The sequence below is a fragment of the Equus przewalskii genome, chromosome 9 (assembly GCF_037783145.1).
Source record: "Equus przewalskii isolate Varuska chromosome 9, EquPr2, whole genome shotgun sequence".
In the NCBI taxonomy this organism is placed as follows: Eukaryota; Metazoa; Chordata; class Mammalia; order Perissodactyla; family Equidae; genus Equus; species Equus przewalskii.
In genome coordinates this window covers 25,099,646-25,155,693 of record NC_091839.1, presented here as the reverse complement: position 1 = coordinate 25,155,693, position 56,048 = coordinate 25,099,646, and the positions used below count along the sequence as shown (strand labels likewise).

The 56,048-nt window shown below is 41.5% G+C and overlaps 3 protein-coding genes across 3 annotated transcripts; all 3 read left to right on the top strand.

Annotated features, from left to right (window-relative positions):
* The first annotated feature begins 13,705 nt into the window (after positions 1–13,705).
* Positions 13,706–32,963, top strand: LOC103556508 (olfactory receptor 10A7-like). The gene is made up of 4 exons (XM_070558683.1): positions 13,706–13,845; positions 24,859–24,917; positions 27,289–27,445; positions 30,712–32,963. The coding sequence occupies exon 4, from the start codon at positions 30,757–30,759 to the stop codon at positions 31,720–31,722; it is 966 nt and encodes a 321-aa protein (XP_070414784.1). The 5' UTR covers positions 13,706–13,845; positions 24,859–24,917; positions 27,289–27,445; positions 30,712–30,756; the 3' UTR covers positions 31,723–32,963.
* A 4,002-nt stretch (positions 32,964–36,965) lies between these two features.
* On the top strand, positions 36,966–44,311 carry LOC139073572 (olfactory receptor 6Z7-like). Its single transcript, XM_070558684.1, has 3 exons — positions 36,966–37,135; positions 41,157–41,259; positions 42,103–44,311. The coding sequence occupies exon 3, from the start codon at positions 42,138–42,140 to the stop codon at positions 43,074–43,076; it is 939 nt and encodes a 312-aa protein (XP_070414785.1). The 5' UTR covers positions 36,966–37,135; positions 41,157–41,259; positions 42,103–42,137; the 3' UTR covers positions 43,077–44,311.
* A 5,832-nt stretch (positions 44,312–50,143) lies between these two features.
* On the top strand, positions 50,144–51,640 carry LOC103556497 (olfactory receptor 6Z7-like). The gene has a single exon (XM_008528645.2). It carries the CDS (start codon positions 50,144–50,146, stop codon positions 51,080–51,082), a length of 939 nt encoding a protein of 312 aa, XP_008526867.1. The 3' UTR covers positions 51,083–51,640.
* The last annotated feature ends 4,408 nt before the right edge of the window (positions 51,641–56,048 follow it).

Sequence of the window (56,048 nt, the reverse complement as noted above, 5' to 3'; positions counted from 1 at the left end):
CATTCATTGCAAATGCGATAGCTATTTTATTTAATTTTTTTAATTTTAATTTTTTTTTTTGAGGAAGACTGGCCCTGAGCTAACATCCGTGCCTATCTTCCTCTACTTTATATGTGGGACACCTACCAAAGGATGGCATGCCAAACGGTGCCAAGTTCACACCTGGGATCCGAACTGGCAAACCCTGGGCCACAGAAGCAGAACATGCGAACTTAACAGCTGTGCCACCGGGCCGGCCCCGTTGCTAGCTTTTTAGATGATCCCAAGAAGTCTGATTGTTGTGCTAAAAAATAGGCATATGAAAACAAAGAAATGACTATAAACAAAATGTAGTGTATCCATACAAGGGAATATTGTCTGGTGATGAAGAGGAGTGAAGTCCTGACACCTTCCACAAGACAGGCAAACTTGGGAAACATCCTGGGTCAAAGGAGCCAGACACAATAGACCACATATTGTAAAATTTCATTTATATGAAATGTCCAAATCTATAGAGAAAGGAAGCAGGTGCTGAGCAGGGAAAGGTGAGGAGAGGGGCATCACGAGTGGCGGCTAATGAAAAAGGGGCTTGATTTTCAGGTGAGGAAAATATTCTGGAATTAGATAGTGGTTATGCTTGCACAACTTTGTGAAAATGCTAAAAACCACTGAACTCACTGAACTGTACACTTAAAATTAGATTATGTTGGGACCGGCCCCATGGCCTAGTGCTTTAGTTCTCATACTCCTCTTTGGCGGCCTGGGGTTCAGTGGTTCAGATCCTGGGTGTGGACTTACACACTGCTCATCAAGCCATGCTGTGGCAGGCGTCTCACATATAAAATAGAGGAAGATTGGCACAGAAGTTAGCTCAGGGCCAATCTTCCTCAGCACAAAGAGGATTGGCAGTGGATGTTAGCTCAGGTCTGATCTTCCTCAAAAAAAAAAAAAGGATAAAAAATTAGATTATGTTGATGGCTTGCACAACTCTGTAAATATACTAAAAAAATCATTTAACTCCGCAATTTAAACAGATGAAATTCATGGTATGTAAATTATATTTCAATACAGCTGTTAAAATATTAATAACAATGATCACTCTGCCCATTTCTTTCCCACCAACAGTGCAAATGAGTTCCCATTTACCCACATCCTCGCCAACCATGTTCATTGTCAATTTTTTAATATTTGCCAATATCATCAGCAAAAATAAAAATAATTCTAGCAAGTATGTATCTACTGTTTATTAATTTTCAGAAACTGTTCTGAGCTCTTTATCTGTATTAACTAGTTTAATCCTCACAACAAGTCTGTAAGGTAAGGACTATGATTAATTCTTATTTTACAGATGAGGAAATAGAGGCTCAGAGAGACTAGGACACTTGTCCAGGGCCACACAGTTAGTAAGTGACAGGGCTATGACATGAGACCGGGCAGTCTGACCCCCAGAGTCCAAGGTGCTTCACCGCGATGTACTACTACTGAATCCTTCAAGAACATTTTAACTTTCTATTTTGAAATAATTTTAGATTAACAAAATTGTTACAAAGACGGCACAGAGTTCCCATGTAACCTGGTCTCTACTTCCCCTAATGTTATAACTTACAGAGCCACGAGCATCTGCCCAAACAAGACATTGACGCTGATCCATTATCTGTGCCTAAACTGCAGGCTCCATTCAGATTTCCTGTTTCTCACTCATTCCCCTCTTCTCTCCTGAGATCCATTCCCTGGTCCCCGTGGCATTTAACTGCTTCAGTTTTATTTAAATTTATTTGGAATACTGTATTTCCTATTTGGTAACATATTTAATATTCCTTGACCATTTGTATTTCTCTTGTGAATCTTACATCACCTTCTTTGTCCACGTTTTATTGGCTTTTTTTTAATTTAAAGATTGGCACCTGAGCTAACATCTGTTGCCAATCATTTTTTCTTCTTCCCCTCCCCAAAGCCCCCCAGTACATAGTTGTATATTCTAGTTGTGGGTCCTTCTGGCTCTGCTGTGTGGGATGCCACCTCAGCATGGCCTGATGAGTGGTGTCATGTCCATGCCCAGGATCCGGACCAGCAAAACCCTGGGCCGCCGAAGTGGAGCAGTCAAACTTAACCACTCGGCCATGGGCCGACCCCTTATTGGCATTTTGATCTCATAAATTTGTAAGAACTCCTTGTATGTTAGTTTACACATTCGGGAACAAAAAGGTCTCATTTAGTGCTTTCGTTTTCTAGGGCTAACATAACAAAATACCACAGGCTGAATGGCTTAAACAAAAGAAACGTATTTCGTCACAATTCTGGAGGCTGGAAGTCTGAGACGAAGGTGTGGGCAGGGCTGGTTCCTTCTGAGGGCTCTGAAGGAAGGTTCTGTTCCAGGCCTCTCTCCTTGGCTTGTAGATGGCCGTCTTGTCCCTGTCTCTCTCTCTCTCTTTTCTTTTTTAAAAGATTGGCACCTGAGCTAACAACTGTTGCCAATCTTCTTTTTCTTCCTGCTTTTTATCCCCAAATCCGCCCAGTACATAGTTGTATATTTTGGTTGTGGGTCCTTCTAGTTGTAGCATGTGGGACGCCACCTCAGCATGGCATGATGAGTGGTGCCATGTCTGTGCCCAGGATCTGAACCAGCGAAACCCTGGGCCACCAAAGCAGAGTGTGCAAACTTAACCACTCGGCCACAGGACTGGCCCCGTGTGTCTCTTCATATCATCTTCCCTTTGTGTGTCTGTCTCCAAATGGCTCATTTTTATAAAGACACCATTCATATCAGATTAGGGACCCATTCTATTACTGGATGACCTCATCACAACTAACTACATCTGCAAGGACCCCATTTCCAAATACGGTCCCATTCTGAGGTTGTAGGGGGTAGAATTTCAATGTATGAATTTGGGGGGGGGCAATTGAACTCATTACACTTTATCATTTATTCGTTTTATTTTTACATCATTGACTCATTCTTCAAATACTTTTTGAGAACCTCTGTGTACTAGACACTTCTGTAAAGATTGCTGAAGGCGGAGGTCCAAGATCTCCTAAATCATGGATATTATATTCTAGTTCTGGATCAGACAGTAAATAAACATATAAATATATTTTCCAGTTTCAGGGAGTGTGTGAGGAGAAATAAAGTGGGCTAAGTGTCACAGAAGGACAGCAGGGTGCTTCTTTAATCTGGCTGCTCAGGGATAGCTTAACGAGGAGGTGACAGCTGAGCTGAGACCTGAAGTAAGTGGTGGAATGAGCCAATCAGTGAACCAAGGAAAGAACATTTCAGCAGAGGGAACAGCACGGGCAAAGGTCTTGAGGTTGGGAGGAACGTTTGAGCATTGGAAAGAAAGCCCTGAGGTGACTGGAGCAGAGTGAGGTGGGGAGGGCCAGGAAAGGGGATGGAGAGGTAGGGGTGGGGAGGCCACATGGGTCCCACTGGCCATGGCGAGACGTTTGGGTGGGGAGACCGCATGAGTCCCATTGGCCATGGTGAGGAGTATGGGTTGGTTAGTAAGCATGATAAGAAACCCCTGGAGGCCTTGGATGAGGGTGTGACATGGTCTGAATCATGTTTTTTGAAGACTGCTCTAATTGTGCTGTACCGACTAAACATTAAGGGGGCGAGGGTGAAACCAGGGGGTCTAGGTGGTCTGCCTGGGGTCTTGTCAAGGACGACAGTGGCTTGGACTAGCATGGTAACAACAGACATGGTGATAGGTGGGCATAAATATATATATTTTGAAGACAGAGTTGGAAGTTCTTGCCAATGGTTGCATATGGGTTCCTGGAGAAATAATAGTTATATGATACATAATACACAAAATAAAAGCAATATAGTAATATAATATCTAGCAATAACAAACGCATGCTTACTCTGTGCCATGTACAGTCACATGTATGTGATATATGTGATTATATACATATATGATCACATACAGATATGCTTATACACACACACCCCTTTGGTCCTCACAATAACCCTATGTGGTAGGTCCTAATATATTCCCATTTTACAGATGAGGAAACTGAGACACAGAGAAATTATGTTCAAATCTGTAGAGTGAGTAAGTGGGGAAGCCGGGATTTGAACCCAGCCATGGGACCTCATAGCTTTAACCATTACATTTTAGTGTTGGGGGTGAGTTTTAGGCTTTTGGTCTGAGTACTTGGGTGGATGGTGATGCTGTTTATTGAGCTGGGGAAAATTGTAGGAAGAACAGATTTGGGGACATAAAGTCATGGTTCTACTTTACCATGTTAATTGTGAGATGACTGTTAGACATTCAAGTGGAGAAACTGAGTGGGAGAGGGGTATGTGGGATTAGGGGTTAGGGGGATGTCCTCGCTGGAGTTATAAATTTTGGGGAGTCATTGGCATATTGACATCAATTCAAGCCATAGAACTGGGCGTTTTCACTCGGGAAATCATTACAATTGGAGAGTACACATCTTCAGCGTTGCTCCTGTGGCTGAATATTAAGTTTAACATCCACAGTGAGGTGAAGTAACTTGACTAAGAGCAGCAAACACAATAGTTCTGATTCCAACCAACCTCCCTCTGAAGGTCCTGGTGTCCCACGAGGTTGCTGTCACCTGCTAACACAAGGTGAAAATTCCATTAGCCCCAAATCAATTAGCTCAGCATAACAACCCACACTTTTATAGCTAAGAAAAGCCTCATTAAGTTGAAACTTCTGGTGGCTCCCCAAGGATGAGAACTCTGCTAACATGCTCAGTGCCAAGAGAGGTCCCCCCACCCGCACCTGCCAGTGCTGGGAGCCTGGGGTCTGCAGCAGGAAGAGCCAGATGGGACTGGAGTAATTGGCCTCTGTCTTGCCTCCAATAGCCCCTGGAGACCAGAGCCTCTGAGCTCGTTAGGAACAGGTGAGCTGAGACTGGCCCGGGAATTGTGAAGGAACTTTTTGACTTGCTGAACTCATTAGTAAAGAAGCTGAGGATCTGGCAGGCACTTCTTTCCCAGGGGTGGCGGTTCTGTCTTTGTGCTGAGAAAACACATCCCAGAGTTGCCAGAGAGGGAAAGATTTTTCAGCGTGGTTGGTGCAGGTGTTCCTTGGCCATGTGCATTTTGGCTCTATGAAAAGAAATTTCCTCTTCACAAAATGGGCACGTGGTTGAGGTGAAGATGGACTGTCTGCTTCCTTCTTTGGATCTTCAGTGCCAAGAATGGTACCGAGCATGCGGCACGTACTCACTGAAAACTTGTTGAATGATTGAATGACTGAAATGATCTTATTTGTTTCTTTACCATAGCAGTTCTCAACAGGGGTGACTTCGCTCCCCAGGGGACCCTTGGCAATATCTGGGAACATTTTTGGTTGTCACAACTGGAAAGGGGGATACTCCTGGCATCTAGTGGGTGGAGGCCAGAGATGCTGCTCAACATCCAGCGATAGACAGGACAGAGCCCCACAGCAAAGAATGTTTTGGTCCCAAATGTTAATAGTGCTGCAGTTGAGAAATGATTTACTGGTTTATAATTCACCTCCTTTCACCAGAGCATAAGATCTAGGGATTTTTATTTGGCTTACTCATTGTTGTATCTCCAACAAGTAGAACCTTGTCTGACATAGTAGATGCTCCATAAATACATGTTGAATGGAATGAGTGATAGTAAGCTCTATCCACTAGCTTCATGGTTTCATTCTTCCTCCCGCTCCTTTCAAATATGCCTTGAGCATTTACCTGAAGCAGGTCCAGGCTGTGTACTGGAGATTTTCAGATGAGCTAAACAAGGCCCTTGCTCTTAAGAAGTGCTCCTTTTAATGGGAAAGACCCAACCACCAATACATGAGCTCTCTATTTGTAACAATGGGCATATCTCCTTTTAGGGAGATAGAACTGGAGATAAAAATACCCTGTGATGTGATGAAAATGGCATTTAACTTCTGTGATGTTCCTCCCCCAAAACACCAGTCTAATCATGAGAAAAACATAAGGCAAATCCAAACTGAAGAGCAGTCTACAGAATCCCTAAGAAGAGTAGCTTTTTAGTGGAGAAGCCTGAAAACACTTCAGGCTTTTGGTGATCAAGGTGAACATGAACACTCATCAATCATGTAGATAGTATGTACCATTGATATGCTATGATGAAAATGGCACTTTCCCTCTGTGGTTTTCCTCCCAATCCCGTAACTGCATCCTAATAATGAGAAAAACATCAAATTCCAATAGAGAGGCATCCTACAATATGTATGAACAGTCCTCCCCAAAACTGTCAAGGCCACCAAAACAAAGAAAGTCTGAGGAACTGTCAGAACCTAAGGAGACATGGCAACAAAATGCAATGTGGTCTCCTAGATGGGATCCTGGAACAGAAAAAGGATATTAGGTAAAAACATAACACATGTGAATAAAGTATGGACTTTAATTTTATGTGTTGACTTCACTGGGCCATGGGATACCCAGATATCTGGTTAAATGTTATTTCTGAGTGTGTCTGTGGGGGGTTTGTGGAAGCAATTAGCATTTGAATTGGTGGACCGAGGGAACCAATGGCCCTCACAGTGTAGGTGGGAATCAGGCAAAATGCAGCCAGTGTTCAAATTCCCCAATTGTCAGTTATTTGAATAAGTGTTCTAATAAATCCCAGCCACTGAATTTGGTATAGATATCTGTCTCTTAACTTTCTTTTAATCCATAAGGATTTCCGTCTACAAGTTTTCCTCACATTTTGTCTGTTGAAGAAGTGGTAGGGCACTTGCTATCTTGATAACATAGTGGTGAAGTGCATGAATTCTCAAATAAGATAGCCTAGTTCTTTTCTTAGCAAACTTTTTATTGAGGTGTTTCCTACATACAGAAAAGTACATGAACCATAATGGCGCGGCTTGATGAAGCTTCACAAATGAACACATCCTTGTAACCAGAAACCCCCCATACCCATTACTAGACTCTACTATCCCACAAAGGTAACCACAATACTCTCCTTAACATCATTAGTTTTCATGCTTTTAAATTTTATATGAAAGGAATCACACAAAATGTTTTCTGGCTTCTTTTGCTCAAATTAGGTTTGTAGATTCATCCACATTGTTGCTTGTAGCAGAAGTTGGTTCTTTTTTTTTTTTTTATTAATGAATTATTCATTACTTTTTTTTAATTTATATATATTTTTTTATTAATGTTATGATAGATTACAAGCTTGTGAGATTTCAGTTGTACATTTTTGTTAGTCATGTTGTGGGTACACCACTTCCCCCTTCGTACCCTCCCCCCACCCCCCCTTTTCCCTGGTAACCACCGATCAGATCTCCTTCTCAATATACTAATTTCCACCTATGAGTGGAGTCATATAGAGATCGTCTTTCTCTGACTGACTTATTTCGCTTAACATAATGCCCTCGAGGTCCATCCACGTTGTTGTGAATGGGCCAATTTCGTCTTTTTTTATGGCTGAGTAGTCAGAAGTTGGTTCTTTCTCATTGCTATATAGTATTCCATTGGATGAATATACCACAATTTATTTAAGTATTCTATTGTTAAGGGTGCAGTTTCTTATAAATTTAGTCATACACCTATCCCATGAACCAGAAATTCCACTTCTTTGGGGTGATGGTAATAGTTTATATCTTGAAAGGGATTTGGGTTACACAGGTATGTGCATTTGTAAAACCTTACCAAAAATCATCTTCAAGACTTGGGCATTTCACTGTATGTAAATTTTATCCCCAAAAGAAAAAGAAAAGAACCACAAATGAACATTGAACTCTAGTTAATAATGTGATGCTGAATTACTGGGAGAGAGTATACTGATGACCATAGCTTACTTTGAAATGCATCAAAAATTAAGATGCAAAAATTAAGATGATGGGTGGACAAAGGGATAGATGTGATAAAACAAGTATAGTCAAATGTTAATTGTAGAATCTAGGTGGTGGTATATGAGTGTGTTCACTATAAAATACTTTCAAAGTTTAAACATGTTTGTAAATTTTATAATACAATTTTGGAACTGATAATTATATGACGTGATGGAGGTGCTAACTATCGCTACAATGGCGATCATATTATGATATATGAACGTATCAAATCAACATGTTGTACACCTTAAATTTACAAAATGTTATGTGTCAAATATATTTCAATAAAAATGAAAAATTTTTAAATTAAAAAATTTTAAAAACAGGCAATAAAGATGTTTTTAAGAGTTTTACATGCAGGAAAAAATGTTGGAAAGATATTCATGGACTGCACACACTTTTGGGTGATGCAGATAATTAATCAAATGATCATACAAACAAATGTGAAAGGTGTTTGTGAGAGATGTTCCAATGGAGAGATACATCTTACAATATGAGACCCAAACCAAGGGAATTAAACTAGTGGGGGAGGTAGGGGAGCCTCCCCGAGAACGTGATGTATGAGTTGAGACTCAGGGGTGACTTGGAATTAGTTAGGGAAGAGGACAGAGATAAACACTTTCAGAGCAATGAGGGGAAATAAAACAGGATGTCAGAGATGCTGAGGAGATCGCTATTTTAGGGTGGTCAGGAAAGGCCTTCTGGGGAACTGGTGACATTTGAGGTGAGGATTGAATAAAAAGAAGAAACCAGCCATGTGAAGGGCTGGGCAGACAGTTTCATAATACAGCCACACTTCATTTGACATAAAAGTTATATTTCTATTTTTCAAATATTCCAGTGAAATTGGCACCCTGGGAGACTCTGTGTTTGTCCAGTGGTTTGCACATGGCTGCCTAGCCCTAGCAGAGCTTGAGAGGCCAATCAGAAAGTGGCTTCTCAATTGTTCTAGTGGCTCAGGACCACCTGCTTCCCTGTAAGGTGCTGAAGCACAGGGTGTGTCTGCCAGCACCCTTCTGTTTGTGGGAGAACTACCCCAATCTCAGTAGTCCCACTGGGCTCTGGATCACAGTATTCTGTCCCACCTCTGGCTGAAGTTGTGGGCATGAGAGCCAGGACTTGTCAAATCACAGCAGCCGCCTCCCCCACTGCCCCTACCCTTGGCGATGCTTACTGGTTCTCAGAGCAGGCAATGACACAAGCACAGTTCATTAGTGCTTTACTGGGATTGATTGAAGAGTTCTGGGACAATGAAAGTTTTGCTAGAGTTGGAGGAGATGTTAGCCATATTCCTTCATACCTAGAATATGAGAGATTGAGTTTAATTAACACATAGAAGTACAGACAGACATCGGAGATAAAGAGATGGAGAGGTGGGAGAAGGAGATAGAAAGAAGAAAAGTGAATAAAGATAGAGGGAGAGATATGGAAGTGTGGATCCCCTGTTCTCTCTAGGGTTACATTCCTTTGCAACCTTTCTTTGATTCTGTCACCTCCCCCATTCTTCCCAGTCACAAGATCCAGAAAATTCCTTTTCCACTTAAGCTTATTTGAGTTGGGTTTTGATCACATTTGCTCCTGAAAGAAAATCATCAGTTTTACCATCAAAATACACCCGAAATCTCTTCACCTTTTCCCACATCCACCACTCTACAAGCCATCACTGCCTCTTGCCTGAACACCTGCAATCACCTCCTACTTGGCCTCCCTGCACCCTGGCTTGCCTCTGCACAGTCCAACCTCCACACAGCCATCTGAGTGGGCTGGCAGGTGTGGAATCTCTAAATGTTCTGCATGATCAGACTTCCAGGAAGACCTGGGGGAGAGGGCAGTTTTTGCCTTTACAGCCTGTCATAGAGGAGACAGTGTCTCTATTCGGTTCATCCCTTCACTCCACATTTAAGGAAGAGTCCCAGAGTGGGTTAGTAAATAGAACAATAACTCAAGCCTTTGGTGCAGAGATCTAGAGCCTTTTTTTTTACCACCCCCTTCCTTCCTGATTCATTAGCACTGTATCAATTGGGATGCTTTTGCCTGCAAGGAACAGAAAGCTACAAAGAAAATTAGCTTAAATGATTCAGGTGCTTATCTTACTTAAGAAGAAATACAGACGCAGGTGCTTCCAGAGGTGGATTGATAGCACATCAATGCCATCGAGGACCCAATATCTTCTTTTTCCAGTTTTACATCTTTGGCAGGTTGTTCATGGTTTTCCTTGGGGGCTGCTATGGCACCAACCCTCACGACAATGATCTAAAGCAGGACAGAAGCAGAGAGAAGGCAAATGATCTTTCTCATCATGTATTAGGGAGCAAAGCTTTTCCTAGAGCTCCCAGAAAACTTCCCCTTATATCTCATTGGCAAGAATGGGGCCACATGATCATCCCTAGATGAACTGGCTAAAGGGAAAAGAGGTTGTTGTGATAGATTTTGATCAATTAAATTCATCCTCTGGGGCTGGATACATTACTGCCTGAGGAAAACTGGGGTTGGTTAGGAAGGGAGAAGGGGGAAATGGATGTTGGGTAGGTAACTAGGAATGTCTTCCAAAAACCAGAAGTTGTAATTGGAGACCAAGAAGGGAAAGGTAAGAGAATAGAGGAAAAAGGGCAGAGAGGATGACAAGGTAGGAAAGAGAAGTAACATGGAGGAGAAGAGGGAAGAAAAAAAAAGGGGAGGAAGAGAGGACGGAGAGATAGGACAATGAAGAGACAGGAAAGGAAACAGAGAAGAGTGAGGATTTGAGGCAACATGAACATGTGAGCTCAGCTTCAGCCAATCAGGATCAGAGACACTGGTTCAGGGGTGGGCATGTGAACTAAGGCTAAGCAATCAGGTTGCTTCTCAGGGCTTCTGTTGACCTACTGGAGCAAAGATCCATCTCTCTTCTGCTGGTTTTAAATATAGAAGGATGTAGACCTATGAGATGGTGATGGTCGTTGTGCAGCCATGAGGGATCTGAGAATGGAAACTACAGAGAGAAGAGTAGAAAAAGAAACAGAAAAGCAGTTCTTGGTGGATGTTATTTTGAACCTTATATCAAGGACCAATCTAGTTCTACATCTAGATGTTACATTTACGTGAGCTAATACATTTCTTTCTTTTTTTTTTTTTAAGGAAACCAGTTTGAATTGAGTTTTCTGTCGTTAATTGTCGCCACTTCTAATCTTGCCACAGCCTCTTCCATTTGAAGTCTGATCTGGCCCTTCAAATTTGATACTTTACACTCTCTTTCTTAGGTTGCCCTTGACTTTCCTTCTGTCTGTGGAATTCTGCCCTGGGGGCTCCCGCATTGCCCCAACCGCTGCATCCTAGGGAGGATGTATTACTTTCCTATTGCTGCTGTAACAAATTACCACAAACTTGGTGACTTAAAACAAAACGCATTTATTATCTTACAGTTCTGGTGGTCAGAAATCTGAAAAGGATTTCAATGGAGTAAAATAAAGGTGTCCACAGGACTGCATCCCTTCTGGGGGCTTTAGGGGAGAATCCACTTCCTTGTCTTTTCTAGCGTCTAGAGACCTCCAACATTCCTTTATTCACAACTCCTTCCTCCGTCTTCAAAGCCAGCGATCACATCACTCAGATCTCTCCTTCTGTCCTATCTTCTCTGACTCTCCTACCTCCCTTTTTCCTAATAAGGACACTTGTGATTGCATTGGACTCACCTGGATAATCCAGGATCACCTTCCCATCTCAAGATCCTTAACCACATCTGCAAAGTCCCTTTTGCCATGTAGGGTAACATATTCACCGGTTCTGGAGATTGGTATGTGGATATCTTTAGGGGTGGGGTGGGGGGCATTGTTCTGTCTACCATGAAGTGCCAGCGAGAAACTGAGGTCCTCAGTCTAACTTCCCACAAGGAACTATGTTGAACTACCAAAGACCATGTGACCTTGGAAGTAAATCCTTCCACAGTCGAGCCTTGGCTTGAGACTGAAGCCCTGGTGGACATCATTATTGCGGTCTTGTGAAACTCTGAAGCAGAGGATCCACCCATGCTGTGCCTGATCCATAGAATTATGAGATAATAGGTATGTGTTGTTTTAAACTGCTAAATCTGTGATTTGTTATGCAGCAATAGATAACTAATACATCTGTATGACTCACTTTTGCCAATGAGATATTAGCAGCTGTGATGCAAGCTAAAACTTGAAAAAAAAAACAACAACAGTGCGTTTCACCTCTTCTCTTGCTCCTCTGACTTTGCAATGAAGTTATGCCTGGGCTGATCTGCTGGAGGATGAGGCAAGTGGAGCAGAGCCAAATCAGCTCAGTTGTCCTAGATGAGTCTATCTCAGACTAGGTGACAGGCAGCCGACACCCATATGTGTGACAGCCCAGAAAAAATCAGTGAGACCACCTAGCTGACCCATGGCTGATAGCAGATGCAATAGGAAGCCCATCTGAGCCCTGAGGAACCTCCAGTTAGATGCACAGATTTGTGAGCTCAATAAGTTTTCTTGTGTTATGCCACTGGGTTTTATGGATTCTGTTAATCAGATTATGTGGGCAATAGATAGCTGATATGCCCACCTATAATTGTATTATTTTTCTCTTTTTTTTGAGGAATATTAGCCCTGAGCTAACTGCTGCCAATCCTCCTCTTTTTGCTGAGGAAGACTGGCCCCGAGCTAACATCCGTGCCCATCTTCCTCTGCTTTACACATGGGACGCCTACCACAGCATGGCATGACAAGTGCTGCCATGTCCGCACCCGGGATCCAAACCAGTGAACTCCGGGCTGCAAAAGTGGAATGTGCAAACTTAACTGCTGCGCCACCAGGCCGGTCCCTCATTGTATTATTTTTAATAAACCATAACCCTCAAATGTCAAAATCCTGAGGGCAGTGAAGCCTGTGTTTAGCACAGAGGTTGGAACATAGTGGGAATTAAAATCTTTGTTGAAGGAATGAGTACATAACTGAGTTCAAGATGTGGCACAAGGAGATGTGTGTGTCTGTGTGTGCACGTGAAAGAGTGTTGGAAAGATGTCAACAGTTTTGTATAGTGCTTTAGACCTCAGGCTTGTGAAACAGAACAAATGACCCCAAACTTTCTGGCTTTCACGGGTGATCTTGCCATTCCCAGATACAGGGACTATTAAAATCCACCAACCAAAGACCAGAAGTAACAACCTGTTGTCCAAAAAAAGGTTAAGTTTACTGAACTTGCTGCAAGAAGGGAGAGGACATGCCCGGGAACACACGTGGTGGCTCAGTAAGAGCCAATTGTCAGATGACGTCAAGATTGAAGTGTAGGCAGACTCTGAACTCACCTCCTCCCATGGACACAACAAATTTACAACTACTCCTGGAACAATTAACCTTGAGAGAGAACTGAAAACTAGATAAAAAGAACCCTTACAACAAGGGGCAGTGCTGACTGAGGTAGAAGTTCTTTCTGGAGAGAAAAAACCCACCTTCTAGCTGCAGCACTTCATAGCCAGCAGCTAGCAATCTTAAGGTACAAAGCCTTCCCTGGAGGAGTTGGGGATCTGAGCAGGGGAGCGTTACCACAATAAGCAGCTTTTGGACTCAGCATAACCAAGGCAAGTGTCTTAATATCTGGCTTTGCTGGCTGTTAACTACAATGGGGAATTCCCCTAGAAAACCTATCAGACATAAGGGGGAAAAATCCTGCTCTTAAAGGGCCCATGCACAAATTCACCCATTTTGGAAAGCAACCTAAAATCACCAGAAAGAAAGGCACACAGTCCTTTGGTGATAAGAGACTCACTTGATAGGCTCTGGGTGCACCTCAGTGAGAGGTGAGACCTCTCCAGGCTGGGGCCACCTCCCCAGGGACCGAGACACAGGTGGCAACCATTATTGTGACCTAGTACAGGCATGCTGACACAGACGCTGGCAGATGCAATTGGAGTTCTTCCCCTGGCCTGTTAGCAGAGGTCTGCCACACCCACTAGAATGCTGATTTAAGCCAGCTCAGCCAGGGCAGGCAGCCTGCCCTAGGGAATTGCCCCACCCAACAGCAAGCCCTCAGGCAACTTCTGGGCCTACATTGGTGGGGTGCCTGGAACCTCTGCAGCCAGGTGAGTGGGTCCACCTCTGCAGGGCAGGGTGTGTGCAAGGGGCAGACTTGCATTGATGGAGTGTTTAGGGCCTCTGGAGTGGAGTGACTAGGTTCCCTTCGGTGGTTTGGGGTGTGCACTTGGGGCAGGACTGTGTTGACAGGCTGTGTGGGCCTGTAGGTGGTGGGGCTTGTTGGTTGCAGCAGACTTTTGCTTCTCAAACAACCACATAGGGGATTGGCTCTGCCTTCCAATGCCTGAAACAATTGGGTGCTCCCACACCAGGGGCCAGCCCCACCCAGCTGCAATCCTGAGAGAGCTGACCACAGCCTTGCAGGCCAGAGGCCTACAGCGATTGTAAGCCCCTGAGCTTAGCAACCAGACATGCTGGGGGCCTACTCACTTAACAGAAAAACTGCAACAGGAATGTGCTGTTAGACCTTGTAGCTAACTGTGCTGGGGCTCCCCATACCTGATGAAGTGACTAAAGGGACCATAGCAGCTGCATACAGCTGAGCATTACAACCAGCCAGCCAGGGGGACAGCCTGGTCCCCTGGGGACCTGCAGCAAGAGCAAACCTTCAACAACAGAAGGACATACGAGGCACAAACAGGGGACACTCCTGGAACATTGGGGACTGGTGATGAGAGGGAAGCACACTGCTGGGCCTCATAAGCCCACCTCTCCAAGATTGGGAGATGCAGCTGACTTACCTAATACATACATAAGCCTAGAGAAAGAGGCAAAATGAGGAGACAAAGGAATATGTTCCAAGTAAGGAAACAGGACAAATTCTCAGAAAAAGAACTAAACAAAACAGACATAAACAATCTACCGGAAAAACTACAAACTAATATCATAAGGATACTCATTGACCTTGGGAGAAGAAGAGATGAATTTAGTAAGAACTTCAACAAAGAACTGGAAAATATAAAAAAAGAACCAAGCAGAAATGAAGAATACGATACTGGAAATGAAAATTTCACTAGAGGGACTCAATAGCAAAGTAGATGATACAGAAGAATGGATCAGTAAGCTGGAAAACAGACTAAAGGAAATCACCCAAGCTGAACAGATGAAAGAAAGAAAGAATTAAACAGAATGAGGACACTCTACAGGACCTCTGGGACAACAACAAGCACACTAACATCCATATTATAGATGTCCCAAAAGAAGAAGAGAGAGACAAAGGAACAGAGAATCTATTTGGAGAAATAATAGCTGAAAACTTTCCTAACCTAAAAAAGGAAACAGACATCCAGGTACAGGAAGCAAAGAAAGCACCAAACTAGATTAATCCAAAGAGACCCACACCAAGACACATTATAATTAAAATATCAAGAATTAAAGATAAAGAGAGAGTCCTAAAAGCTGCAAGAGAAAGGCAACAAGTTACATACAAAGGAAACCCCATAAGGCTATCAACTGACTTCTCAGCAGCCACCTTACAGGCTAGAAGGGAGTGGCACAATATATTTAAAGTGCTGAAAGGAAAAAACCTACAGCCAAGAATACTCTACCCAGCAAGGTTATCATTTAGAATGGAAGGAGAAATAAAGAGTTTGCCAGACAAGCAAAAACTAAAGGAGTTTATCACCAAGAAACCAGCCTTACAAGAAACGCTAAAGGGATGAGTTCAAGTGGAAAAGAAAGGACCACAAGTAGGAATAATAAAATTATTTTTAAAAACCAATTAAATCACTGGTAAAAGCAAGTATATGGTAAAGGTAGCAGATTAGCCACCTATGAAGGTATTATGGAGTTCAAAAGACAGAAGTACTAAAATCCCCTATTTCCAAGATAAGAGGGTAATGGATACACAAGTATAGAAAAAGAGGTTATATATGATGTCAAAAACATAAAATTGGGCTTTCCCCATTGCCAAGTGGTTAAGATCGTGTGCTCCACTTTGGCAGCCCAGAGTTTGCTGGTTCGGATCCTGGGCACTGACCTACACACCACTCATCGAGCCATGCTATGGTGGCATCCCACATAGAAGAACTAGAATGGCCTGCAACTGAGATATACAACTATGTACTGGGGCTTTGGGGAGGAAAAGAAAAAAAGAAGGAAGACTGGCAAAAGATGTTAGTTCAGGGCCAATCTTAAAAAAAAATGTGGGAGGAGGGGAGTAAAAGAGTAGAGCTTTTAGAAAGAGGTCAAACTAAAGGGACCATACTTAATATAGATTGCTATATACACAGGTTATTATATATGAAACTTATGGTAATCACAAACCAGAAACCTATAATAAATACACAAAAATTAAGAGAAAGGAACCCAAACAGAAAACTAAAGAAAAGCATCCAACCACAAGGGAAGACAGCAAGAGAAGAAGAAAGGAACAGAGAAGAACTATTGAAACTTCCAGGAAAAAGTAACAAAATGGCAATAAGTACAGGCTTATCAATAGCTACTTTAAATGTCAATGGACCGAATGCTCCAGTCAAAAGGCATAGGGTGGCTGATGGATAAAAAGAAACAAGACCCATATATATGCTGCATACAAGAGACACACTTCAGACCTAAAGACACTCACAAACTGAAAGTGAAGTGATGGAAAAAGATACTCTGTGCAAATGGCAATGAAAAGAAAGCTGGTGTAGCAATAATTATATCAAACAAAATAGACTTTAAAACAAAAACTGTAACAAGAAACAAAGAAGGGCACTACACAATGATAAAGGGAACAATCCAACAAGAGGATATAACACTTGCAAATATCTAAGCACCCAACATAGGAGCACCTAAATATATAAAGCAATTATTAACAGACATAAAAGGAGAAATAGTAACACAATAATAGTAGGGGACTTTAAAAGTCCACTTACACCAATGGATAGATCATCCAAGTGGAAGATCAATAAGGAAACATTGGCCTTAAATGACACATTAGACCAGATGGACTTAGTGGATATATATAGAACATTCCATCAAAAAACCACAGAACACACAGTCTTTTCAAATGTACATGGAACATTCTCCAGGATAGGTCACATATTATGCCACAAAGCAAGTCTCAATAAATTTAAGAAGATTAAAATAATACCAAGCATCTTTTCTGACCATAATGGTATGAAACAAGAAATCAACTACAGCAAGAAAATTGGAAAAGCCACAAATATGTAGAGATTAAAACAATGTTACTGAATGACTGGGCCAATGAAGAAATCAAAGGAGAAATTTAAAAAACTCCTGGAAACAGATGAAAATGAAAATACGACATGCCAAAATTTCTGGGATACAGCAAAAGTGGGTCTAAGAGGGAAGTTTATAGCAATACAGGCCTACTTCAAGAAATAAGAAAAATTCCAAATAAACAATCTAACAGTGCACCTAAAGGAACTGGAAAAAGAAGAACAAACAAAGCCCAAAATCAGTAGAAGGAAAGAAATAATAAAAATCAGAGCAGAAATAAATGCAATAGAGACTTAAAAAAGAAAAGAAAAGAAAAGAAAAAAATCAATGAAACTAAGAGCTGGTTCTTTGAAAAGATTAAAAAAATTGGCAAGCCTTTAGCTAGACTCACCAAGAAAAAGAGAGAAGCCTCAAATAAAATCAGAAATGAAAGAGGAGAAATTACAGTGGAAATCTCAGAAATACAAAAGATTATAAGAGAATACTATGAAAAACTATACGTCAACAAATTGGATAATCTGGATGAAATGGATAAATTCTTAGAATCATACAACCTTCCAAAATTGAATCAAGAAGAAATAGAGAATTTGAATAGACTGATCATTTAATCACCAGTAAGGAGATTGAAACAGTAATCAAAAACCTCCCCCAAAATAAAATCCAGGACCAGACAGCTTCCCTGGTGAATTCTAGCAAATATTCAAAGACTTAATCCCTATCCTTCTCAAACTTTTCCAAACAATTGATGAGGAAGGGAAGCTTCCTAACTCATTCTATGAAGTCATCATTACCCTGATACCAAAACCAGACAAGGACAACACAAAAAAGGAAAATTACAGGCCAATATCACTGATGAACATTGATGCAAGAGTTCTCAACAAAATACTAGTAAATCGAATACAACAATACATTAAAAAGATCATACACCATGTTCAAGTGGGATTTATTCCAGGGATGCAGGGACGGTTCAACATCCACAAATCAAACAATGTGATACACCACATTAACAAAATGAAGAATAAAAATCACATGATCATCTCAATAGAAGCAGAGAAAGCATTTGACAAGACACAGCATCCATTTGTGGTAAAAACTCTGAATAATATGGGAGTAGAAGGAAAGTTCCTCAACACAATAAAGGCCATATATGACAAACCCACAGCTAATATCATTAGCAATGGAGAAAAGCTGAAAGTTATCCCTCTAAGAACAGGACCAGAACAGGAAGCCCACTTTCACCACTCTTATTTACCATAGTATTGGAAGTTCTAGCCAGAGCAATCAGGCAAGTAAAAGAAATAAAAGGTATCCAAGTTGGAAAGGAAGAAGTGAAACTATCACTATTTTCAGATTACATGATTTTACATACAGACAACCTTAAAGAATCCACCAAAAGACTTAGAAATAATAAATGAATACAGTAAAGCTTCAGGACACAAAATAAACATACAAAAATCAGTTGTGTTTCTATACACTAACAACAAAGTTGCAGAAAGAGAAATTAAGAATACAATCCCATTTACAATTGTCCCAATTGCAAAAAAAGGAATAAAATACCTACAAATAAACTTAACCAAAGAGGTGAAAGACCTGTACACTGAAAACTATAAAACATTGTTGAAAGAAATTGAAGAAGACACAGAGAAATGGAAAGATATTCCATGCTCTTGGATTGGAAGAATTAACATAGTTAAAATGTCCATACTTCCCAAAGCAATCTGTACATTCAATGCAATCCCTATTAAAGTCCCAATGATATTTTTCACAGAAGTAGAACAAAGAATCCTAAAATATGTATGGAACAACAAAAGACCCCGAATAGGAAAAGAATCCTGAGAAAAAAGAACAAAACTGGAGGCATCACACTCCCTGATTTCAAAATATACTACAAAGCTACAGCAATCAAAACAGCATGGTACAGGCACAAAAACAGACACACTGATCAATGGAACAGAATTGAGAGCCCAGATACGAACCCATACATCTATGGACAGCTAGTCTTTGACAAAGGAGGCAAGAATATACAATGAAGAAAGGAAAGTCTCTTCAATAAATGGTGTTGGGAAAACTGGACAGCCACATGCTAAAGAATGAAAGTAGACCATTATCTTACACAATGCACAAAAATTAACTCAAGATGGATCAAAGACTTGAATGTAAGACCTGAAACCATGCAACTTCTAGAAGAAAACACAGGCAGTATGCTCTTTGACATTGGTCTTAGCAGCGTATTTTCAGGTACCATGCTGACCTGGCAAGGAAAACAATAGAAAAAATTAAAAAATGGGACTCCATCAGACTAACAACTTTATGCACAGCAAAGGAAGCCATCAACAAAACAAAAAGACAACCTAACAATTGGGAGAAGATATTTGCAAACCAGGTATATGATAAGGGGTTAATATCCAAAATATAAAAAGAACTCATACATGCCAACAATGAAAAAACTAGCAACCCAAATAAAAAATGGGCAAAAGATCTGAACAGACATTTCTCCAAAGAAGATATACAGATGGCCAACAGGCACATGAAAATATGTTCAACATCACTGATTATCAGGGGAATGCAAATCAAAACTACAATGAGATATCACCTCACACCCATCAGAATGGCTATAATTAACAAGACAGGAAGTAACAAGTGTTGGAGAGGATGTGGAGAATAGGGAACCCTCATACACTGCTCGTGGGAGTGCAAACTGGTGCAGGCACTATGGAAAACAGTATGGAGATTCCTCAAAAAATTAAGAATAGATGTACTATACAATCCAGCTATTCCACTTGTGGGTATTTATCCAAAGAACATGAAAACACGAATGTGTAAAGATACATGCACCCCTATGTTCATTGCAGCATTATTCACAATAGCCAAGACTTGGAAGCAACCTAGGTGCTCATGAAGGGACAAATGGATAAAGAAGATGTGGTATATATACACAATGGAATACTACTTAGCCATAAAAAAGGATGAAATCTTGCCGTTTGTGACAACACGGATGGACCTTGAGGGTATTATGCTAAGCAAAAGAAGTGAGAGGGAGAAAGTCAAATACTGTATGATCTCACTCATAAATAGAACATAACAACAACAAACAAACACATAGAGACAGAGATTGAATTGGTGGTTACCACAGGGGAAGGAGGGAGAGAGGATGGTGAAAGGGTATGGTGATGGATTGTAATTAGTCTTTGGGTGACAAACGTGATGTAATCTATAAAGAAATTGGAATATAATCATGTATACCCCAATTTTACATAATGGTATAAACCAATGTTACCACGGTAAAAAAATTAAAAAAGAGAGAATTGGGAGGGGTTTCTTCTAGCATTTGGGCTTGTGCTGGATGCTTCTAAGGAAGGTTTAAGAAAGCAGAGAGGATAGGCAGTCACATACAATTATGTATCTGCCTCCCTCCTTTCCTCCTCTTCTCCAACAACAGATGTTTGCTTGGCACTCTGTAGTGTACCATTTCTTTTTGTTTGTTCCCTTCCTTTGAATCTGAGAGGGCTTGTGGCTACAGAGGAAGTGACACCACGTATAGTCCAGTGTCATATGAGGTGATGCAGCTCCTCCCCCCCCCCACTCCCCTCCTAGCCCTTTCTCTCAGAACCTAGCATCCTGCTGTGAAAAAGCCCACACTAGTTCACATGGAGAGGCCACGTGTAGGGGTTCTGGCTGACAACCAGCTGACAGCCAAAATATGAGTGGAGGCACTTCCAGATCATTCCAGCTCCCAGTTGTAGCATCACCTTTAGCTTCAGGTCTTCTCACCTGAGGTCCCAGACATCATGGAGCAGAGACAAACCTGTCCTACTGTGCTCTGTCCTAATTCCTGACCCAAAGAATCAGGAAGATATTAACAGGGTTGTTTTATGCCTCTAAGTTTGGAGTGATTTGTTAGGCAGCAATAATAGTTGAAGCAGCGGCAGGCACTTCTTTGCCAAGAGAATCTTGATCTTGTGCAGTACTCCAAGCTATTTATTCAGGAAATGGGGGCTCAGCTCTAGGAGATGAATCAGGGTTGGTATAAGCCAATCAGGATAACCCTTTCCCCATCTTCTGGTGATTGGTTTAGGGGTGAGCATGTGACTTGGTCTGGCCAATGAGATATAATGGGAAGTCTGCTGCTGCTCCAAGGAAAGACTTTCCTCCATGTTAAAAACAAGAGACAGAAAGCAAAGCTACCTTCCTCCCTTTCTTCTTCCCTGATGCTTTTGGATGATGTCCTGTTAGGATGGCATAGTTGGGACACTGGCAACCATTTGGTAACTATGAGGGGAAAGCCTAGAGACTCATAGAGTAGTGAATGTGAAGCACTGGGATCATTGATACATTGAATTTACCAGTCCTGGAAATAACCATCTGTGGTCATCTTGTTATATGAGGTAGTAGGGTTGCTAGATTTAGCAAATAGAAGCACAGGATACTCACTTAAACTGGAGTTTCAGATAAACAAACATTTAAAAAAGAATATGGGGGCCGGCCAGGTGGTATAGTGGTTGAGTTTGCACACTCCGCTTCGGTGGCTTGAGGTTCACAAGTTTGGATCCCAGGTGCGGACCTACATGCCATTCATCAAGCCATGCTGTGGTGGCATCCTGCATACAAAATGGAGGAAGATTGGCACAGATGTTAGCTCAGTGACAATCTTCCTTAAGCAAAAAGAGGAGGACTGGCAATGGATGTTAGCTCAGGGCCAATCTTCCTCACCAAAAAGAAAAAAGGAATGTGTATGTTTCATGCAATATTTGGGACACACTTATGCTAAAAACATTCATGTAATTATACTTTAGGGAAAATTTGTTTATATGAAATTTAAATTTAACCAGGTGCCCTATGTTTTATCTGGCAACCTAAGCTCATTATCACTTCAAGAGGCAGCAGAATGTAATGCTTATGTTTTTTCTGGAGTAAATCCTGGCTCCTGCTTTTACTGGCTGTGCAGCTTTGGGCCAATTATCCTCTCCATGACTCAATTTTCTTCATCTGTAAAATGGGGATGATGATAATGGTGATGATGATAATCAGCGCACAATATTGTTATGAGAATTAAATTGACATACATAAGGTATGCAAAATGTATATATATATGTATAATTTAAGTGCTGGCTACTGCAGTTTATCCATTCACCTACTGTTGTCAGTGTACTGAATTTTGGTCATTCTGATAGGAGCATAGGGGTAGACTGTTCTTTTAATTTGCATTTCCCTGAGACATATGATATGGAGCATATTTTCATATGCTTACTTGCCATCTGTATATCTTCTTTGGCGAGGTGTCTGTTCAGGTCTTTTGCTTATTTTTAAATTGGGTCGTTCTTTTCCTTATTGTTGAGTTTTAAGAGTTCTCTGTATATTTTGAGTAGCAGTCCTATATGAGATACGTTTTTTGCAGTATTTCCTCTCAGTCAACGGCTTGTCTTCTCATTCTCTCGCTTAAACCACTTTTTAAAGACGCTTGATGTCTTGAGGCTGATGCGTTATTACAGAGACAGAGAAATACCCTTCTTAGGCTGGTGAGATGTCCAACCACAGCACCCTGTCCTCCTTTGACCAAGGGTGGCCAATCCATCGTTCCTTCTTGTGTCTCAAGGATGGAAAATGCTTGGAGCTGATACATTGCAAGGATTCCAGAAGAGAGTCCATTGGTCTTGGATCCTTGGAATTGCCTCAGTTTTGTGTTTTCTGAGATATAGTGATTTGGATTTTCCGTAGATTCTACCAGCTGCCTCATAAAATTCCAATAGAGTCAATATTTTGTTAGCTATTTATTAATTCCATCAACAGATCTTTATTGAGTGCCTACTATGTGTTAAGCACTATTCTAAGCACTGGGAATATAGTAATGAACAAAATAGATGAATCCCTTCCCTCATGGAACTTACATTCTGGTCAGAAAGTCAGACAATATACAAGGTGAATTATGTATGTCACATGTTCGATGGTGATAGGTGCAGTAGAAGGAAAGACGGGCTTCAGGCATGGCTGAAGCAGCTTCAACAATACCAGACTATACAAACTGGAAAGGGGGATATGGAATTCCTGGGTGTTTTTCCTCTCTGCCCTCAGATCTCTGAGGGGATTTGAGTCCAAAGAATGAGAGATGATGCAGGAGACCTGACTTTCATACACTGAGTGGCAAAGGACTCATGGAGTTAAGTCCTGATAGTTCCAAGGCAGAAACCAACGGCAAGCTGCATGTTGGAGCAGGGAGGGAGAGAACGGGGAGTTCCTGCAAGGAGTATGCAGATTTTATGGGCCCCTCAATACTTCCTCCAATAGAGACATGGAGGCCTGGGCTTCCTTTGCTCTTGACAGAGTCAGTTTCTGTTGCTTGCAATCAAAGACTTCTAACAGACACACACCCAGGCTGTGCCAGGCTGTGTAGTGGGCACTGAGGAGAGAGAGACAAATTACACAGACCTTGTCCTCAAGGAATCTCCACGCCAGAGGGGGAGTTAAACAATCACATATTAATTACAATTTATTGAGCATCTGCTATGTACCAACCCCAGTGAGACATGCATCACATATGTAATTTATTTAATTCTCATAATAAGGTCCACAGAAACAACTCAGAATGAACCTAAATCAGATCATGTCCCTTCTGTGTTAAAATTCTTCAGTCACTCCTCATTGTAACAGAAACAAAATCCCCCCAAATACAGACACTTTACTATGGCTCCCAAGGCTTTATAACATTTGACCTTTCCCTAATCTCATCCAAATGCCCACCTGCCTCAGGATCTTGATGCTTGCTCATTCCTCTTCCTGGAAAAATAATAACAAAATGTTAATGATGATGATGATATTAATAATAATATTTTATCCACATTCTTGCCAGCATTTGTTATCTCTTGTCTTTTTGATAATAAACATCATTACAGGTGTGAGTTGATATCTCATTGTGGATTTGATTTGTATTAGGGAAGACGTGTTAATTTTAACTTCATTCTGCCAGCTTGCCCACCAGAGCAGCTGTATCTGCTTGCGCTCCCACCAGAAGAGTAGGAGAGGACCCATTTGTTCACAACCTTCTCATGGAACTGGGCTTTTCCACTGTGGAGAGGCGACTCTTCTCCACCCGTATGATGGAAGGAGGGAATGAATAGAACAGAAGGGCCATCTCCCCACTGCTTTCAACTGGGCACAGAGGGTAGATAATGAGCCCTGATCCTGAGGTCTTCAGGGAGAATGACATCTTCAAGGTCCCTGGCCAGGAGTTGATACCTCATTGAGCCTGCCTTCAGCCAAGCCTCTGAGCTGTGGACGCACTGAGATCTGAGATTTCATCTTTATCCTCTTTGGGACCAGAGCATCTTTTGGTTACTCAGGGAGAAAAGGGTGGTTCTTCCTAGGATCTGACTCGGGGCGGGAGGTGTGGATGCCCCCGTTTTGCTTTGTGAGTTGGTGAAGATTCCTGGGCTCGAGTTTCCTGCCACATCCATGACTTTAAGGTAACCTTACAGAACAGAATGATGGTAGGAGCATGGAGATGGAGAAAGAAGACTGCTGGGTCACGTGGGCAGAGACTGACCCACTCAGGGTTCCACTTTTTCTCGTCTGAAAGTGAAGATCATTGGCTAGTCTTCAAGAAAACTTTACAGTGCATAACCGTAAAACAATCCCTCCTTCCCTTCCTAACTTCCTCCCTCCCATCCTTCCTTCCCTCTGTCTCTCCTGCCCTTTTCCCTTCTTTCATCTCTCTCTTCCTTCTTCTCTCCTCTCAATTCTTGTTCACCATAACTTGTTAAAAAAAGAAAGATAAGCCCATAAATTGTCTACAAAGATGTTCAGTGTAGCATTCTTTAGAATTTAAAAAAATTGAATATAACTTGATCATGTAATTATGATTATAATGAGACAGCACTTATCAAATGTTTTCTATATGCCAGGACCCACGTTAAGAATCTTAATGCATTAGCTCGATTCATCCTCACCACAAGCCTATAAGGTAAGTACTTTCACTCACCTTGTTTGGCCAAAAAAGAAACTAAAACTTCCTCATGTAACTTAGAATTAGTTAAATATTATTTGCCAACACTGTATTACGAGATATTGTGCAGCCATTAAAATCATGATTATGAACATTTTTATTAATGTTGAAAAATATTTCATGAGTGAAATACACTAAGATGCAAAATATGATTAAAAACCAATTGCAATTTTGTTTTAAAAATGAAATCTATTTTATACGTCTAATTGGAAGAAAATGCATCAGACATTCACAGGGATGATCTATGGGTAGTGAAATTACAGGTAAGTTTTCATAAACCTAATTTTTTCTGATTCCAAAGTGTTAGATGAAATTAGTAGGAATCAATTCATATAAAACACTGTGTCCATAACAAAAATCTCAAGGATATAAGCCAAGCTGTAAATGCTGGTTATTACTTGGAAGTAGGAATTGGTTTCTGGGGAATACTGTCTTTCTATTTTGGACATCTTGTATTATTCAAATATATTTTTTAATTTTTATTTTATTAAATTATGGTAAAATACACATAACATAAATTTACCATCTGAGCCATTTTTAAGTGTACAGTTCAACAGTAAGTACACTCACATTGTTGTGACCCAACCTCCATACTTTTTCATCTTGTAAAACTGAAACTCTGTACCCATTAAACAACTCCCCATCTCTCCCTCTCCAGCCCCTGGCAACCACCATTCTACTTTCTGTCTCTACAGAATTGACCACTCTAGATAACTCATATAAATGAATCAAATATTTTTACAGCAAGTGTGTTTGTTTCTGAAGGTCTTTAATTCTTTCTTCACTGTCTAGAATTTTTCAGAAGCAAAAATTTTAGAAGCAGAATACATGCCATGGACAAAATTAAAAATGTTCCAAGAATATATGATGACACATGTCTCTTGCCTCACTCACCCCAGTGAAACTCACCTGAGGAAACCACTATGGGCAGAATCTTATGTGTCTTTCAAGAAAATCCATTGAATACATTGCATATACAAATATGTACATATATTTCTATATTATTAAGCATAAAGTATATATATTTCTGTATTATATTGTATATAATCTCATCTGCCATTCATGGAAATTATAGCATACTCTCCACAGTGTTCTGCACCTGCTTCTCATGTATTAATACCATTGCTGCCTGTGCAACTACTGAGGAGCTGTAGAGTTTTCCATTGTGAGACTACACTGTAATGCATTTCCCCAGTCCCCTACCATGGACATTGGGTTCCTTCCAATATTCTAGTCTTAGAAACAATTCTCTGCCACAACTAACCTCACACACAGACCTTTGTGTGCACATGCAAACCTATTAGCAGGATAAATTCCTAGAAGTCGCCTTGCAGGGCCACGGGAATTCCTGAGTGTTAGTGTGGGCTGATATTGCCTCTATACCCTCCAAAGAATTTGTTCCAGTTTATTCTCTGCAAACTATGTATGTGAATGCTAGTGGAAAGATTGTTGTAACCATTCTTAAAGTGTTGGGGTAGAGGGACTGTCATGGGAGATGATAAACTTCCCATGCTGAGAGATATGCAAGCAAAAGATTGACAACTACTTGGTGGGGGATATTGTCATAGCCATGGCTCCAGAATCACAGAAGGGAAGTGGGTGAGGTCACTCAAAGAAACCAAAGATTTTACAACTTGATGACCCTATCCATACTCTAGGGAGTGTAGCTCAAAGCCCATCAAATGTTTAGCGAGTTATCGGCCTCGGCACCTTTGCACATGAAAAGCCATAGAGCGGGCTCCATGCCTCTCACTGATTTCCCGGTGTTGAGAACAAAATAGGAACCATGTCTGAGATGTGCCCAGATATCCCCAGATACTATATTTTTCCTTTACAACATGGCAGGTTAGGTCTTCTTAGCTCCAATTAACTTATGTGTAAACAGAGGCTCAGAGAGGGGACAAAACTGTCCCAAGGTCACACAGCTAATAAAGGGTGTCTGATTGTTTACTTTTGATAGTTAGTAATAACAATGACTGTCATTGAGCTGTTACTAGATGCCAACTCCTGTTCTATTGATTAGTCTGGGTTAACTCTTTTAATCACCATCATTTAGAAGTTACCATTATTGACCCCATTTTACAGGAGATGAAACTGAGTAGTATAGTAAGAGTGTATGAACACATTTTCCTTGAAAAAAATTAAAATTTTATGGTAAAACTAACTTCCCTCTTAGCCACAACCCTCCTCTATTCTCTCTCCACTTCCCAGTGGTGTGTTTTTCCAAGCTGGCATTTCCTCTGGGTGCTGAGTATTGTTTGGAGTCTGACATCACTGGATTCTCATAACCCTGTGGATCAGGTCTTTTTTTAAAAAAATTTTCCCCCAGTTTTTTTTACTAGGGAATGGAAATTCAGAGAGGCAAATGTCCGTGCCCATGATCACCTGGTCAGGAAAGGATGGAGGCCAGATTTGAACCCACCTCTGTCTGAACTTTGCTTATGATCCCACAGTTCAAAGGGAGTTGAGGACATAATTCTCACTGGGTAAGTGCAAATGCGAATGGTCATGGATGACTTTGTCCACCAGGACTGAGAGAGGCAAGTAAGGGAGTGTTCTGGGTGGTTTGGGTAAATAAGACAGGGGTATGGGAGGGAACTAATGTATTCACTTGTAAATTAGTTATTTATTACCTGCTGTGTCTAGAGCCTGCATAGGACAGAGCTTATCCTGGAGCTGGACACTCTGGGTTCAGATCCTCACTTTGCCATTTACTTGGGAAAAGTTACATAATTTCTCTGACCCTCAGTTTCCTCAAACAGGAAATGAGAATGACAATAAGAGAACTACATACAGTTGTAGTGAGCACCCAGTTAAGGCCAGTGGTTCTTACACCCTCCCCCTTTCACACAGGCAGAGATGGAAGTTTGGAGAAGTTAAGTCAACACCGTCTCTCTGAGTAAGCTCATCCAATCCATGATGTTGAAAAATCTCTCTATGCTGACGATGCCCAAATGTTTATCTCCATCCTGAGCTCTCAGCTGAACCCTAGACCTGTGAGTCCAACAGTCTCTGTTACACCCAACTGGGGAGTCTCACAGAACTCACACTCATGTCCCAAGCTGAACCCTCATCTTCCTCACCCAAACCCCAAAGATGATCATCTCCAGGTCTTTCCATCTCAGTAAATGACATTATCCTGCTGCTCTGGCCAAACCCCCAGGAGTTACCCTTCATTTATCCCTGTCCTCCATCCTTCATATCCAATGCATCAGGAATGCTATTGACTCAACCTCCAAATTTCATCCTGAAATTGTCCGCATCTCCTCATCTAGACGCCTACCACTATAGTCTCAGTCACTCTCATCCCTCACCAGGGCTATTGCTGTAGCCTCCTGAAAGCTCCTCCTGGGTCCACTCTCACCCCCTGACAGCCTGTCTTCTGCAGAGAAGCCTAGTTACCTAGCACAGTGCTGGGACCAGAAGAGACACTCAATCACTATCAGATGAATAAATAAGACTAGGGAGAAATTTTCAGAAGAATGGAGGCAGTTGGGGTCCCTGGAGAGGTGATGGCGACCCATGCTGGTTCAGGTACCAGAAGAGGAATCCAAAATATGTCCACCAGGAGACTGATACAGAGTCTCCAGTCTGGGATGCAGGGACTGTGTTCTATGATTCTCAGGAGAAATACAGTCCCCTGGTCGTTTTCCACAATGCATCCACTCACATCGCTCTGATGGGGAACGGGTTGGGGCCACCAAGAGCAGAAACAGAGAAACCATTTATGAGCCTATGACATCCTTCACGTGAGAGATGTTCATAGCCTAAACCAGGGTGGTTGCCATGGAGACAGTACAGTGTAAGACCACTGATAGATGTCTGGTGTGGTTTGTCATCACCTCCCCAACTTTGAGAAGTGAGAATATGAACCTGGTAGATGGGAGGGCCTGAGTGTGAACCTCTGGTCTACTATTTACCAGTTGTGTGACTCTTGGAAAGTTATTCAATTTAAAAGTGCTGGTTCCCCCTGACTTTGAATAAGACACTTACATTCTCTGGACTTAATTTTCTTTATCAGCCATCCTGAGACATAGGCTTGTTGTTGTTGTTGTTGTTTTACTATAAAACCCACTCATAGATGAGAAGTTGAAGCTTGAAGGAAAATAGTCATCTTGCTGGCTTTGCAGTGTTAATAAATGGCAGACATAGAGCTTCAACACTTAATTCTTGACTCCAGCTGTCATTACTGTGCTTTATAGTCAGATACCACATGATCTGAGATTGGCATGATTTGGGGGCAATGTGGAGAAGAGTGGGTACAGCTAGCGTGAGCAGTGAGTGAAGATGGGGAAATTATGAGAAGACTGTGTTTAAATGGAGGGGAGCAGTGAGGAATGAGAAGAGATCCTCTCCTTGGCTATTCATGAAATATTCTTGAGCTGCTACTGTGTGTGCTGGACACTGATCTACGCCCTGGAGAATGGAACTACGTATGAGACAGATGTTCAGCCATTTGATAAATATTTATTCAGCACCGACCATGGTCCAGGCATTGTGTTGGGGATAAAATCATGAGCAAGACAGAGGTTAATGCATGCAATAAGTGTTGATGGAGCATCTAAGAGAGCCAGACATGGGACCAGGGGTTGGGATGTCATTCTAGAAACGCCTTCATGTCCTCCTTCTGAGGAAGGCATCCCTCTATTTCCCCAAGGCATCCTGAGGTCAGGAAACAGGCCTGATTTTCCTGTTCATCCTCAAATCTCAGCTCAGTGCCTGGGGTAGTAAATACACTCTGGCTAAAATAAATGAGTGAAAATGGGGTCCACACCTACATTCAGGAGGGCCTGAAAGCCAAGACAGCATATTTAAGCTTCATCTGACATGTAATAGGAGAATAGAAATGACATGATGAGAGTTTTGAACTCATTTAACAAACTCTGATCCCCATGGACGTGTTCACCACCACTTACCGAACACTTACTATGGGCCAGCCCTAGTGCCAAGGACTTCCTTGTATTATTTCATTTATTCTTCACAAAAACTCCTGTAAGAGAGAAGTTATAGCGCCACATAATGCAGAATAAATCATGCTGGGCATTAGACGGAAAGGTGTCTACTCCCATGGTGTTCACAGTCTATAGGAGGAAATAGCCTTTACTGACCAAAAACTAAATTCAACTGAATTCCAGACTGTGCAGACAGTGGAGGGCATGGCAGGTCATATTCTTTCTAGTAATGAGGGGAGGGGATCCTGAAAAGGAAATATTTGAATTGAGACCTGGAGGATGAGAAAGGTCCAGCAACACCAACAGCTTAGGGGGAACAGAAGTGTGCAAGCGCAAAGTGAGAGGTGAGAGAAAAATGGTAGATATGGAAAATGAGGTCTTTGAAGATGGACTTTGCGAGAAGATCAGAAGGAGATGAGGATGAAGAGGTAGTCAGTCCAGGCAGGACCCTGTAAAAGAGAAAGAGTGATATAAATATCCAAGGAAAGAGCATTTCAAGGGGAGGGAATGGCCAGTGCAAAGGCCCTGGGGCAGGACAAGCCATTGTGCATGGAGCTCAGTGGAGATGAGGTCACAGGGGTGGGCGGGGTAGGCCAGCCAGGGCCTCGTGGACTTTGGTAAGGGTGTTGAATCTCATTCCACGTTCACTGGGCATGCAAGGAGGGTCCCACATGTGGTGTGATCTGATTTGTGTTTTAATAGGATAGGTCTGCTGCTCTGTCCCACCTCTGTTGGGGACAGAGGTGAGGCAGGTGCTATTCTCCTCTTTACCCTTCTCCTTACGTCTTCCTCTCCCCCAGGCTCTGTGCCTCCCTGGGTGCGGTCCCCACGCCCCACCTGGGTCCATGCCGGTGGCCTTGGGCTCCCCCGGCGCCCCCGCAGCCCCGCCCTGGGCCAACCAGAGCTCGGGCCGCGAGTTCTTCCTTCTGGGCTTCGCGCACGTGCCGGCGCTGCGGCCGCTGCTGGCTGCGCTCTTCCTGGCCATGTTCCTGCTCACGCTGCTGGGCAACGCGCTCATCGTGCTGCTGACCGCCCTGGACCCGGCCCTGCGCGCGCCCATGTACTTCTTCCTGCGCCATTTGGCCCTGGTGGAGATCTGCTTCTCGCTGGACATCGTGCCCCGGCTGCTGGTGACCCTGCTGCGGCCCGGGCGGGGAGTGTCACCTGCGGGCTGCGCCCTGCAGCTGCTCCTGGTGCTGTCCTGTGTCACGTCCGAGTGCTTCCTCCTGACCGCCATGGCCTGGGACCGCTACGTGGCCATCTGCAGGCCCCTGCGCTATGGCGCCATCATGAGCCCACGACTCTGCCACCTGCTGGCTGCCACGTGCTGGCTGGCTGGAGTCCCTGTGTCACTGGTCTTCACAGTCTGGCTGTTCCACTTCCCCTTCTGTGGACCACGTGGCATCCGCCACTTCTTCTGTGACATCGCCCCTCTGCTGAGCCTGGTGTGTGCGGACACCAGGGTCTTGGAGGCCAACGTGTTGGCGGCCACAGTGCTGGTCATCATGGTTCCCTTCTGTCTGATAGCCGTGTCCTACATTGGAGTCTTAGCCACTGTCCTCCAGATGTCATCAGCCACTGGGCGCCACAAGGCCCTGTCCACATGCGCCTCCCACCTCATTGTGGTGGTTCTGTTTTATGGCACAACAGGGGTCATCCACTTGCGACCCAAGGCCAGCTGCTCCCCAGAGAGCAAGCAGGTGGTGTCCCTCTCCTACACCCTGGTGACCCCCATGCTCAATCCCCTCGTCTACAGCCTTCGGAACAAGGAAGTGAAGGCTGCCCTGGGGCGTCTGTGCTGCAGTTACTAGGGCTCTGGATGCCATGAATGACCTCTTCAGGACCACTTTTCAGAGTCAGGAATTGTTAGTGTCTGTTTTTGCCAGGAATATATGTGCAAATATGTGGTGCAGCTCTCTGATTTTTTTCCAGGTTATCATAGTTTTTCCTCTTTCGGTCATGGTGGTGCTAATTTCACCTTTCTGTCCAAGAAAAGTCACGTGACCAAGCACACAGTCCCTGAGTACAATTATTTGGTAGTGGTGGACAAATGTACCTAATTTGAGTCAATTAATGTGTGTCAGTCAGCAATTGCCACAACAATGTTGTGTAAAAATCAGCCTAAAATGTAGCGTCTTGAAATATGTTATTTATTCTTGTGGATCTTTAGTCAGCTGAGAGTTAGCTAATCTAGGCTGGGGTCCTCTGGGTGCTTCTTCTGATCTTGGCTAGGTTTGCTCATGCAAATGAGTATTGACTGATGCAAGCTCAGCTTAGCTGGAGGACACTCTGGTCCATATGTCCTCCTGGGTCCAGAGGACTAGCTCTGGAGTGATTTTTCTCATTACAATAGCTGAGGTAGATGGACCAATTGTGTGATGGATTTTCAAAGCTTTGGTCACATATCCAATAATATGCCTTTGGCCAATGCAAATCATATGGCCAAATCCAAAGTCATGGGACAAGGAAGTACATTCTGTCTACTTGTGGGAGGAACAGTGAAGTTATGTGACAAACGACATAAATATGGGGAGGAGTGAGGAATTTGAGACATTAGCATCTACTTCAGAATGCCAGACATTGAGATTTTTGTTCAAATTTCTCTTTGTCAATAGACTTGGAGCTGTGAAGATGTAAGCTTGTAGATGCCAGCAACTATCTGGTCTTTAACAGGGGAGTTCCTGCTTGGTAATGGAGTCAGTGCAGAGAAAATCAGAACCAATGGTGGGGAGGGAAAAGATGTAGTTCTAATAACTTTGTTGAGTTTCTGGATCCAGCCATGCCTGAAGTTTGTTCCACCCTTGGGAAGTCCTCTTATGTGAACCACTAAATTCGCTTTTTACTTAAGCTGGTTTGGGTTGGTGTTCTGTCTCTTTCAGTGATATGATTTACTGATTTCTTCTCTAATAACTAGCCCGATACATGAGTTAGTTTATTTCCTCTCTCAAGCTCTTAAGAATATATTTTTTAAATATGGGTAAATGTGTCAGAGGAGAAGTTCCTTCTCTTCAGCTTATAAACTACCTTTAAAAGGATCTGTTTTTTTCTAGAAGACAGACATGGGTTTGAATTGTCATCTTTATTTCCTTGGTTGCACAAACTGGTACTTGACTTGACTTTCCTGAGCCTCAGCTTTCCTCTGTGCAGTGGGACTAGTAACCATTCCCCCCACAATGAGTGTTAACATAAAATGGAGGGATGTGTGTAAGCATCCAGCACAGTGCTTGGAACACAGTAGATGCTCAGTTAACGGTCTCCATTCATTATTCCCATAGTTATTCTCACAGATTAAAAACCACAAGAGTCTGTCTTCAGGAAGAAACAGTCAACAGTATTCCCAGGAGGCTGGGTTTGGCATTTGAAGACTTAGATTGCAGGTGTGGAACCACAGCCCTCCATGTGGGCTGTTGGACAACTCTCTTCACATGTGAGGCTCAATTTCACCCTTTATGAACAGGAATGGGTGTGAGGAATAGCCCCTGATCCACCTGCCACCACCCAGGATTATCACAGAGATCTAATGAGACAATCAGTATAAAAACACAACTACGGCACATGGCTGAATGGATTTCTGTGCTTCGTAATCAAACCAGGTCTGCCAAGTTTCCACCTCTCCTAGGTGATTTCTCCTCAATTAGCATCAAACAACAACTGTGGATTGAACACAAACTACGTGTCAGGCACTTCTCTAGACCCTCAGGATGCTGTGCTGGATAAGACGGCATTGTCTGTATCCCCATGAGCTTTCAGGAGTGTGCAGCATTTTCTTGAGATGAGGTTCAAAAACACCTGGAGTGGTCGTGAAGCATGACGATGCCTGGGCCCCACCCCTGGTCTACCAAATCAGAAATGCTGAGAACAGAGTCCAGGGATGTGTGTTCAGAAAAAGTGCCCCACATGACTCCAATGTAGAGTTGGAGATCTACTGGCCTAGCGTGTACCTCATTGGAAAGGAGGGGACAAAGAAGACCAACGCAACAATCCAAATACAGATACTAAAAGGAAGATGGTCTATAATCTAACCAAACTCTGTCTTTCCTATATTGAAACTCCGAGGTCTTCACCACTGAAATCTGCTCACTCTACTTCAGTGAGACAGTTATGACCAAGACTAGGATCCTCAGTTCTTGGAATATATCACTTGGACTATAGAAGTGGTCATCTAGCCATCAACCCAGTGTCCAGTACAACTAGGGAGAAGAAGAGGTGAAATACTGAGCCTCCAGGTATCCACTAAGCCATAGCTTTCCTCAACCACAGGGCGTCTCTCATGGATGTCTGTTGTTTTTCCTGCCCAGCACTCATTCCCCCTTCTTCAGGTAACTGCACCTGGATTTGTCTTTGGGAAGCTACATCCAGCCTATTCCCTGCATTCTCCACTCTCTTCCCATGTGGTGGGTATTAATCCTCAAACTAAGCCAATCCAGCACTTCCTCCCTAGAACTGGATTACTGAGTGAAGCAAGGACTGAAATGGAGCTGATTTTTCTCTGTGGTGGGCCTGGTACTTTTAGGCTTATGGTTTACCAAAACTTCCCTGGTCCATGATCCTGGCAATATATGGTCCTTCAACAATCCATAGTCTCCAACAACTTTCTTTATTGGCTTAAGTAACACAGTGTTAGCTTCTATTTTTATCAACCAAAGGACTTAAAATTATACAGTACCAGCCTCAGTTTCCTGCCTGACACTACAGTTCTCTGGCCTGGACTCAGGGGTTGCCAAGGTCAACTTTCCAGCACTCTTCTCTAGAAGATATCCTTGGGGTTTTTTTGTCCTTCTAACCATTGTTTCAGGTTCTACTTGAAAACAATGACTCCTGACTTTGAGAACCTTATGGCCTTGTAAACCCTGACTTCAGAGCCCTGGTCCCTGGCTCACACCTTCCAACAACCAAAGAAGACAAGACTTCCCCAAAACCTTTGAGACACTTGGTTCCAGGCCACTACCCTCCCAGATCCCTATTCTTCCCTCCAATTTCCCCCACCCCTTATGTATCATGAGAAAGCCTCACAAAGTTCAGGCTATTTTCTATGAGATTGAGGACTTTCTAGGAAGTGGGAAGCAGAGCCCCCTCCAATCATCAAACATTCCCAGAGTATTCACTATGGATCCAGCCCTGTGCTTGCCTCCGTGGATACATAAATAAAAGACAAGTTTCCTCTTCAGCAATAACTCTATTTAGTTGAGGACACATAAGATTAAAAAATTATAATTTAGTGTGAAGAATATTATAGCAGCACACTGAGCCATTATCATTACGCTGAGATGGGGATGAACTAGTATGTACTGAGTTTCTACGAAGTGTCAATTACCATGCTGGATGTGTGACACCTATTTGCTAATGTAATTTTCCAAAAGATGTCTTGGCTTTATATCGGTCTCATTGGAATAATAATATTGCTTCCATGTGGGGAGAATTTAATTTAAACTGAGCTGAAAGACTTACCTGCATTAACTAATTTTATCCTCTTAATAACCCCGAGAGGAAGGAAGGGTTATCCCGTTTTATAGGGAGGTTCAGAAAGAGAGTAGATTGTGAGGGTCCTACAGCTATTGAGATTTGGGTCAAGAGCTGAATATCAAGTCTGTCAAGCTCCAAGTCTCCAGAACATTCTTCTAACCTCATTTGGAGGGTAAATGATTAACCAACATTGGCCAATCCCCTACCATGGTTCCAGAGGTAATTCCATCACACCATACTGCTTTATCAGAAGAGGGAACAAATTCTGTGTGACTAGAGAAAAGAGAGGCTTAAATATTTTTAAAATACTGTGGATTTTGATTTAAAACTTTAAAAATTAATGGAATTCATTGTGAGAAAAGGCAATCTCTTCTCAGAAAGGACGGTTTGGGTCAAGTTCCTCCGGAGTCAATGTACTTTTGGTTTCTAGCTGTTTGTACGATCAAGGATAAAGATGTGGAAGTAGTCACAAAAATATCTTAAGGTTGGATATAAAAGATATATTAATTTTAATTGTGGTAAAATATACATAACATAAAATTTACCATTGTAACCAAGAGAAGTGTACAGTTCTCTGTCATTAAGTACATTCACCTTGTTGTGCAACCATCATAACCATTTGTCTCCAGAGCTCTTTCCATCTTGAAAAATGGAAGCTCTATACCCATTAAACACTAAATCTCAATTCTCCTTTCCCCTAGCCCCTGGCAGCTACCACCCTACTTTATTTCTTTATGAATTTGTCTCTTCTAGGTACCTCATATAAGAGCATCACACAGTATTTGTCTTTTTTGTGACTGGCTTATTTCACTTAGCGCGTCTTCAAGGTTCATCTATGTTGTAGCACATGTCAGAATTTCCTTCCCTTTCAAGGATGATTAATGTTCCAGTCTATATATATATATATATATATATACACCACATTTTGTTTATTCCTTCTTCCATCCATGTGCACTTGGGTTGCTCTCATTTATTGGCTATTGTGAATAATACTGCTACGAACACAAATGTACCGGTATCTGTTCATGCCCCTACTTTCAATGGGAAGCACTTTCTTAGCCTCCAATATATACTAGAAGGCCCTCTCCTGTGGTCCTCAGATGCATTAGCTCTTTTCAGAACAAGTTATGAATGTGTGTCTCCATATTAATGTCTTCCCCGAAACTGAACTGATCAACCAAAGGCAGGAACGGTTTCTCACTCACCTTTATGCCCCAGGCTCCTAAAATGAGACCAGGCATTTGGGAAGAATCAGTCAATGAGTGATGGCCTGAACTAAGGGTGGCTCTGAGGCTACTCCTCCCATTAAGCCTCTGTAAAGCATGAGTAAAAGAGTTTTCCACTCCACCTCTTCTCCAAATCCACAGAGACCAGGGGAGGTCTCTGAGATCCAGAGCTACAGTTTAAGCCTGCCTCCCTGCTTCCTTCTCACTACGAGGATAGTCAGATCAGCAACTTACAGCATCCAGAACAACAGGGAGAAGGAAGGGCGGGGTTGGGGTGGATATCTTGTTCAGGACCAAGAACAGCTCCTTCCAAGATGGGCTGAAAGGCAATTCTTCCATTCCTTGGCATTTCCCCTTTTGGGCAGGAGCTAAATCTATCCGTGCATGGAGCCTCTTCCAGGTGCAGAATCAGCAAGTAAGGATCTGTACCTGTTGTCCTTCAACTGTCAAATGAGGAAACCAAATCTTCTTTGGGGGTGAAGACAAAGAACAACAGAAAGAAACTTTCTTTGATAGGATACCCAAGGCATACCAGGTACCGACTCTAAATATTTTAGAGATAGCAACTGATTTTACTGTCTCTTAATAGTTATCTCCATAATGTATATTAATTCATAAGTCAAAATAGCTCAAATGGCTTCCTGAAGACAGTACAATTAATATGGAGAGATAACCTGTAACTCACGGCTGTTTGACTTCCAAGGCTTTGTTTTTAACCACTATGTTCTACCATCTCAAAGAGGCATTGCATTTAGGAGCTACTATTACATGCATTATTAATTCTAAGTAAAGAACAATTACTCCTACATTACAGAATAAGCAAAGGAGGTCTAGATGGATTAAGTAACTTTCATAGAGTTACACTGCTTGAAAGTTCTTAAACACTTTGAGGCTGAAACCGAGGTTCATTTATGTTGATATATTCACCACTGTTGGCACTGCTTCTTTGCACAAAGCCCTTACTTAATAAATATTTTGGAATAGAGTGGAATTAAAGAATATTAAAGACTTTACCAGCCAAGAGTCTATTTTCTCATGAGAGAAATTCTGAGTTTCATCCAGGACATCAGGATTCAAACCCACTTATGTATAAGTCTAAGCCCAAGCTTTTACCACCACGTTATGTTGCCCCTATTCCTCCAGCGGAGAAATTATAAAGTTCGAGGGAGAGATGATAATCTATATTTCTGAATAACATAAAAATGAAACATGAAGAGGATAAGTAGAATGCTCAAGGCAACAGATATAGAAAGCATCATGGCCCAAATTCTTCTGGGGACCAGGAACGAGTTCTTATTCACCACCATATCTCCTTCAAACCTCACATAGCTGTTAGCAAATAATTCATGGATAATGAATATTTTTGAGATCAAATAGTCTCTGAGTATCTAGTTCTGGGATTCAGGATGCTAATGTGACCCCTTGGGGGTGCACTTACTGGTTTTACTACAGGTTATCCAAGGATATCTTGGTTCATCTGAAGTCTTAAGTTAGGAATGGTAACTCCAAAAGGGTTCTTGGAGGATGTGAGTATCGAGTGGAAACAAAAGGGAGAATAATGAAGATCAGAGGCAGAACCACAAATTGGGGGAAGTAAGAAATCTCAGCGGAAGGGAAAGATATAGGAAGAATGGAGGATGAGGAGTTCTTCTCCAGAACAAAGGAGGCCTCCGCCAACCATTACTAAACCTAGGCTGGCGAGGGCTTCTTTTTAACATTGAAGACATGAGGAACCAGAAACTGATTAGGTGAGGGGTCTTATTTAAGACTGCAGAGAGATTACCACAAGTAGCCAAACCCAATTTCATGGGAAGCCCGTGTTCAGCACCAAGGACAGACCCGCCAGCCAGGACTGATGCTCAGGTAGTGAGACCTTTACAGGGACGAAAGATAGATCCACCCAACCAGGATTGATGCTGGTGTGAACTTCCATAAAAGTCTGAACTTTTACAACCACCAACTACATGTGCCTATAATTGTAATCTTATCCTCTCAGTAACTCTATAAGGAAAAATGGCAGTATCTCCATTGTACTGATTTGGAAACTGATGCTCATAAAATGCAAGGAGTAGCCCAAAATCATATCACTGGAATGAGCTATTTCTGGATCTTGGACTGGTGTCTGATTCAAGAGACTGTGAAAAGATGACTGAACTTACAGCCTGGAACCATTTATTGTAGTACAAATTCTACTTAATGGCTGTGAAAATGAATTGGTGTATTCACATCCCTGAGCATCAATTTTCCAACCTATATAATAAGTGCAGTAATGTACACAATATTTATTTGTCCTGAGGATTAAATTAGCTCATATTCTTTATGCTTTCGTACAGAACCTTAAGATCAAACATCTCCCAACATCTACAAATCTGCAAATCTGGCTTCTCAGAAAACTCTGATTCTCTTCAACTAGGAAAAAAATAAAAGCAACAAATTCTTTCATGAATGAAGTTCCTCAAGCTTCCTATTTAGACAACTTGAGAGGCTGTCTCTCAAAACATCTTCCATCTCTAACATTTTTGTGCAGAGTAGGCATATTTCTACTAAAAATTTGGCAATATTGATTTTATCATTAGTTTGTCCAATTTAATATTTTTAAATGTGAAGTGGAAACTCTACTAGAACTAAAGATATAAAAAGTCATTAGAAGATGTGGAGAAAAGGAAAGATTTGGATTCATAGAGCCCTCAGTTTGCATCCCAGTTCTAGTAGTCATTGCTCTGTGTCTTGGGAAAGTTGCTTATTACTCTGGGCTTGATTTATCCCTGAACAATTGGAGTAGTAACAGCATCTTCATGGAGGTTTGTGAGACTTTAAAGAGATAAGCATGGAATACATTTAGCACTGTGTGTGGCACGCAGAAAGAACTTAACACGCAGTAGTTATTACTATCACTGTGATTATTATTTAGCATTTAGAATGTTGATTGTTATAATATTCAGAAAGAATGGCTGCACGTGTGGATTAGAATTATTCTGTTTTGTCCCCATTTCCCTTTTTGGCGATTATGATTTTGAGCAGATTGTTATTACTTTCTGAACTTCAGCCATCTTCCTAGTACAATAAGGATAATGATAGCATTTTTTACAGGGTCCTTGAGAAAAGTGAGTAAAATAACATATAAAATCCCTGGCACTGTGCCTGTAAAATTAAAGGAGGAACTTAATAAACCCTATGATCATTGCTGCACTTTTAGTTGTGGCAAATGACTGTAAAAATCTTAATTTCCCAAGGCTTCATGTGCACTGGTCCTTGGACACTCCTACATTCTCATCTCCTGATCTTCTTGCTCCTAAGCCCAACAGAGAAGACTTCCTCATGATTCATGGAATATGCCATTCCCTTCTCACCCAAGGGCCTTTGCACTTGCTATTCCTTCTGTGTACAATGCTGTTCACCTCACTTCTGAGCATTTCTGGACCCCTCTCATCTTCCAAGCCTCCATTCAAATATCACCTCCTCAGGGTCATTTCCCTCATGGCCTGAACTAATGTAGCCAGTACCACCTCCACCTTCTCACTCTCTGGAATCAGGTTGGAATTCAGATTTTGTTTAATAAAGTCTGTTTCCATCTATACACACTGAACTTCATTGGAATAGGCACATTCCCACTGATGGACCAGCACAGCCTTTTCTCCATCAGTTGGTGTTAGATTTTCTATTTCACCAGAGTTTTTGTGAAGAAGAAATGAGTTAACACATGGACATTTTTAGTACTGGGTCTGGCACACAGTGAGTGCTCAATAAATGTTAGAGAATGTGCCCACAAACATCACAGTTTGTTAAATGGATCCAAAGCCCTCATCATGCACTCCCTGTGTCCACATTACATGCAGGTGAAACGCAAATGCATTGTTGTCCTTGTGGTCAAGGTCTTTCCTGTTACAGTACTGCCAGTGATGCATTATGCTCATCACAATGAAACTATTGTACCAGGCACTATGCTAGGATCTGGGAATTAGCACACAAATCAGGTGTACCCCAAGACATCACGTCCTGGGGGAGCCGAAAAGATCTCTAGTATGAAACTGGTTGTTATGCTGCATCCACACAAGACACTATTCTCCAGCTATTAAAATCGTTGGGGTCAGCTCTGTGCTGATGTGGGAGTAGTTTCAAGCTATATTACTAATGAAAATTCGAGATGGAGAAAGCATGTCTAGTATGCTACTCTTTATGTGTACCAAGACCTATGCACCTATACACGAGAGTGTTCACCAGAACTATCTCTGGAAGTACACCCAGGAAACTGGTTTGGTGGTTGCCTCAAGGGGGAGGGTCAATGGGGTAAGGTGTCAGGGGCAAGAGCAACCCCTTCTGAAACTCCTTGTCTTTTTACCGGCTTGCTTGTTCATTGTCTCTCTTTTTCACAAGAAGTCAGCTCATTACTGATGGGTACTGTCTCTGTGTGTTCACTCATGTATTCCCAGTGCTGAGAGTATAAAGTGAAGCTCAATGAATGTCATTGAATGAACGCTGTGTATGACACTCTATAATCAGAAGGACTCTCTTGTTGGGTTATTTGCCAGCTCTTTACTCTCCACTCTACTTCTCAGGTGTAGAAGACTGTTCAGGCTTGATTGTGGTGATGTGGTACAACGGAATTAAACATCACTGAAGTCTGATCCAGCTGTTTGCTTCCTGGCTGTCTGGTCTTGGGCAAGTGAATTTACCTGTTTGAGCTCTATGCCTGCTTTGTGGCACAGAACCAGAAAATATAACTATGTTTTATGGCAGGTTACTGATGCATGATAGGAACTGTATAAGTGCTAATTATGAATTATAGAAATGTTAGTTATGAGAGTGTGTGCCCCAATCTACATTAATAATTTCCTCTGTGAAACTCAACTTTCTGAAATATATCAATGAGGAAATAACGCCTATATCTGTGTGTGTTCACAGAGATTGGGTACAACAAATGACGTTTCCAACCTTCTGCTGAAAGGCATGTCAATTTTGTGGAAATTCTTCCCTCTTTGTGCTTTTGGAACATTATCATTGGTGACTCATAGTCTAATACAATTCTTGAAATAAATTTGCGTTAAGAGAAGAGGAACGTTTTCAAAAAAGAAAGCTGACAGTCTTGCTCTACTCTAGATTTATAGAATACTCCTAAATTCCTGTGTAGAGTTTAAAAAGAAAGAAAAAAGCCTAATATAAAAAAAGCACTTTTCTTCAGAACCAAAATAAGAATAATTCTAGTTTCTTATTTGGTATTGCAATTTGCCACTCATTGTTTTATTTATTATAACAATCTGATAGGAGGAAATGTTACTTTCCCAATTTTCAGGTGGTCGAATTGTTTGTATGAGGACACAGATTTACTAAGGAGATGACCAGAGTAAAGACAAAGATCTCATGTTCAGAGTTTGTCTGATGAATCTACATTTCTCTATAATAGTCAATTTCCAAGAGAAGTTGGGTAGCCGAGTCCCTAAGATCTTCATGCACAGTGAACATATTCCCTCCCCCCTTTTTTTTTTTACCACTATGTCTCTGCAGGGACCAGAACGTCAAGAAATTTTGTCTCTCCAAAGATGGACAAGTCCCTGGAGTTGGCCAACATGTCAAGAGTCCAGCAATTTGTCTTGCTGGGTTTGTCCACAAGGCCAGACATAAGAGATGTCCTGTTTGCCATCTTCCTGACCCTCTATCTGCTGACCCTCTTGGAGAACACACTCATCCTCTATCTCATCTGCAGTCACAGTGAGCTCCACAAGCCCATGTACTTCTTCCTGGGCAACCTGAGCTGCCTGGAGATGTGCTACGTGTCAGTGACCATGCCCAGCCTGCTGGTGGGGCTGTGGACTGGGCCCTACAATATCTCCTTCACAGCCTGCATGACCCAACTCTTCTTCTTCATAGTCCTCATCGGCACAGAGTGCACCCTCCTGGCCTCCATGGCCTATGACCGCTATGTGGCCATCTGCCGCCCACTCCACTATCTGCTCCTCATGAGGCCCCAGGTCTGCCTGAGCTTAGCTTTGTCCTCATGGCTTGGTGGGCTCCTGGTCTCAGTGGCCAAGACAACATGCATTGCCACCTTGTCCTACTGTGGCCCCAATGTTCTCAACCAATTTTTCTGTGATGTCTCCCCTCTGCTCAACCTATCTTGCACCCACGTGGCCCTGACAGAGCTGGTGGACTTCATCTCTGCCATTGTCATCTTCTGTGGAACACTGCTGGTAGCTCTGGCCTCCTACTCAGCCATTGGGGTGGCTGTGCTCCGCATGCCTTCAGCTGCTGCCCGACGTAAGGCCTTCTCCACCTGTGCCTCCCACCTGGTTGTGGTGGGCATCTTCTACTCAGCAGCCCTCTTCATCTACTGTCGCCCCAGCCGTATCAAATCCATGGACCTAAACAAGGTGCTGTCAGTCATCTACGCAGTGGTCACACCCATGTGCAACCCCATCATCTACTGCCTGCGAAACAAGGAGGTCCATGCAGCGCTGCGGAAAACTCTCCACTGGCCTTGATCCTGGTCTTGGGAAGTTAGACCCCTTATCTTCTGATTGAAAATTTTTCATGGCCCCCAAAACACCATAAATAAAATTGAAAGGCAAGTGAAATACCAGAGAAATATATTTTCCAGCTAATCTACAGTAAATTCCTATCAATGAATAACAAAATCTTAGCTACCCAAGATAAATGTGAACAATGTCCATGAGAAAGCAAGTCATCAAGGATGAATGATGAATGACTGATAACTCACATGACAAGATGTTTAACTTTATTAGTACACCAAGGAATGCAAATTTAACAATTCAATTACTTTTATTTCTCTAAAATTGACAAGTATTTCACAAATGTGTCTATATGATCCCACAAGTAGAGATAGATAACGTACAAGGGCATTCATTGCATCTTTGTAATGAAAAAAGATCAGAAACAACCTACATGTCCATCCAGCACATGGGTTAACTGTATTACAGTACATTCATTCCAATAAACATTGGACTGTTAAAAAGAAACAGACTTGTGTGTCTTGACTTGGAAATTTGGCAAGGATATATGTTAAATAAAAAATCAAATAAAACATTGTATGAAATTCTTTCATCTTGTATTTTTTGTTAACCTTCAATTTTGATATAATTTCAAACTTACAGAAAAATTTCAAGAGTATATTGAGGCAGAAGGCCCTCTCCTGTGATCTTCAGATGCCTTAAAGCTTCTCAGAGCAAATTATGAACATGCATTTGCATGTTAACCTGCTCCCCAAAACCCAGAATTGATCAACTGACAGCAGGAGCAGTTTCTAATTCATCTTCATGCCTCAGGCTCCAAGCACAAGACGAGACATTTGGGAAGAAATAAGTCAATGAATGATGGCCTGAGGCTCCTCCTCTCCTTAAGCCTCTGCAGAGCATCAATAAAAAAGTTTTACACTTCACCACTTCTCCAAATCCACAGAGACCACGGGAGGTCTCTGAGGTCAAGAGCTCCAGTAAGCCTGCCTCCCTGCCTCGTTCTCACTGTGAGGATAGTCAACTCAGTAACTCAGAGCATCTAGAACAGCAGAGAGAAACAAGGGTGGGGTGGATGCCTCTTTCAGGACCTGGAACAGCTCCTTCCAAAGTGGACTGAAAAGCAATTCCTCCATTCCTTGGCATCTCCTCCTCTGAGCAGACGCCCAATCGACGTGGGCATCAGAGCCTTCTCCACGTGCAGCATCAGCAGGAAGGATCTGTACCTGGTGTCCTTCAGCCATCAGGTGAGGACACAAATTCTTTGGGGGTGAAGATAAGGAACAGCAGGAAGAATTTCTTTTATAGAATACTCAAGGAATATCTGGTACCAACTCTAAATACTATCGATATTAACTGATTTAGCCCCCAGAAGTAGTTGTTATATCACTATAGACTATATTAATACACTCTACTAGAGATTAACACATCTCTAGGCATAGATAGGTCAAATGGCTTCTTGAATACAATACAATTAGTAAGGGAGAGACATCCTTACTCATGTTTATCTGACTTCAAAGTCCTTGCTTTTAATCAGTCTGTTCTACCATCTGGAAGGATCTGGTATTTGGTAGCTACTATTATATAGAATTGATTAATTCTAAGGAAAGAACAATTACTCCGGCATTACAGGTTAGGAAAAGGAGGCTTAAATGAATTCAGTGGCTTTGTTTTCATCATGCCACTTGAAACATTTGAAAATTATCAGTGTGCAAACAGTTGGATGCCATAACCCTGGTTCATTCATGTCCACCACTCCTGGAACATTGCTTCTTTTTACAAAGCCCTTACTTGAAAAATCTTTGTGGAATGGAGTGGAATTAAAGACTTCTATCAGACCAAAGTCTGTTTTTTCATGAGAGAAATTTTGAGTTTCACTTAGGGCAATAAGATTCAAACCCACTTCTGTATAACTCTGAGCCCAAGATTTGACCCTGACACTATATTGCCCTTCCTTAAACAGAAAAGGAACTGTATATTTCAAGGTAGGAATGACTTTCTCTATACTTGAATAATACACATCTGAAGCATGAAGAGGTTAAGTTAAAGCCTACTCAAGATAATAGAGCTAGTGTCTCATATTCTTCTATGAGATGGTTAGTCAGGTGTGGCCACAAGAGAAGACAGAGTAGAGGCTCAGTAAAAAACAAAGTTTTATACTCACAGTTCCTAGAGACAAGAGGATCACTATGCAAGGTCACGTGGGAAAGACACCAGGGAGGTCAGAATCCAGAAGATGCTTGGGCCACTACCTTTATTTCGGTTTCTGAGGGAAAAGCAAGGGAGGATAGAGCAAATAACTTGGACTGGCTAGTTTGTATAATTTCAGCAGGCTTTGGGCTATAGGGTTGGTCCCTAGTTGCCTGGCACTTGGCCATGGGGTGACTCAGGCAGAGGAATATTGCCTCCTGGGGTGCAAGGGACAGATAGAGGAGGTCTGGTTCTAGATTGGTTAGTTTGCATATCAAAGGCATGTTCCTGGTTGACTTTTTTGCTATCTCTAAAAATTGTCTAGCCCAGGGAGGGGCAGTCTCTCTCCAGCCAGAAAAGTTTCTTAAGGTGTCAAAACATCATAATATACAGAAGAAAATATACAAAATATAGTTAGAAAGCATCGTGGTCCCAATTCCTCTAGGGAGCAGAAACAAGCTCTTATTCACCACTATATCACCTTTGAAACTAGCACAGCTGTTGGCAAATAATTCATGAATTACCAATGTTTTTGAGATAGAATAGCCTTTGAATATTCTGGTTCTGAACTTCAGGATGCTTCTGTGACCCTTTGGGGGTGCACATATTGGTTCCTCTACAGATTATTGAGCGATATCTCAGTATATTTGACATCCTCAGTCAGGAATGGTAACTCAGAAAAGGATTCGTGGAGGAGATGGTTGTTGAGTGGATATGGATGGGAGGAGAATGATCAGAGGCAGAACCAGGAAGGAGACTGAGCAAGGAATCTCAGGGGAAGGGAAGGGTGGAAGGAGAAGGGAGGATGAGCAGTTCTTCTCCAGAACAAACGAGAGCTCCACCATCCAGAGCTCGACCTAGGAGGACTCCAATATTGATGACAACACCACTTGAAGAACCATAAACGGTTTAGGTGAGGGGTCTTGTTTAAGATTGCAGAGAGAGTGGCTCCAAGCAGCCAAATACAATTTCATAAAGAGCCCGGGTTCAGCACCAAGGACAGCCCCACCAAACAGGACTGATGTTCAGCTGTGAGGAGTCCTTGATCGGGAGAAAGAATAGATTCAACCCCTAGGACTGACATTGGTGTGAACTTTGATAAAAGTCTGAAACTTTATAGCCGCTAACTATGTATGTGGCTATATTTTTTATTTAATCCTCACAATAACTCCATGAGGAAAACTGGCAATATCCCCACTGTACTGATTTGGAAACTGAGGCTCAGAAAGATCAGGGAGTCCAAAGTCACATCACTAGGATGAAGTATAGCTGAGCTTTTCTTGGACTGATGTGTGACTCCATAGCCTACAAAAAAGAACAGTAATTGGACTTACATCCAGGAAATATTTGTTGGAGTGCAAGTTCTACTACATGGTTGGGAAAACTTACATTGCTGGATTCACATCTCTGACATCAGTTCCCCAGCCCGACAATAAATGCAGTAATGTATGTACCAGATTAAGTTAGCTCATATTCCTTACTCTTTCCCTGGAACTTTAAGATCAAACACTTCCTAACCTTTACACATCTGGCTTCTCAGAAAACTGATTCTCTGTAACTAGAAAAAAAGTGATAACAACAAAACCTTTCCTGCATGAAGTTCCTCAGGATTTCCTCTTATATAACTTGGAAGAATCTCTCTCAAAACCCCTTTCATCCCTAACATTCTAGCGCACAGTAGGCATCTTTCTTATGAAAAATTGGCACACTGGGGCTGGCCCTGTGGCCAAGTGGTTAAGTTCGTGCTCTTACTTCTCTGAGGTGGATTCCTCATCTGCAGAATTGGGGTGATAATAGCGGCCTCATAGAGGTTCTGTGACTTCTAAGGATCTATACTATGGCAAAAGATCAAAAGCTTTTAGCACACCTGGCACTTAGGAAGAGCTGAATACATAGTAATCATTATGACTACTAGTCCCACCATTATTATTTGTTTGCCATTTAGAATACTAGAATCAGATGTTTATAATAATCAGGAAGAGTGAACAGAGTGCAAGGATTAGAATGATTCTAAGTTTTTTCCTTTATTTGCCATTTAACTTTGAGCCACTAACTTTGACTTTCTGAATCTGTCATCCTTCTTACCCAGTAATGGTAGCAATAGCTTTTTTTTTTATAGTATATTTGAGAGAATAAAATAACATGCCAAATTCTTGCAAGAGTGCCTGGAACATTATATTGAAGAAGGGACTTAAAATTCTCCAGTGTTTGCTTCACTGTTAATTGCGGTAAATGACTGCAAAAATCCTACATTCCCAGGGCTTTATGTGCACTGGCCCTTGGACGCCCCTACATTCTCATCTCCTTTCTGATATTCTTGCTTCTAAGCAAAGCCCCAAGGACCTCCTCATGATTCATGGAATATGCTATTCCTTCTCACCAAAGACCTTTGCACTTGCTATTCCCTCTGTGTACAATTCTGTTTGCCTCAACTCTGTGCATTTCTGGACCCCTCTCATCTTCCAAGTCTCTATTCAAATATCATCTCCTCAGGGTCACTTCCCTCGTGGCCTGAATTAATGTAGCCAGTGCCACCTCCACCTTCTCACTCTCTGGAATCAAGCTGAAATTTAGAGTTTGTTTAATAAAGTCTGTTCCCATCTATACACATTGAACTTCATTGGAATAGGCATATTCCAACTGATGGGCCAGCACAGCCTTTTCTCCATTAGATGGTGTTAGATGTTCTATTTCACCAGAGTTTTTGTGAAGAAGAAATGAGTTAATACATGGACATTCTTAGAACTGGGGCTGGCATACAGTAGGTGCTCAATAAATATTGGAAAATATTCCCGCAGGCATCAGCGTTTGTTAAATGAATCCAAAGCCCTCATGCCCTCCATGGATGCACATTACATATAGGGTGAAGCCCAAATGCACTAGCCTTGTGTTCAAGCTCTTTTCACGTGTATCCTTACATTGACCCATTTACTTTCATCAAAACAAAATCAATGTACCAGGCACTGAGCAGGGATCTGGAGATTAATAGGCAAATCAGACCTTCTATGATCTTTATGATGTCTCGGGAGGACAGTGGAGATCCCTAGCATGGAAGTACAGTTATGTTGCATCCATACAAGGAACTATTCTGCACCTATTAAAACAGAAAATGTCATCTCCATACAGATATGGAATTAATTTCAAGATATATTATTAACAAAAATTTTGAGGTGCAGAAAGTATGTCCAGTATGTTACCCTTTATGATTAGCGAGACCCATATACCTACACAGGAGAGTGTTCCCAAGAACCATTTCTTGAGGTCCACCCAAGAAACTGGTTTGGTGGTTTTCTTGTGGGGAGGGCTAATGGACAAGGATGAGAGCGACATTTACTTGAATGTTTTTTGTTACCTGTAAATGTATTATCTTATAAGATAAGACGTAAAATAAAATGCCTTTTACTTACAAGAATGCAGAGACAGAGAGAGATTTCTATTCTCTCTTTTCTATAGAGGAAAATTGAATGGGAGGCTGTCAGATCATCTAAGGGTCTTCTACACAAACCTGGTGGCTGAATCTTGACATCATCAGCCTGGATGTTGGTCCAGGGGAGAATCGCCAGGTGTAATCATGTATTTTCCTTTGATGGAGCAACTTGGTGTTGTGCAAAATAGTGACCATTACAGAGAGTGGCCTGGAAGCCTTGGTCCATGAGAAACTGATGTTGTCTCTCTTTCTCACAAGAAGTCAGCTCCCCACAGGTGGTCTCTGTATGCTCACTCATGTATTCTCAGTGCCTAGCATATAAGGGGAAGCTCAATAAATGTCATTGAATGAATCCTGTGAATGATATCTGATAGTCAGAAGGACTGTCTAGTTGACTTATTTGCCAGCTCTCTGCTCTTCATGTCTCAGATGTAGAAGACTTTTCTGCCTCCCTGGGCTTGATTGTGACAATGTGGTGCAAAGGAATTGGCACAGCACCAAAGTTTGACCCAGCTGTGTTTCCTTCCCAGTCCTGTCATTTCCCAGCTGAGTGATCTTGGGCAAGTGAATTTAGCTATCTGCACCCTATACCTGCCCTTTGGCACAGAACCAGAAATAGAACAAGGTGGTTTTTTGGCAGGTTACTCACTCACAGTAGGGGCTCAATGAATCATAAAAGTTTTCATGATTAGATTGAGTGCCCCAGTTTACCTCAATAATTTCTTCTGCGGGCCTTAACTTTCTCAGATACAACAGTGTGGAAATAACATAAGTATACATATACGTGTATATGATCACAGAGATTGAATACAATAAATGACATTTCCAAACCTCTGCTGAAAGGTGTGTCAATTTTTGTGGGAATCCCTCTGTGATTCAGAGAGGAAACTGCCCCTTTGTCTTTCTTGAGTATTGTACTTGGTGAACCACAGCATAATATAATTCTAGAAAATAAAATTACGTAAGAGCAGAGGAACACGTTTACAGGAGAGAGACGACAGTCTGGCTCTATTCCAGATTTACAGAACACTCATAAATTCCTGTGTAGAGCATAAAGGAATGGAAAAATTTATTTAAAAAGAAAATTTTCTTCAGAACTCAAACAACAGCTCTAATTTCTTATTTGGTACAGCAGTTTGCCGTCCTTTGCTTCGCTTATATTATTATAACAACCTCATGGGAGGCAAATGTTAGCCTCCCAATTTTCAGGTGGTGGAGTTGTTTGTATGAAGACGTAGCTTTACTAAGAATAGCCAGAGTAACCAAGACATTCGCTCTCATGTTCAGAGTTTATCTCATGAATCTACATCGTCTGTCTATTTAACACTCAATTTCCGACAGAAGCAGGGCTAGAAAATTCACTAGAGTCTCCAGGCACTGTAACATCCTACTGATAGTTTTTTTTACTAGTGTGTCCCTCCAGGAACCAGAATGTGAACAAACTTTATTTGTCTCTCTGCAGATGGAGAGGTCCCTGGAGTTGGCCAACATGACAAGAGTCCAGCAATTTGTCTTGCTGGGTTTGTCCACAAGGCCAGACATAAGGGATGTCCTGTTTGCCATCTTCCTGACTCTCTACCTGCTCATCCTCCTGGAGAACACACTCATCATCTATCTCATCTGCAGTCACAGGGAGCTCCACAAGCCCATGTACTTCTTCCTGGGCAACCTGAGCTACCTGGAGATGTGCTACGTGTCAGTGACCATGCCCAGCCTGCTGGTGGGGCTGTGGACTGGGCCCTACAATATCTCCTTCACAGCCTGCATGACCCAACTCTTCTTCTTCGTCTCCCTTATCTGTACGGAGTGCACCCTCCTGGCCTCCATGGCCTATGACTGCTATGTGGCCATCTGCCGCCCACTCCACTATCTGCTGCTCATGAGGCCCCAGGTCTGCCTGAGTTTAGCTTCGTCCTCATGGCTTGGTGGACTGATGGTCTCAGCAGTCAAGACAACATGCGTTGCCACCTTGTCCTATTGTGGCCCCAATGTCCTCAACCAATTTTTCTGTGATGTCTCCCCTCTGCTCAACCTATCTTGCACCCACGTGGCCCTGACAGAGCTGGTGGACTTCATCTCTGCCATTGTCATCTTCTGTGGAACACTGCTGGTAGCTCTGGCCTCCTACTCAGCCATTGGGGTGGCTGTGCTCCGCATGCCTTCAGCTGCTGCCCGACGTAAGGCCTTCTCCACCTGTGCCTCCCACCTGGTTGTGGTGGGCATCTTCTACTCAGCAGCCCTCTTCATCTACTGTCGCCCCAGCCGTATCAAATCCATGGACCTAAACAAGGTGCTGTCAGTCATCTACGCAGTGGTCACACCCATGTGCAACCCCATCATCTACTGCCTGCGAAACAAGGAGGTCCATGCAGCGCTGCGGAAAACTCTCCACTGGCCTTGATCCTGGTCTTGGATAATTGGACCTCTCATCTCTGGACTGAAAATCTTTCATGGCCATGAAACACCATAAATAATGTTGAAAGGCAAATGAAAAACTGAAGAAATATATTTCCCACCTAATATACAATGAGTTCATATCAATCAATAACAAAATCTGAATTACCCATGAGAAGACTGAGCAATATCCATGAGGAAGCAAGTTATCAAAGATGAACGGTAACTTCATGACAAGATGCTCGACTTTGATAGTGAAGCAAGAAATCCAACTCTAACAATCCCATCATCTTATTCCTAGAAGACTGACAAATGTTGACCAAATGTGTCTGTATGTTCCCACAAGGAGAGATAGAAAACATGTACAAGGATGTTTACTGAATCTTTGTAACGAAAAAAAATCAGAAGCAATCTGTATGTCCATCAAAAGTGAATGGCTTAAATACCTTATATTACATGCATTCTGAGATAAACATTGGGCTATGAAATAAAAAGAAATACATTTTTATGTTTGATGTGGAAATATGGGTGAGATATACATATTAAATAAAAAATCAAGATGAATAACTATGGATTTCTTTAGTTTTATTTTTGGTTTGTTGACTTTGAATTTTGATATAATTTCAGACTTACAGAAAGTTTCAGGAACACATCAAACTCTGATACACCTTTTATGTATTATCACAAACCATTTATATTTTGCCTCATTTGTTTATTGTATTCTGTCTTTCTATCTCTCTGTCTCTCTCACACACAATTATTTCTTATTTTTTCTAAATTATTTGAGAGTGAATTAGAGATATTGTGCCCCTTCGCTCACATAAGCTTTAGTGTATATTTCCTAAGAACAAGAACATTATTTTAGAATTTGGGACTCAGGAAAATAACTGATGAATTTCTAACCCATACTTCTTTGAAATCAGCCCTACTAACTAGAGCTCAGTGTTTGTTTTTACCTCTTTTTAAAATTTATATAAAGTGAAATGCACAAATCTTAGATGTTAAATTCAACATATTTTGAAGGATGCATATACCCACACCCTTATTAATGTACAGGGCATTTATTACATATTATTTATTTTATCATGCCCTTTCTCTGTAAATTCTACTTCCAGGGGTAACCACTGTTCCGATTTTTCCATAGGTTAGTTCTTGCCTGTTCTAGAACTTCATATAAACGGAGTCCAGAGTATATATTCTTTTGTGTATGACCTCTTTTGATCAGTATAATATGAGACATCCATATTTTTGTGTGTATCAGTTCACCCTTTTTTATTGCTATGTAGCATTCTGATGTATAATATATCACATTTGTTTATCCTTCACCTGTTGATGGAAGTTTGAGTTCTTTGTTGTTTTCAGCAATTATGAATAAAGCTGCTACGATCATTTGTCTACAAGTCTTTTGTGGACATGTCTTCATTTCTCTTGGATAAATACCTCACAGTAGAATTACTGGGTCTAGAGATAGGTGTGTGTTTAACATTGTAAGAAACTATCAAAACATATCTTTAAGTATGTATACAGTTTTATATCCTCATCAGCACTGTATGAGAGTTCTGGTTGCTCCACATTCTCATCAACATTTAATGTTGTCAATCCTTAATTTTAGCCATTCTAGTAGGTGTGTAAGGATATCTCATTGTGGTTTTAATTTTCATTTCTCTCATGCCCAGGGTTATTGAACAATTTCTCATGTACTTATGGGTCATTAGTGTATTTTTTTCTATTGAGTTGTAGGAGTTCTTTATATATTCTTCATGTATGCCCTTGGTAATGTAAATGTTTTATTAATATTTTTTCCAATCTGTGGCTTACCTATCTATTTTCTTAATAGTGCCTTTTAATAAACGGAAGCTATAAATTTTGGTGAAGTCTGAATGATCAATATTTAAATGTGCAATGATTGTTTTTTGCATCCTAGGAAAAGTTTTCCATTTCCTGGTCACAAATATAGTCCTGGTTTTCTCCTTTATGGTTTATAGTTTTTGATATTTCACTTGTGTGTATAATGCAACTCAAAATAATTTTTATGTATGGTGGACCCAGTTTTACCACATGGTTGTTGAAAAGACTCTTCTATTGAATTTCATTGACATTTTTGTAAAAAATCAGGTTGAGCATACAAAAGTGGGTCTATTTCTAAGCTCTTTATTTTACTCTCCATGGATCTATTTGTTTATTATTTTACTAATGTGACATTGTCTTGGTTATTGTAGCACCATTGCAAGTATTAAAGTCAGGAATTTCGAGGTCTCCAAATAGTTTCAAGTCCTCAAGATAGTTTGAAATAGAACTATCTTGAAGGCTCAAAGGTTTTTTGCATTCTGTATAAGTTTTAGAACCAGCTATTTATTTCTATAAAAAAAATCCTGCTTAGATTATGACTACATTGAATGTAGAGATCAGTTTGGGGAGAATTGACACTTTAAACAATACTGAATCTTCCGACCCAGGAATATGGTATGCCTTTCCATTTATTTAGCATTTTAAATCTTTCTGTCAGCAATGTTTTAGACTTTTCACTGTGGGGGTCATGCATGTTTTTCATTAGATTTATTCCCATGTATTTACTGGTTTTGGTGCTATAGTATATTTAATTGTTTTGTAAATTTTATTTTCCAATTGTTACATCTAGTATTTAGAAACAAAACTGATTTCTGTGTATTTTTCTTGTATCCTACAATCTTGACAAGCTCATGAGTTAGCTCTAATATGTGTTTCATAGATTCCTTAGGATTTTCTACGTAAAGTCATGTTATCTGCAAATAATGATAGTTTTCCTTCTCCATTTCCAATTTTTATACCTTTTATTTCTCTCTCCTTGCATTATTGTGTATTTTATACCTCCACACCTATGAACTGCACATACATGATGCTGAGCGTGTTCCTGTGAGGCTTCTCCTGCTGTGATGTTAAAAGTACCCCTGATCATGTTGAAAGACATACTTGACATAGATTGGAGATGAAACGCTTTCCAGTTACACCCATGTGGAGCTCATCAAAGTCTCTAGCAGTAAGAGGTGAGTCTAAAGGGACCTTGAAGGGCAACACAAGCAGTGTGCAATATAGTACTGTAACAAATTACCCCAAATCAAAGCATCTCAACATGACCAAGGTTTATTTCTCACTTGCATCATAAATCAGTGCAGCTTGAGAAGAGGTGCTATATTCTCTGCATTTTTCCAGGACCCCAAAGTTCTTTCTTATAGCAATTGTTATCCTCTAGAATCTTGGAGTTCTCTATTTAATATTTTCTCTCCAGACAAGTAAAGAGAGAGGGAGAAAATGAGAATGAGGCATCATCCAAGGTTTGAAGGGCCAGGCCTGGCATTTATATACATCATTACTGCCCACACTTCATTGGCCAGGATTTAGTCACGTGGACATAGTGGTATGCAAAGGATGCTTGGAGATGTAATTTACCAGCATGCCAAGGAGGAAGAAGTCTCCTGATTCTGCCACATCACTGATAAGCACACAAATGCATATTAAAACAATGATGTCATTTTTCATCTGAGTTGTAAAAAATTGAAAAAAATCAGGAAAATAAGTATAGTTAAGGGAGTATAAAGCAATCATTCTCAGATGTCTTCTATGGGAATGTAAATCAGTGCCATATTTTCAGATGGCAATTTTGTAATACATATAAAAAGTTTAAATGCATATTGACCCATTAATTCTACTTCCTTAAATGAATCTTACGGGTATACTCCTATATATGGGAAAAGAGAAGTGTGCCAGGATATCTACTGCAGCAATGTTTGTAGTAGCAAAATTGGAAAACTATGCAAATATTTATTAATAAAGGACTTTTAAAATTCATTATAATCCATTCCTTGGAGACTTGACATCGGGTCATCCTTCTCCTAGACTCTTATTCCCTCCACCACTACCTTTGCATTAGATATCCCTATGTGATTCGTGATCAAGTATTCCAAAGTCAAAACAACTCACATTAAAGAAAAACCTGCTAAGAATCAGGGTCCAGGTCTTAGGCTTTTCCTGACAAATCAACAAACATTCTGTTGAAAAAAATAGGGAAAAAGAAGACAGAGTCTCTTCTCCATTGAGGTCACAGTTTCATGGTAAGAGAAAAAAGTAAGTAAGTAGTTACAATCAAGGTAATAAGAGCTATATTAGTGTCAGGAGCCACACAATTTTTAGAGTTGAGGTAAAAATCTATTAATATTCATTGATTGCTCAATGTGTATCCATTACTGTGCTAGATCTGTACACATCTCTATAAATTTAATTTTTACATCATCTCTAAGAAGTGTATGTCATCTCCATTTTAAAGGTTTTAATAATAGCAATAGCTACTACTTACTGAGCACCTAATAGGTACGAAGATTTGTGAAAGATGAATTGAATAGTTTACGGCATTGAATAGTTTAATCTTCATGAAACTCTTCCAGGTGAGCATCATCATCACCAATTTATAAATGGAAACACAGAGACTCAGAGGAGCCACAGTCATGCAGCCTTTGAATTACAAATAAGGAATTGCATTTCAGGTCATCATGCTCCAAATTGCCAGGACATTTCTGCAGCTCGGTTTGGAGTTGAGGCATTCAACTGAATTTCTGGGTAACTGCTGGGGATCATGCCATTTCCACTCCAGCACACTGCTCTCTCTACGGGGGAAAAAGATTAGTTCTTGGTGTCTGGAAAAGGAAGAAGTGGGTGAAACCTTAACTAAGTAGGTTCAATTGAGCTTGAGGGATGAATTAAATTTCATTCAGATAGGAAGGGAAAGGGCCGTCTTGGCAGAAGAACTGTGTGGGCACAAGATGCACTGTTTTGTGTATGTGTGTATGAGTATAGGAATAGGCATGTAATATTAAAGTATTTTAACATTGATTCTCTCAAAAGATGGGAGGGGCAGACATACTGGAGAGGATTTGGGTCATGCCGTTAGCTCAGAAATATTCTGTATTGTTTACTGACTGCAGCATAGTGTAGTGATGGTT

What these genes read in the sequence shown, in the direction of transcription:
- LOC103556508 (XM_070558683.1), top strand. Translation starts at nt 30,757, where the DNA reads ATGCCGGTGGCCTTGGGCTCCCCCGGCGCCCCCGCAGCCCCGCCCTGG.
- LOC139073572 (XM_070558684.1), top strand. Translation starts at nt 42,138, where the DNA reads ATGGACAAGTCCCTGGAGTTGGCCAACATGTCAAGAGTCCAGCAATTT.
- LOC103556497 (XM_008528645.2), top strand. Translation starts at nt 50,144, where the DNA reads ATGGAGAGGTCCCTGGAGTTGGCCAACATGACAAGAGTCCAGCAATTT.